The sequence below is a fragment of the Camellia sinensis genome, chromosome 1, assembly GCF_055761805.1.
Source record: "Camellia sinensis isolate YWXY chromosome 1, ASM5576180v1, whole genome shotgun sequence".
NCBI classification, from domain to species: Eukaryota; Viridiplantae; Streptophyta; class Magnoliopsida; order Ericales; family Theaceae; genus Camellia; species Camellia sinensis.
In genome coordinates this window covers 192,782,597-192,854,685 of record NC_138961.1, presented here as the reverse complement: position 1 = coordinate 192,854,685, position 72,089 = coordinate 192,782,597, and the positions used below count along the sequence as shown (strand labels likewise).

Genomic DNA, 72,089 nt, shown 5'->3' with positions numbered 1-72,089 from the left:
ACGAACCAACAGACAAAGTATTAGCAAGGCTACAGAGCTCGCCGTTTGTTCCGGCAATTGAGAATGCGCCACTACCTTCAGGCTTCCACCAGCCCAAATTCACCACTTATGAGGGGAAGACAAACCCCTACATGCACTTAAGCCACTTTCGCCAGGTTATGGTAGTATACCGGCGAAATGAGGCTTTAATGTGCATCCTATTTCCATCCAGCCTTGGCGACCTAGGTTTAACCAGGTTCGAAAGGCTACCAGAAGGCAGCATCGCCTCATGGGCACAGTTGGCAGAAGCGTTCGTGACTAGATTCAGGACGAACACCAAGATACCAGTGGAGATCGACCAGCTACTCTCCATTGACATGGGCAAAAAAGAGACGTTGAGGTCCTACAACAGTTGCTACTGGAAAACCTTCAACCAGATTGGGGATTGCCCTACGAACCTCACCATTGCACAATACAAACGGGGCCTACCAATCTGTAACAAATTGAGGGACTCAATTACTATTACGCCACCCCTCACGATGGAGGCCTTGATGGAGAGAGTGCACCAACATATTCGCGTGGAGGAAGATAACGCCCGTGCTAAGGCAAAATCCAGCACAATAGCAATGCCAGAGAAAAAGACTACAGCAAAAATCAACACGGTAGAGCAACCTAACAGGAATGGGCGAGGTAGGGGGGCCAACAGAGAGGACCCAGACAAAAAGAGGTTAGGAGTTCGCACTACCATTACCATAGTGTTCAAAAAACCAATCTACCGAATTCTCAGTGAGATACGCAACGAACCTTTCGTCCGATGGCCAGCTAAGTTGGGAGAAGCACAAAAAGACTATGAGGAGAGGTCCCGGTGCACCTTCTATGATGAAAAGGGGCACTGCACTGAAAATTGCACGCCGTTGAGGCAGCATTTGGAGTAGTTAGTGGCAGCTGGGCACCTGGACCAGGACATAGAATGAGGAACACAACCAGCCCCCCAAAACCACAACAACCCAAACGGGATGCCGATCGACGCTCCACCTCAAGGCGTAATTAACGTAATACATGGGATATTTGAACTTGAACAGGCATGTGAGCTCAGAGAGATGATCAAAAAGGCTGAGCACTTAAGGGAGGTATTAAGTGTACAACCTGCCATCAAAAAGGGGAGAACAGAGGCCGCAAATGTCATATCTTTTTCAGACAAAGATTTAGCAAGGATATATTGCCCGCACAATGATACACTGGTTGTCACTCTACACTTCAAGAATTTCAACATCAAACGGATTTTGATCGACCAAGGAAGCTCATGTGAGATAGTTATTACGAAACCTTCAAACAACTGAAACTGGAGGACAAAGACCTGGCGCCTGCAACATCTCCCCTAATTGGATTCAACTCAATGCCAGAGTGGCCAGTGGGCAAGATAATCCTCCTAGTCTAAGCAGGAACCATGATGAAACAGGTGGAATTCTGGGTATTAAAAGTCCCTTCCACTTACAACATAATCTTGGAGAGGATATGGTTGTACGCCATGCGATCGGTAGCGTCAACCTACCATCAAGTATTACGATTCCCCAACGAAGCCGGAGTAATTGAAGAGGTCTTTGGAGACCAAATTATGTCTAAACAGTGCTTCGTTACAGTAAATGGTAGCCACGCTGCAAAAGGGTATGTATAGTGGTGGAAGAACCTGAGAGCAATGAATTGTTTGCAGATGTTGGCAAGGCAGCTGAACAGAAGGCAGTGGAAGATTTGGTACAAGTAAGGATAGATGAAAAGAACCCAGAAAAATTTTTTTTGCTCGGCTCATCTTTGTTCAGCACTGAGAGAATAGAGGTCATGGAATTCTTAACCTCTAACGTCAAAGTGTTTACTTGGTGTGGATGTTCTCCCAGGGAGAACTCTCCAAGTATCCGCGCGCGCCTCGTGAGGGGTGCGAATTCTCGTTTTGTTCTCTGAGCTACCACAGTTCGGACTCAATGTCACGGTTCCGAATCTAATCTCACAATATGTGATGTGAGACTGATAAATCACCAAAGAGTCCAAATCTGAGAAATCGTTTTGGAAAAATGATTTTTATAAAGAAGTGCCAAACATGGACTGCTTTGCCAGATATAGAGTTGCTACCTAAATATTTTATTTTGGAAAAATTTAGGAAACCCTGACTCGTGCCTAAGGCCACGTGTCCATCATCACCAAAGTTGCCTCGGCTCGGGAACTTGGGTACGAGGGGGAAGGTCATTTAATGAGCACTCCCGCTCGCCCGATCAAAGATCGGCCTATACTAAGCATGATATCTCGTTTTGGAAAACACATGTGTTCTTATTCCGATTAATTAGCTAATCTTACTATGTGATGCGCATAGCAAACAAGTATAGATTAGATCGCCTAATTTGGAACAAAACATTGCATATTCGTTTTGAAAATAGTTTGAAGTTTGCTACTTGCAAGTAGTCTAAATCGGGATTTTCGATGAATTGTCCAAATTCAAGTAACCCAACCTTCACCCACAGGCATTCAGGCAGTTATATCAACTAAGCAGTTAGCCTCATGGCAAACATACTTTCATGGCAACATTAACACACATGCAGTATGCTAAAGTATAAATACTTACAGTGTACTCCGAGCCAAAACAAAAAACTAGTTAGAAATCATGTGTGATCCTAGTTCATGTTAAGATGGCTAATGCAGTATGCTAAAGCGTAAATACTTAAGAGTTTGAGGGGCCTTTTTATTTACAGTTTACTCTGACCCTGCCGTTGAACTGCTTCTTTCCTCCTTCGAAGTCATCTTCGAAGCTAGCTGAGAAGGCCACTGCTTGGTCCTGACTTCATGCTTTGGGCCTAACTCAGGCTTTCGATGAAGGTGTCCACTTTCTGTCTTGCGTGAGGCTGGTCTAGGGGGCCAATCTCTAGCTTTGATCCCATAAACTGAACCTCTCTCTAATCTCCTCTCAAAATGACCGCTCTCCATTCTGTAATAATTAGGCGGCCTCGATTCATGTAAAGGCCTCTTGCCTTTGAAATGCATCCTATCAACTATTGGTTCAACCCTCAATGGTTGTTGCCTGACACTATATGGATATGGCCTTTTATTGTAAGCATTGGTTGGTTTAGGATGTCTCTGCACATCATTGTAGTATTGCTTCCCATCAATTGGAAGTCCTTTCAACCACTTGTAGCTTAGTCTGCACCTAGGACACATCCTCTGCATTACAGCTGCTTCTAAGGAATCGTCATCCAGTGCTTCTTCCTCAGAGTTTTCCTTCTAGTATAAGAAACCTTGTCCAATAGCTGGTAGATTTCCAGTGTCTTTCTTGATAGTTGTCTGGTTGGCCACATGCATCTGCACATTAACTTCTTCCAATTCTTTCAAAGACAGGTTCTGAAAATCCAGCATAATGACATTGGCTGCCACCTCTCCAATTTCTGAAAATGGATTATTGTCAATCCCCATGGCCTTTTTAGCTTTGGCTGGGAATTTTAAACTTCCTTTCCGAATTTGTTCTTGGATCCTGTCTCGAAAAACAATACAGTTCTTAGTCGAGTGAGACCAAGAATTATGCCATTTACAATATACTTTTCCTTTAAGTTCATCAAGAGATGGAATTTTAACCCCTTTTGGTAACTTAAGGAAGTTGGCCGCAAGCAAATGATCAAAAATGTCATCTACCTTTGTTAAATCGAAAGAGTATTTCCTGTGAATGTCTTTCTTTTTAAACTGCTGGTCAATGGTTGTATCCTTATGAATTAATGCTTCACAGATCACAGGTTCTTTCCCCACAATCTCTGCTGTATCAATCTCATAGTTAGGATCTTTGTAGTATGTCTTGTATGATGCATTATTTCGATCTTGTTCCTCTTCTAGTAATGCTTCATACCTAGATACCTTATAAGTCAGTTCCACTAAGTCCCTGAACTCTGTTGAGTCAAACTTCTTTCGAAGCCTAAACTCTAAGCCATTTTGAGCCAATCTTACGAATTATGGCTCTGGCAAGATAACTCTACATTTTTTTCGAGCCCTTTTAAATCTGGCAATAAACTGAGTAGCCTTCTCTTCAGGCCTTTGACTCAACCTTGCCAAGTCTGCCATGGAAATCTCTGGCTTCGATTGGAAGAATTGGGCATGAAATGCCTCTTCCATTTGTTGCCAAGTTTGGATTGAGCCAGGTGTAAGGTTAATGTACCATACAAATGCTCCCCCAGTTAGAGAGTTTGGTAACAGTCTCAGCTTCATATAATCATTATTAGTAAATTCACCGCATTGAGCAGCAAACCTAGCAATATGCTCTACTGTTGATTGGTTTCCATTCCCATGAAAAATGGCGAAATCTGGTATCCTGAAACCTCTTGAGTATTCATGTACCCTATCTACCCATTCTGGGTATGGTTTTCTGTACACAGGAGTCTGGATCCCCTGAGCCATCGGTCCACACATCTCCCTAACGATGTCAGCAATTTGGTCCTTATGGACTATATTTTGTGCCTGCTGAATCACTACTGGAGGAACAAACACGGGATTTGGTGGGTAAACTTGTGCCTGTGGTCCTCTTGGTCCATAAGGTGGTATATTTGAAACTGGTTGTCCCTGCGGTGCAGGATGCTGTTGGGGGTGTGGGTAACCCCTTTGAGCCTGTCCTGCGAAAGGTGCTGGAACTGGTGTTGTGTCTCTTCCATTTATAAGAAAACCTTCCAACCCCCCCGGGTATAAATTCGAATAAGGGATTAGTGAAACCCCTTGTGCCAGGTATGGCTTCGAACATAGGATTTGGAACCATTCTTATGCCATTTTCTTGTACTGGGCCAGATCCACCAAATTGCATGGCTTCACTGTTAAGTACTGAGGCATTTTGACTTGCTATAGACCTCGGAATATGCTCGTACCAAGATTGAGGTGATGGTCTTTCACAGTTTTGATTACTAGTTTGACCATTAGAATGCCCATTAACTTGCATAGGCTGTTTATCTCTAGCCAATCTTTGCTGAGGGACATTTAAAACTTCCTCTATGTATCTTGTGTTTGTTGTTTGGTGATTATTCATTCGATCCAAAAAGGATGTTGCCCACATTTCCATTGTGTTTATTAACTGCTATCCCATAGCATTTACTAGGCCACCCCATGGATTTGTTGGCTAAGTAGATGGAACAGTGGATGGTCCAATTCCTTGGTCTCGTCCAACATTACGAACATGTGGTACTTGTTCTGAAGTACTGGTCTTTTCGACCATAGGTTCTGATAAAATGGGAATTTCTACAAGATGTGTTATCACATTATTCTCTGGATTAGGTATCTCTACCTCTCCTTCCACGCCTTCTTCCAAGCGTTCATTTTCTCCTTGTCTCCTATGTCTAGCCATTTCAATTGGTCCCACTGGGCGTGTCAAAAATATATGTTGGCTTTTTGGCTTTCGAAGGGTATTATTGTAATTGCGAGCGTACCAGCAAGGATCAATCAGTCCTTACAGAAAATTAATTGCCAACCAATTATCAGATGATTGCGTTTTAGTTCTTTCAGCTTCAATGAAGAGGACTTTTACTGGTGGCTTGATTTAGGAGAATTAAACAAAATAACAATTAAATGAAAAACAGTTGAAGTATTTCATTAACATGAAAAAACTTACAATGATTCAAACTCAGTCTCGTAGAGGTTTATAGTAATAATCTACTTGAAACTACTCCTATGAATGAAGTGCAGTGCAGGAATTTAAAGTACAGAAAATATAAGACTGAAAATGTAAAACTGAAGTAAGTATAATAAGACTGGTTTTTTGGATCTGAGTCTGGGACCTTTTTCTGGGACTTTCTCAGTTATTTATACTGCTCAAGAATGACCATCGAATTGCATTTCTAACCGTCGAACTGCTCCTCCATGATCGTTGATCATGTTGCCTCAAGATTAGCTTCATTACACCATTACTTGCAGTTAGGCTTCACTCCTCAATTTGAATTTGAAATATGAGTAACTGTTGAAGTTACATCACCTTGCATCTCTTTGTTGATCCACTGGTATTCAAATCTCGTAATAACCAATACTAATTGTCACGTGTACGATCAGGATTGAAGACTTAAAATAGTCTTCCCATATTATTCTTATTTTACCACGCGTCGAATTATAATTGGCTTGTATAAAATATGTAGCCAACAGATACAATACATTATTAAAGTGAATTGAACTCCATGGAAACATTTTATAAAAAATATAAAAAATGGAACTTAGTTTTTCACAATGAAATTTCAAAGAATTCAACAGTAATCTTAAGAGTAAAATAGAATTTATTGATAATTTTTCTTTTTTTCTTTTATGGATGATAAAGGACTAAATGATCTACGAATAGGACTCATGGACCTGAATTGAACTAAATAATCTAGTCCTTTTTTAGGACTGGAGAGAAGCTTTGTTCACTAAAATTATTTGACTATTTGTTTGGTTGAAGATAATAAGAAAATTATTAAATAATATTAGTTAAACTTAACTAGCGTTTCATTGCGCCAATTTCTTTTTTGCCTTTTTTTTTTTTTTTTGGTTGGTATTATTTTAATTTTATAATTTGAATTGTCATTTTTGTATCTTATCATATCTGGACTGAATTATTAATTCAAAACTCAAATTTCCATTTAAACACTGAATAAGAGATTTTGCAGGATATAAAATCCAATTCCATAATTATATAGGGTTTGGGGTTGGCCACGAGGCAAAGCCACCAAGCGGTCGCCTTGAAATCCTAAATTTTAAAAAATTTATAAAAGTTTAATTTGTAATTTTAAATTAAAAATGCAAGGAAATTAATATTTAATTGATATTTTGTTGTAATTGATTCAATTTTCATTATGTATTATAACTTTAAATTGTATTTAATGTTGTTTTAAAAAGAAATTGGGTGATGTTTTTTGGGAAAAATTAATCTAAGGTCCATTTCTCATATTTTGTAATAGAAGAGATCCACAATATTATTTTATGATGTCTAAAGTCCCTCAATCCCCACACTAATATATTACAGAGAAATTTCTCAAATCAAACCTCATTTTTTCCTCTCTCTTTCTCTTGCTCTAAACTCTTCTGCTAAATTCATCTCTTCTCCTCTCTCTCTCTCATCTCTGCATCTTTTTCTCTCTCTAAAATGTTCTCACTCTAAAGCAATGGTCTTGATTGTCCACATTCCCATCGCCATGCCCATGTTCGTCTCTGATTTCTGCTCTTCTTGCCGAAAACTTCCATCTTCGGCAGTTGTAATCTTTCTTTGCATAGGCAGACGAAGTGAAGCTCTGTGATGAAGATAATGAAGAAGATGAAGTGGGTTTGAGAGGTCGGAGCCCTGTTTGAGTTGGCCCTGTATCAAGCCTAGACCCACCGGACCCACCCGTTGGGTTCTTTCTCCGACGATAACCCTTCCAACGAGTGAATTAACAGCGATTCTGTTTGATCTCCAGCTTTGGGTCCACCAATCCTCCTCTCTCATCCACCCTATTTTTAGGTGAATTATACACACACACATATATGTATGTAAATATGAAGATTGATGAATTTAAGTGCTATTTTAGATGATGATGATTGTCATTGTGAAAATTGCACAATTGGGTTCTTTATGATTTATTGATTTGTTGATTGTTATATCAGTGGTTGCATGTTTGGTTGCTGAGAAAATGTGTGAAATGGAAAGAAACTTAAAATTTGAATATTATTAGGTTGAAGGCCTGTGATGAAGATGATGAAGAAGATAAATTGGGTCTTAGAGCTGTTGGAAATCACATAAAATGGAACTTCCCTGATTTTGGAGTGAATTTCTCTGGAATGGTTTGTTTGGGAATTTCCATGGTTTTGAGAGAATTTTTCTGAGTTAGGGATTCTAGAGAAATTTTGAGAAAGAATTTCTCTAAACTTTGTATCCGTGGTTGCGTGTTTGGTTGTTGAGAAATGGTGTGAAATGGGAAGAAACTTAAAATTTGAATATTATTAGGTAGAAGGTCTGTAATGAAGATGGTGAAGAAGATGAAGTGGGTCTGGGAGATGAGTAGAGAGTTAGAAAATGAAATTTTTCTAATTTTGGAGAGAATTTCTCTAGGTTTGGGAGAATTTCTCTGGAAAGTCTAGAGAAATTTTGAGAGTCTAGAGAAATTGTTGCGTGTTTGGTTGCTGAGAAAATGTGTGAAATGAGAAAAAACTTAAAACTTGAATATTATTAGGTTGAAGGTCAATGATGAAGATGGTGAAAGAGATGAAGTGGGTCTGAGAGATGAGTAAAAAGCTAGAAAATGGAATTTTTCTAATTTTGGAAAGAATTTCTCTAGGTTTGGGAGAATTTCTCTAGATTTAGAAAGTCCAGAGAAATTCTCGGAGTTCAAAGAAATTTTAGGAAGAATTTCTTTGGAGAGAATTTTTCTGTGAAGTCCAGAGAATTCTCTGGATCCAATTTTCTCTAGATCAATTTGAGAGACCTTAAACATTATGAAAATATTAGATGTCTTTTATGCTATAAAATCTTAATATCAAGGACTCTAAAAAAAATCCCCATATTTTTTTCTTGTAATAAATTGAATTTTCTTAAATTATAAACCAACAAAGGCATTTTTTTTTTATCCTTTTAGTGATTATATATGTAAGTAGAATTTGTGTGAATATTTGTAAATTTACTATATACTTACTATCTTTCCTCAAACATTCTTTTCCTGTAATTATTAGCGTAATATTCGTGTTATGCACAATTTTTAAATAAATAATTAATAATTAATTTCAAAATTAAAATTAAATAGCAAAAAAAATAAAATTAATTAAATTTTAACTATTTTTATCACAATATCGCTTATAGTTTTTTTCCCTACCATTAATGTTATATTTTAAGTTCTAAATAACAATAACATGAATCATAATGTAATTAGTAAAAATTAAAAAAAACAATTATGATAAATTATAAAATTACACTTTTTAATTTTTATTTTTAGGAACAAAAACTACACCTAATAAAATATAAATACATTATTATTTTCTAAGGGTTTCATAATTTTATATATTAGATAATATCGTAAACTATGTGAAACTCAATAATTATTATTATTTACTAATTATATTTAATATATATTTTTTTTTTTGTAAAACTCAATCTAACAAAATTTGTTTCAATCAAAAAATTGAATAACAAAATGAAGATGGCAAACAATGAATTACTAGTGACCCTAATTCTCTTATCTTTTTTGAAATCAGCATTTACCTACCAAGCACAACTTTTACGTTTTTTCTCAATCGCTAGTTTTTGCATCTCACATTAGGTTATTTTCTTATTCTGCTCTCTCACTCACCTTTGCTTAACAGATCTTTATAGTATGGGTGTAATTTTTAAAATTATTTTGTAAACAATAATACTCGTGCTATGCACGGGTTTAAATAAATATCTAAAAATTAATTTTGAAATTAAATTATAACACAAAATTTATTTATAAGAAATAAATAAACTATGATAGAATGTATTTTTTAAAAAAGTTCAATAAAATTACAAAAACTATATTTACAATGAAATATAAATGTATTTTGTCTTATTAGTTTTGCAATTTAGTTTATTTTATGCCAAAGATAGCCTAATCGTATAATAAATTATATTTGTCAATTTATTAACTACCCATAGTTTATTTCGTAAACATTTAAAAATATGTCTGTTTAGGCATAAAATTATAGTTTCTCTTATGTCATAATTCACAAATACAAAAAAATAAGAGTTGGCCTGAGGATTTATAGTTGTACTAGACACTAAAAGTGATATAATCCAATTGACTTAACATTTATCCCAACTTGACCATGACCTAATTATTAGAGAAACGTCTTAGTTTATACCTAAACATGAATCACTTAACTCATTTATTTATTAAATTGGTGAATAAATATATATTAGTATTTTTTTATAATAAAATAATAAATATGTACATATTTGTGCATAGTTTATTAAAAAAATTAAAACTTTGATAAAATTTTATATTTATATTTAAAATTATTAAGAATTTATAATTGTGCTAGACACTAAAAATGATATAATCTAATTGACTCAACATTTATCTCAACTTGATTATGACCTAATAATTAGAGAATTGTCTTAATTTATGCCTAAGTATGAACCACTTATCTCATTCATTTATTAAATTGGTGAATAAATATATATAAGTTTTTTTATAATAAAATATATAAGAGTTGGGTTGAGAATTTATATTTGTATTAGACACTAAAAGTGACATAATCTGATTGACTTAACATTCATCTCACCATGACTTAATTATTAGAGAATCGTCTTAATCTATGCCTAAGTATGAACCACTTAACTTATTTATTTATTAAATTGGTAAATAAATATATGTTAGGGTTTTTTATAATAAAATAATAAATATGTACATGTTTATGCATATTTATTAAAAAAATTACAAAATTTTATATTTATATTTAAAATTATTGAGAATTTATAATTGTGCAAGACACTAAAAGTGACATAATCTAATTGACTCAACATTTATCTCAACTTAACCATGATCTAATTATTAGATAATTGTCTTAATCTATGCCTAAGCATAAACCACTTAACTCATTTATTTATTAAATTGGTGAATAAATATATGTTAGTATTTTTTATAATAAAATATATAAGAGTTGGCTTGAAGATTTATAGTTGTGCTAGACACTAAAAGTAACATAATCTAATTGAATAAACATTTATCTCAAGTTGTTCATGACCTAATCATTAGAGAATTGTCTTAATCTATGCCTAAATATGAACCACTTAACTCATTTATTTATTAAATTGGTGAATAAATATATATTAGTATTTTTATAATAAAATAATAAATATGTACATATTTATGCATAGTTATTAAAAAATTAAAACTTTGATAGAATTTTATATTTATGTTTAAAATTATTACATGAATAGTTAAGTGTATTTATGTGTGAAAATACTATCAAAGGTCAACCTAAAATATAAGCATTGTTCTAACCATACTTTCGACTAAATTTAAAATTATGATCGATCAATTAATAGAAATAATTGGTAATAATTAATTTAAATTTTATGTTTAAATTATATTATAATTTCTCAGGTTTGGAATATTATGAACTAATTTGCGGGATAGTATTTGCATTAAACATTAAAAGTAGTTTAGATGTTAGATTAAGATCAATTTTTATGCCAACAATTAAATTATTGGAGAATTATTTTCATTCATACCTAATTCATGATCACTTAACCCACCTATTTTTTTGTTTTTAAAATTGTTAAATATATTATGATTATTTTTTGTAACCCAAAATAAGAAAATCTATGTATATTTTTGGCATATTTATTTATTTTTTGTAAAACATTTATATATTTATATTAAAAATTCTTACACAAATAATTAAGTATATTTATGTATAAAAACAATTATATAATACTGAGCTGACCTAAAATATAGAGTTTGTTTTAATCCTACCTTGGGCTCGATTTAAACATTGATCTGTTAATTAGTGAAAACAGTTAATAATAATCAATTTAAGCTTATGTTTAGTAATTTGTTAATTTTTGATGGATATGAGCTAATACTGGATCAAATACTAAAAATATTGTAGAAACTGAATTTGATTGATTTTTATAGTATACATCAATCCAATTTTTAGATAATTGTTTTGGTTCACGCCCAACTATCACATTGTCCACTTATTTATTTTTTAAAATGGTAAAAATATTGTAAAAATTTTTATAACCAAAATATAAAAAAATATATAAATATATATCTAGCATATTTATTAATATTCTAAAACTTCAATTAAGAAATTATATATTTATTCTTAAAATACATCTAATATTAAATTATATTTATATCTGAAGGAATCTTTTAAGATCAGATTAAGCTAGTACATAAATTTTATTTTTAGTATAGAACTTGATTAAAGAAGTGAAATCTCGTAACAAATCATAATTTTCAATTTAAATTTTATAAAAATTTTATTTAATACAATTTTTCACGTAAAATGTTTTAATATTTTAAAAATAATTAATTATTTGTGAAATGGAGTTACCATTAAAAAAAATATCATTTAGTAGTATGAAAATCCATTAACTAAAAATTAAATTGATGAGATATAGATTTTTTTTTTTTAAAAAAAAAAATCAATGAACGTGACTAATATGAAGGTTGCTTATAATCACACATAATTTCTTTTCACACATTAAAAAATTTATAATTTAGGCATAATATTAGTACATACGAGTGTGCGAAACAAATCAAAAAAGGAAAAAAAAATGTACAAAAAAATTAAATGTGTATAATTAAATCAAAATATTTTGAAGGCTTTTAATTTTTATCATGAATTTTAAAGATTTGAGAGTAGTTATATATGGTATGAATAAAGAAAATAAAAATCAGCGAGAGAGGATTAGGTTGGAAAGGTATGAATTTTTTTTATTTTTTTTTTCAGTTTTCCTTTTGAAAACTATAATGGATTAATATTTTGAAAACTGTTACTTTAATGGATTAGCTAATACTACTTTTTTAATTTATTTTTTAATTCAATAAATTCAAAATTTATTATGAGATTTTGGAGTTTTCACAATACTCCTCACGAAAATCTCTTTTTACTTATATAATATATAGATTGGAGTTTATCATATCATTTTGAGTTCTATATGTATATCCATATCTTTTTTATTTCAATTTTTTTTCATAAAAAATGAATTTTTATTAGAAATTTGAAAAAATGAAAAGGATGTTTTCTAAGACTGCCAAGTAGGAGAAATAATCTCAACTTTAAATGGGAGACCAAGTTTGAGAATTTAGAAGCATTAGAAACTACACTATATTTGTATATAGATATAGATAAATGTGTAAAGGATCCCATTTGAAGCAGAAATTATAATACGAGTCAAGAAAACCATCTGGCCATATGTCCATCTAAGGGAATAGTGTATTATCATCCTTCCACTATTTTCTTATTTTTAGATCCATATAATTGTTAAGTCTCTTACTATTAATTGGACACACCTTTAACATGAAATTCCCGAAACACAAAATAATTACTCCATTTCAAGAGTTCCCTTAATGCTCCGAACAACATAGGGTCAACCCTAACCCTAATTGTATCCCTATGCACAAAGGTGGATGTGGGGAGACAACGTTGTGGGAAACCCATGCTCTGGCCAGGGTGGCTGCTTTAGGGGGGTGAACAGTTGAATGGGTATTAATTGTGAACCTAGCAAAACTTCTTTTGTGTTCCTTGTGTCTGTAAGGATAATTTGGGGTGGACAGTTGGATAATATTGAGCATTGTATTCCTTTGTTTAATGATATATATATATATATATATATATATATTTTAATTATCGATGGGAGAGAATAGAGAATGAATTACAACGGGGAGATACAAATTTAAGTATCAAGTATGATAAGAGTGCTGACATGATAAAAAAATATTTGGTGGTTCGAATGACTCGAATGTGTCAAAACGCACCACAAGGATTTACACATTTGGCGACCACTTTTGCCGACCAAAAAAATTTTGGTCGCAAAAAAATGGCATTTGGCGACCAAATATTAATTAGTCGCGAATGATCATTATTTTTGGCGACCAAATATTATTGGTCGCAAAAGAATATATTTTGGTGACCAAAAAATAAGTTGGTCGCAGAAAGTGGTATACTTTTGCCGACCAACTATAAATTTGGTCGCGAAAGGTCACATTTTTTTTGGCGACCAAAATTTTGGTCGCCAAAAACTTATTTTCAGCAACAAAAAAAAATTAGTCGCCAAATTAACACTTTTAGCGACTAATATTTTAGTCGCTGTTGATTGAGATTTGGCAACTAAAAAAATTTGTCGGCAAAGGGTACATTTTCTGCGACTAATTTGGTATTTTGGTCGCCAAAAATTTGGGAGGGAATTTTGAAACGTGGGCGGGATGAATTGAAATTTTTTATCTTTAGAATCTGTTAGCTCACACTTTCTTATTTTCTCCTCTTTCATCTCCCAAACCTTACCCTACATGACCTCACCTCCCCCTTTCTGTTCTCTCACGCCTCACGCCTCACGCCTCTGTGTCTCTTTTCTCTCACGCCTCACGCTGCCCTCCTCTCTGTTACTGGAGCATCACCGCAAGGGTTAGACGAGCACACCGTAAGGGTTAGCACTACCATCGCTTTGTCTCGGGTAGGTATGTCCTTTATTTCACCATCTCTCTCTTTCTCTCTGTGTGTGTGGGTGTGTGTCTCTGTCTTCCTCTCTATGTCTCCTTCGATTTGGGGCTTATTATTTTCTTCATTTTGCTCACTATTTGACATTAAACAGGGGAATTTGGGGCTTTATTGGCATCAAACTGGAAAGGGTATGACCCTCTCCTAATTTCTTTTTCTCATGTTTTTTCTATTACTTAAGGGGATCGAAAAGGCATTGGTAGCATTATATAATGGGTTTTATTGGACTAGGATATGATTTTGAATATTGGTATATTAATTTGGGATTTGATTCCACAGTTTCTTTCTCTTCTGATCTTTTGGTGCTACATCAAGTTTTTTTTTTACCTTTGATAATGATCCTTTTGATATGTTTCCTCATTCTCACACATATTGGACTCCTCAATCACCACCGCCGTCTACGGCGCCGATTCTTTCCCTTCTTCTTTTAGCAAGTTCAATTCGGCTCTCACTGCTAGACTATTGAATCCCATGTCTTCACCACTACCTCTCTCCGACAAGGCCCGATCGAGCCTGACCCTTTTCGAAATGATGGCGAGCGAGCCCGATTCCATTCCCAGATCCCAACAGCGATTGTCGGAGATTTTGGGTTCTCGGAGTCCGGGAAGTCAGTTCAATGACCCCAATTCGAGCGAGTGATGTCACCAGAGTACTTAGATTGAAGGTACTAATAATCATTTGCACATTGTAGAGGAAACTATGAACTTTTGTTGAATTTTTAGATTTATATGTTTGTGCCTATTTGTATGTGTATATGAAATGATGGGTTCATTGGCATATTGTTCTGGTGGGGTTTTATAGGAATTTGAATTATGTTTGATAGTCTTGTAATTTAGGTTTTACCTGCAATTGGGTTTGATATGCATGTGTTTATAATATGATAAATTAATTGGCATTTTGTTCTGGGTTGTTAGGAATTTGAATTGTGTTTCATGTTATTGTAATTTAGGTTTCAGCTGCAATTGGGTTTGATGCTGGGGTTTTGTCATGTTTGGAGTATGTAGAGGATGCTCCATGGGCTGAAGATGAAGAAGAGAAGGTGGCTTCAGTATGTAGCTAATGAGAGCTTGGACAAGCTTCTCTTCAGTAAGTCCTCATCTGCTTTTATTTTATTTTTTTTGGATGCAACACTTAATTCTTATTTATGTAGAGTTGAAATTGAGACACCAAAATTGAATTATGGTTGTTATAGTAGCAATTAGTGACGAGTTTATTGAATTTTAGCTGTCATGGTTAGCTGCTAATTGAATAAACAGGTACTGTGTAGATGTATTGAAATTTAAGATATTGAATATGGTATGTTTCATCTTTTTAAATGGAAGTTCTTCATTAAATTGTTGATGGTGTCATAGTACCACTCAATGTTGCACTTTGCTAGACCTAGGGTGGTCTCAACTGCCTCATTCATATTCTCTGCATCTTGAAAAGAATCAAATCAGCTACTATGAGTATTTTCAAGAATCAAATCATCTTGAAGGAGTAGCCAATCGTTTCTTCCCTTACATTTGTGTTTTTTACTCAACTTTTTCCCCTAAAATGTTTTCCGCGAATATTTTATTGTATGGCTAAGGATGCTCTCTTCCAAATTTAATTATTTTCTTACTTTATGGGTGGAGGTCTTGCCCTCCCCAAACCCTGTTTTATATGATTGCCACATCACAAGGTGCAATTAATGATCCTAAGTTATAATTGCAGGTTTTGAGGTATGTAGAAGGTTTATGCTGGGTTTGCTGGTTCTACTACCATGGTGTCTACTCATGGCAATGGTCAGTTTTTGATTTAGTAGTAGTACGTATGTCAATAATGAGTTTTTGTAAAGACATTATGGCCAAAGAAGCGGTTGTACACCCATATTATGCAATATGCATTGCGTGGATTGGATGAGAAAACAGAGGATTTTGGCTCTGTGTCTAAATGGAAGTCAAGCAAAGCATCCTACAAATGTGCACTTTTATAGGATCTTATTTTCAAGATAACATTGGACCAGGTAAATATGAGCAAATGCTTAATCTTCGTCCCACCACACAGATGATATATACACATGTTTAATTAAGGAGGCTTATGCCTATTTATCAACAAAAAAAATAAAAAAATTAAGGATGCTTATGCTTGGTACTGTTTTATGTTGTGTAGATTGCTGCCTTTCAGTGTACTTGCATTTAAACTAAATGTCCTGTTTTTGCTTCAAGTTTTATCCATATCATTATGCTAAATGTCCTTTCGACTAGCTAATGGGAACCTTGCCTGCTGCAAGGTCTGTATTACTTTCTCACTCTGTCTCTCTCTCTCTCTGTTGCTGCATTCGGTACTGTATGAGCTTATCAATTTCATGTTACAGTTCTAGTGCTCTGCCTGAAGAGTACAGGAGATTGATGACTGATCCAGCATCACCGATCCAAGAATTCTACCCTTTTGGTTGTATTACTTGAGTTTCATAGTTTTCTATTATTTCTTTTTGAACCTTTTTTTTTTTTCCGACACATGAATTTATAGCACACTATCTAAATTGTTAGTTAACTTATATTTATTATATGAATACCAGCCACAAACACTCAATGTGTTAGTTGGAAGCTTATCATTGTGATGCTCTAAATTATCAGAGCCTCAAATTATTTTGGCATCATCTGACAAATGTTGGCATATGATATAGGGCTTACTTTAGGCCTATGTTGCTGTTAGATAGTTTAGGGTGGTGGTTTTAGCTATATATTTATATGTGTGGAGTTTAGTGGGTTTGACAGTTTGAGAGGCACTTAGTGGGTTTGACAGTTTTTGGACATAAATATATTCTTTTAGTTGTATTAGTTTGAGTCGTATTGGTTATGAGTCAAATTGGAAGAAACAACTTGTATTGATTAGCAATCATGTTTGTTAGTAATAGATTTATGTCTGATAGTTGTCCATCTTCTTTGTATGACAAATTTTGAAACTCGGTCTATGACATGTTCCACCTCGTCCGATCTGTATTTATAGTGCAAGACGTTTGACCTGTGTTTATAGCATAAGAAGTTCATTTACTTATTCTTCCTTTATGCAAGGAAAGGAGCCCAATGTTATTGTCTTATTAACACTTCCTAATCTATTAGAAGACAGAACTACTTGACCTAACAAATCACATTCTTCCCATGTGCGCCGCACCGCAACCCCTTCTTTAGGTACCCTTTTGTTGGGGTGTATTGCAAATCTCACTTTATAAATTGTTATGACTCCTCTCTTTGTGTGTTTTTGTTGTGTATTGAATGTGTTTGATATGTGGATTGTGTGGACAAACTCTGAAATGGGTAGTGATGATAAACTCTGAATTTGGATCATTGGTTTTGGTGATTGTTTGATTGATGTACTTTTAGATCCAATTCAACACTAGTTGAAGACTCCTGAACTAATAGAATGAACTGGGTCAATTCTACGTGACATGTATCAATAAAGTTGAATTCTTTAACCATCTTTTGTGCCTTTAAATTGTTTCCAATGTCTGTTTTGGATTTGGCTTTGGCTAATTGGATGGTTTGGAATATTTGGTGGTTCAACAAATGCCAAGGTACTTGTAGCTTCACTTACTGCATTAGAATCCATTTATTTCCTTTTATTTTTCATGTTGCTTTCTCTTACTTTTGAACAATTAACTTCAGACTAATTGTTACAAATGTTGTACTGAGCCCAGATGTTTTGCTAAATAGTCATATTTCAACACTCAAAATATATTGTAAGGATGCCCAATAACTAACTAATTATGGTACAAAAGCTTTTCCTTGTTCAATAGGATCTGATAAACCATACAAACCAGAGCCTCAAGGTGTTGATTTATCTTGATGAGCTCGAGCCGATGTTGAGAAGCTTGCTTTGGTTATTGACTAACATTGAACTTGAGAGAGGTTGACATATGGCAATCTGCAAGGTGGATTGCTTGCCAACATATGTTTGAAATATTACATCATACATGTATCATTCTAGAATATTATGCTTTTGATGACTGATGTGGTTAATCCATACTTATGAAGCTGGTTCTTCTTTTGAATGAAAAAAGAAGAAGAAGAAGAAGAAGAAATTGAACTCTAGTTTGATGCTGCCATGATTGTTATTATTATTCTTGTTATTGTTGTGGTTATTATTATATTGTGAGAAGTAGAGAACGTAGCTAAAGGGGTCCACAACAAATTCATTTTTTTACTATTTTTACATACTTTGACTTAGAGTTTGGTAGGTTAATTGCAGAGTATCCATTTCTGATTTTGTGTTTTGTTCAATATTTGTGTGGCTATGAAAACATTGGAGATTTATTCATTCTTTTGTCTAGAACCTGCAAGACTTTACATTTGAAGTCTCTAGCTAAAGAAAGCTTTAAAAAGGAAAAGAACAGAAAAAGTATAAAGTTTATCTGGAATTGACATAAAAAAAGTTGAGGAATTGATCTTCTTAAGTTATTGATTACCTTCTTCGTATGACTTTGTAGGGTAATAGCCTTATGAGGATCCCTAATATAGCAGCATTTGCTGTGTCAGGATATTCTTGTACAGAGGAAAGAAATTGCAAGCCATTTAATCCATTATTGGGGGAGACATATGAAGCTGCTTATCCAGATAACGGCCTCCGTTTTATCTCAGAGAAGGTATTTTTAATTGTTGCTTGAAGTTTTAAAATGTTATTCATATATAATATATTTTTTCCAAGTTTGTGATGTTTAAAGTTGTATATGATTCACTACCTTCCTGATCCTATTATGTGGGAAGAGATCTATAGAAAAATACTGTTATGCTTATTTGTAACTAACATATATAGAAAATGCTGTAGTTTTTTATTTTATTTTTTATACTTTAAGAATAGATTTTTGAGTCTCCAAACTAGGGGTAAGGTTGACTACCTATTACCTCTCCCAAACCCTTATAAAGCAAGAATTGTGTATTGGGTACAACCTTTGAAAATAGATTTTTACCTGTGTGATGTGTCACTCAATTGTAGTGTATAGATGGAACTATCACCATCACCATGGAACTATCACCATTAACCTTAGACAGATCTTACCTTTCTCAAAAAAAAAAGCTTTAACAACCCCCTGTTTCGCCTAGTATGCATCTTTTTATTTTGTTTAAAATTAATCGATCTTTTCCCAGAATTAAAATAATTACCCAGAATTAAACTATACGTATGAGATGTATTCTTTGTATAACCCTCAATCACTAACTTTAAATTTACATTGCACACTTTATTTTCCTTATAAAATTATGCCTATAATTTATTATTTTGTGATAACTATCACTATTGTACTGATCTAATAGCCTCATATCAGTTGTCTCATACCAATGCAACAAGGTCATACCAATGAAATTGACACCCAAGGTATTTGGATTTGCAGGACAAGTTTGTTAGTGGAACCAAGGTTGAGTTAGGTTTCCGATTTCATCGATACACTTTGTTTCGTTCCTTGACATCTGTGACCCAATCTTCAACATTGAGAAGATTTCTTCATCCCTTATGGCTTTGATTCATGGCTTTTAACTGTTGTTTTTATCACAAGTAATGCCTTTTTTTTCCCTTCTTTAATTTGCTTTTCCCCTTTTTTTGCATCATGTAGCATTTGTGTATCTGGGACAACATCTTTTTTTGTGTAAGCATGGGACAACATCTTAAGCTTGCTTTCATTGCAGGTACCTGGATCATAATCAATTTACTGGGAGAATCCCGGATGCATTCTATAAGCACACTTTCTTGAAAGAAATGTGAGTTTCTGTCTTCAATCACTATAAGCAAATTACAGTTACCCAACACTAGGTCAAATGCTAACTGATTAAATGTTGTCACAGGTATATTGAAGGAAATGCTTTCCGGCCAGGTGTGAATCCTATTGGCATCCACAATGTCCAGCACTATGTCAATGGTCAGGTTGTCATCGAATCAGCACGGGATACTCTGGAATCTTGTAGTAAAGCACAAACGGACTCTTATCAGGAGGAAGTTGCAGTTGCTTAGAAACATATCTAGCTTATTCACAGCCTAATAGTTTTTTGGGCTATTTGTATTTTAGTCATGGTGTTTGCATAACATCTTGAATTTGGAATTTGCAATGTTTCTATGGTACCTTCTCATATGTATATATGAAAGTTTATTTTATATTGTATCAATATTTAGCACTTGAGTACTTCTAGTTTGTGTTTTAAATGAATTATTAGTTTACATAACATCTTAGGTTTATTATGGATTGAATGAATTATTAGGAATTATAGGTGTATTGTTTTCCTGTTTTGGCGACCAATTTATTAGTCGCGACAAATAAATAATTTTTTTTCGCAAAAAATGACAATTGCCGACCAAGAGTTTTGGTCGCAAAAAATACATTTATTGCCGACCAAAACAGCTCTTGGTCGTGGAAACTCAGTTTTGCCGACCAAAAGTTTTGGTCGCGAAAAGTAACAAATGGCGACCAAAACCTTTTTTGGTCGTGGAATGTCACAATTGGCGACCAAATTTTTTGGTCGCGGAATGTCACGATTGGCGACCAAACTTTTTGGTCGTGAAAATATAACTTTTCGCTACCAAAGTGTTTTAGCGACTAAACGAATTAGTCGCGGTAATGATATATTTCGCGACCAAAAATTTAGTCGGCAAATCCGACTTTTCCTAACCAACCAAAATTTTGGTCGCGAATTACTTTTGCCGACCCTCAATTGGCGACCAAAGTGGCGACCAAAAAAATTGGTCGCGGATAACTTTTTCCGACCAAAAATAGACTTTTAGCGACCAATTTTTTTGTTGCCAAAAGTGTTAATTCTTGTAGTGACGACGTCGTTTTGCATCAAAAAACGACGTCGTTTTTCATCAAAAAATGACGTCGTTTTGAGACATTCGAGCCATAAAATTTAGGATCGCCTAACATTGTTGGACATGATAAATGTTGGCTCTAGGAGGGATTAAGATATTCCATGACTTTATCTGTATAATCTGTTTTTATCTCTTCATTTGAATAAAAAAAAAAAGTATGATAAAGAGTGTGCATTCATAAAAAAAATAAAAAAGGTTTTGCTAAGATCTAAGAAAATTGATTAATAAAGTTTAAAATATTTGTATAGTAACTTTAAACTTGTTAACAAGTGTTATGACAAAATTCTTTTTAAAAAATGAAAATGTCATTTTTTTTAATTATTTATAATCATTAAATAAGTAATTAAACGACCTATCACTTGCATTTGTAGTTGTAATAATTAAATAGTTTTTGTCTCTAGGAAATAAGAAAAAGATAAAGGATGAACAGATTTCTGGACACTTATTAACATTTGCAATAATCAAAATATTGGGAAAAAAAGAAAAGAATACTATGCATTAAATGTTATTTGTTTTTATTTTGATTAATTTATTATCATTAGTTACAATATAATTAATTCAAAACTTATTAATTTTATCTTAATTTAAACACAATTCAACCCTAACTTTTGACGAATTTAAATGCAAATCAACAGAATTATGATCTTAATGCCAAGCCTTTAACTATAGAATAATTTTATATGTATCAATTAATATACTAACTAATATACTAACAGATGATGTGACATAATTTTAGAGGTTTTAGATATTTGTAATTTGTATAATATGTGGGGTCAGTAATAATGACATAACACTAGTTGACAAACTAATGTATACACCACCGTTAACTATAGTCTATATAGTAGACAAAAGTTCCATCTAGAAACCAAATGTTCATCTAATTTAGACTCTTGAATTTAAGATAGGGTAATGCTAGGGACACCAAATTTTTTATCAAATAAATGACCAAATGTCTCACATGGGTGTGGGGTCCGCAATTTTGTGGACCCCACACTCATATGAGACATTTGGTCATTTATTTGGTAGAAAATTTGAGACCTCTAACATTTTTCTTTAAGATAGGGTAATGTTACGGGGGTAACTTTATCACTGAAACAATTGTATTCACAATTAAAACCATAGCTCAAAATAGTAATTTTAGTGGGGCAATATCGGAAATGTCTTGAAAACTTACAAGTAAACGCAATAGTATTATTATTATACTTTTTTTCAAATACCTTAGAAATCTTATGGGTTAGACAATTTTGTGTTTTCACTTCATAAAATTCAAACATGGCCTCATTTGGAAAAATAGATTATTTTAGTAATTTTTTGATTTTTGGCTAAAATATGAGATAAAAAAATTAATAACTCTATTTGTTTCCAATTTTCAGAATTCACTTTTCAGAAAATTTTACTTATTCATTTTTGGTATTTTTTTTCACTAAATTTTTTTAATATTTTAATCAATTTTTTTTTTTAAAAAAAAATTTAGACACACTTAACATAAATACACTTAAAAAGTATAATATTTGTGAAAAAAATCTTCAAAAAATTCACTAAATACCAAAAATACAAAAATTCAATACATTTTTTATATTTTTGTGTATTTATTATTTTTTAAAAATATTTTTTCACAAATAATTTACTATTTAGCACGTCCAAGTAAGGTACATCTAAAAAAGTAAAAAAGTTACTTAAAATTTTAAAAATATTCACTAAAAACAAAAAAATATGAAAAACAAAAAACTCAAATACCTTAGAAATCTTATGGGTTAGACAATTTTAGTGTACTTTTTGACTTTTTATAAAATATGGATTAGGTTTGAAATGATGTGGTTGAGAGGTGATGTGATTTAAATAAGATGATGTGACTTAGGATAGTGACTTTTTGGCTTTTGACTTTTTTAAGACACCCCAAACCAGGCCTTAATATGTTTGAAATGACTTTTAATTTTTTTTGAAAAGATGTACAAAAAGTAGAGAAAAAATGAAATTTTTGATTTTTTTGTATAGATTGTTGGCTTTTTATTTATTTATTTATTTATTTTGGGTGTCTTTTTCACTTTTAAGATAAAATATTGAGTTACCAAACGAGTTTTGAGGGTAGTGAAATTATTTTATTTTGTGTGTATGTTTTATTATGATGTTTTCGTAGTTGTTGAATTGATTGTGATTAGAGTTGTGTAAAATATTGCCCAATTCGTTAAAATTGTACCGATCTGCATCAATTTGCACCGCTCTAACTGCTAACCGCGGTTTAAACTTTAAAATTTATAATCCGTCAACCGAACCGAACCGAACCGCTCCACTCCGCTATAGTTGATACATGTATATTTTTTAACTTTCAATGTAATATCAATATAAAAATGAGTGTGAGGGATATTTAAGATATGAAATTTATTACAAATTAGTGGCTATATCTATGAAACATATTATGTAAAATTACTTTGTATTATATATCTAAAAAATATTAAACAAATTAGTGTTATATATTATGTAAATATATAATAATTAGTTAGAATATTCTTCAATCCGCCAATCTGTTAAAAACCGTCCAAATCGTAATTTTTCAATCCGTTAATCCGTTAACCCGTCATTTGATTTGTAATTTTACTCTCAAATCGTCCGAACCGCATCGCGCACACCCCTAATTGTGATGACGTTTAACAAGAAGATACAGAGAAAGCTATTGCCTTAAATTTTCCAAGCAAACTAGAATTAGCTAGTGGACAAGGAATTGTGTTTTGATATGGATTAACTAAAAAGAGCTCGTCACGGTCTTGGTCTTGGCGACTAGGCTAGCCCAGATTTTACACAGCAATAAAATAAATGTCATAAATTTTTTAATCACTTTTTACCTAGTTGCTTATGATTGATTTTTTTTTTGTTTAAAAATAATTATTAAGTAATTAATTAAAATAAATAATATATTGTCTTGAAATCTGATAATAAAACAAGCGATATATAGTCCTTCAATAATAGTCACGTTGATTTTAAAATTTATTCAGGTATGTGATTGGTATCGATTAATATATATATACATATATTTTTTTTGAATTATCTAATCTTCCTGAAATATTATTATGTTCCAGTTTTTCAATAATATTTTGCGATTCCTCCATCATATTCCCAGTTTTTCAAGCTATGTAAATATTTTAGCCCCCTAACGTTGGACAAACACACACAACCAACATAAAATTTTTGGAATAAAAGATAATTTCTCCCCATTTTTAACACTTGCACCTTATCTGAGAAGGCTATATTTGATTTTATTATTAATTTTAGTGCTTAATATAAAACCTGATTTCAAAAGAAAGTGTTTGGGTGTGCAACCTTGCGCATCATATGCACAATTCATAAAATTACGTAAGTTTTCATGAATTTAAATAAGTTATCTCACAAAAAATACAGAAGTTGAAAACAAATTCGCATAAATCTATTCATAAAAATTTTGAAATTTACCAAATCAAATAAATTTTTACGAACTTACATAAGTCATTTTAGAAAAATATATAACTCAAATCATAAAATTACACAATAAAAATACATAAATATGATATGCAATGGGCATCTAAGAATTTTTTGATTTTTGAAAATATATAGCCTCCGTTTGGGAAGTGGGTTGACTTTTTGGCTTTTTGACTTTTTTGACTATATGAGCCTGGGTTCAAAAGCTTGGTTTGGGAAGGGTTTTTGGCTTTTTGGCTTTTTTGATTTTTTTGTGAGAGAAGAATGTAATGATTATGGGGTTAGATGAGATGTTTTGTCTGTTGTGGCTCATGAGCCTATTCTATCTTTTATGATTCATTGAGTCAAAAAAGTCCAATGAGCCTTTACCAAACCAACCCGTAGGGAGTTTTAATTGGATACTCAAATGGAGGTGTTTGTGGTCCTCAAAGCAAGAACCTCCCAACCGTTAAAAATTATGAGAGCAAAAAGTACATATGGTAATTGGGACGGTTGCATGAATGACACACAACTGTCAAGACGGTACCTCATAAAGCGTCATAAATGGCGTAAATGGTATCGACGTGATTTTATAGTATTTGTCTTGAAGTTTTGATGGTTTATTTGGACTATTTTGAGAAGATAGTTATAATTAATTTTTTAGTTAAAAGTTTATTATAATTAATTTTTTATGAGAGAGGGAAGTTGGTTATAATCTGAGAAAGACCCTATTATATATTTATTTTTTTAAGGTATTTATGACAAGATTATGGTAATATTATTATTTGATTAATTTAAAAACAATTGAAATGGAAGTATATAAGAAATGTAACTTTTCTTCAATCCGTTTATTTGGGCTGGATTGCATAGTTTGCTTGAAATGAATTCATCTTAGTAATTAAATTATTTGTCGCGTTCGGCTCACTGAAAAGAGTATTGATTCAAAAAATAAAGTTAATTGAATATTATTAATCACATGAATGGATCACAAAATAACATAAAAGAAATAGACAAATATATAATTTTTTTATAAAAAAAATTGTCACTTTTTCTCCATGATTTTGGCTTTGTTTGGGAAGTGGGTTGGCTTTTTGACTTTTTTGACTTTTTTGAATTTTTTGTGAGAGAAAGAATATAATGATTATGGATTAAATGTGATATTTTGTTTTATTGGATTAAAAAACCTATTTTATTTTTTATGACTAAAATAACTAAAAAAGCCCCAAGTTAGACTTCCCAAACAAAGCCTAATGTAATTAGTCTTGGTAACATTTGTAAGTCAATTTATTTAACTTATTGGATTAAAAAATATATATTAATGGTGTTTGGTTACAATTTTATACAACTTGTTTAACTTTTTTTAACTTATTTATTAGTCTCAAAAGGTGAGATTTTATTTAACTATAATTTATAGTTTGTTTTACCATAGTTTTTTTCCTTTTTTTACCATAGTTAAAAAATTTCTCTCTTTTGTATTAATTATAACTTTTGAGGGCATATTGAATACACAACAAAAAGTTATGTCACAACCTATTTAACCCAACACATTTCAACTTTTTTGTTTTAAGATTATAATATGAAAGTTTAAATTTTTTAAGCTGATAATTTTTTGTTCAATAAATTCTTTTAAGTTAATAATTTAAAATTTAATAATTATAAAACTAACTTATAAATATCAAACAGAGCTTTGTACGATTAGATCAATTTTTTGAACTTTTTCATAAACAATCTTATAGACCAACTTTACAAAACTGAATATTTTAGTACAAGGACGAAAGCCTACAACAAGAAAATTGTACTGACTAATCCAAATAAATAAAGGAGAGAAAAATCTCATCACAAAATATCAAACCAGAGTGGACCGCAGACCCAAATTATATACGGTTTAGACTCAGTTTGGGCGCAGTAGTAACTGTTGCGAGTTTTATTAGGCTCATTTTAAGGTCTAATTTGATAATCTGAACCGTTCATATTTTAGAAGTTATCGAGTAGAATATAATTATAAAAAATCACGTCAATTGGATATCGTTATCTCTTTCATCAAATCACATTTGCATTGAATTTTATATTTCAAATTACATTTATCTTTTTTTTTTAAATACAAATTTGATTTGATCAAAAAGTTAACGATATCCGATTGATGTGATTTTTGACAGGTATATTCTACTCGATACCTTCTAAAATGTGAACGGTTCAAATTATTGAATTAGGCCCTACAATGAGCCCAATAAGATGTGCAACAGTTGCTACTGCGCATCTTGTGTAGCAACAACTCCAAACTCGTTCAGACTGAGAAATTATTTTATCTTTGAGGAATTTCATCTTAATTGTATGTCTAACTAATAATAAAGGATTAAATGAATATATAACCCCAATAACAAGGGCATGTTAAGCAAATTATAACATTTTTTTAGTTTGAAACATAAACACGTGGTCTTTCCGACCTGTTAAATAATTTCTGACGGACTCGGAGACAATCTTTGCCTAAACTGTACTGCTACATACGAGTTTTCAAAATAATGACTTTCGCAACGAAATAAAATGCTGTAAATGCATTTTCTATGTAACCTGTTTTAATAAATAAAATACCACATTGACGTCACATGTTGTTTATCATTACAAAAAGTTTGCATGTGATACATCTATTATCATCCCTACGTGGACAAATCTTGTCCACCCTGAATGGGGTCGGACTGTTTTCTTCTCCTTTTTATTTTTTTTTTCCTTTATTTATTTATTTATTTATTTTTATGTAAGGTATCCTATCGCGCACTGAACTAAATCTTAGGGTCTGAACAAATATTCCAAAACAGATTTATTTCTTATAGTATGTGATCTCAAAAAAAATGTTTGGAACTTTTAAAGTTGGAGATGTTCATAACTTTTAAAATGATATGGACCAATCATATATTTTTATTTTTGTTTTTATTTTTTTTCTTTCCTTGAATTAATCACAAGTGAAAATTATAAGAATTGTTTTTAACGATACGTAGTATCGATAATATTTTATTGACTATGAGAATCAAACATGAGACCTTGCACTACATGTTATTCTAATTTGGACTCCATCAGTTAGCAGACATAATATAGTTATTCCAAGTCCAATTCTAAAATGATTTTTAAATCTCAAACATGTCCACGCAACCTAATATATTTGAATTATTAATTTCTTATTTTTTACTTTTTATTTTGTCTTGAAAGGATATTATATTATTTAAATATAAAACATTAACAAAATTTGATGGTAAAATAAATACGGAATTTCAACAAATATTTTAATTTACGCTTTAGAATAAACTATATATTTTTGTCATTATAAACTTTCTACTTTATTTTGTAACTAAAATACTATAAAATTATAATTAATACTACATCAATTTTAAATCATTTATTTGGCACAGAACATAATAACTTAAAAATTATGTATTTTTATATATATGCTTGAATTTTTTTTTTTTTTTGGGTTTATTATTTATTTTTTACTGCAAGTGTTCCAAGAATATGGGTTCCTGTTTTGTTATTTTGTGTGTACCATTATTACTTACACTTTTATTTTCTTCATTAAAAAGCAAAAGAAAAAAATTATGTTAATAGATTTCTTGGAGAAAAAAATTGACTATTATTTTCCTTCGTTTATATTTTTGGCAGGTTGCTTTATAACTTTGGGTTATTCAGAATAAACTTTTCAGATTTTTCTCTATCGACACCTATTTGCTCTGACTGTATGTTGAGTTTGTAATGCTTGAAACTTGAATAATTCTAAAAAAAATTTATTGCATGAATTTGTAATGCTTGAAACTTGAATAATTCTAAAAAAATTCTATTGCATGAATTTGTAATGCTTGAGTTTGTAATGCTTCAAATATATAATTTCTTTTTCTATGCTTCAAAAAATCAAATATGTAATTTTTTTATTCAATCTTTATTTTTATTTTTATTTATATGTAATTTTTTTATATTTATTTATATGAATTTTTGTTGTATAATTTTTTAGTTAAAATTCATGAAAGTTTGGCCAAATCTCATGAAATTTGGAAAAATCCATGGGTGGCCAAAATTCAAAAAAAGTTGTAGGTGTCTAATCTTTTTTATTGTAACTTTTCTAAAAAACCCTTTGTTTATTCATATGTTTGTTTTGAAGTGTATTTTTTTGATAAGAAAGAATTCAGTGGCCCCAAAATTTCATATGATTTTTTTTATATTTATTACATAATGAGTTTGTGATTGTCAGAACAAATAACTTCTACAATCGTGTTTTATTAATACTTATCTTCTACTTCTCTTTTGACTGTAAGCATTTTTAATTCTATTTTTTATTTTTTTTATATTTAATCGAATGTTTGAAAAATTTATATTCAGTTTGTTTTTAAATCATATCTCAAGTTGCACACGCTTTGGCTCATCATTACTAGGTAATCTCTTTCACTTGCAATTTTATTTAATTCTCTACAAAATGAGATTAGTACTTAAAATAATATGCATTATAAAAATATAAAAACAAGCATATGAAAACACTTACATAAAAATATAGAGCTTATTATATTGTGAGCATACGAGTCGCATTGTGAATATACTATAACTGCCTCTTACATAATTTTATATAATGTAGGCACATTTTAAAGATAGCCGGATTTTATCTATGTAAGTGTTAGTTTGCTAACAATGTTAGGAAAAATGAATCATGATTACCCTGACACATCAAATTTGAGACATGTACAACAACAAAATCGTGAACGACGTCGTTTATACCTATAACAGAGGAGGCAATGCTCAGCTTCGAAACCAAATGCTCAAACTGAACAACCACAAAGAGAATTCGATCAGTTACGCCTTCAAAACTTAAGCACTGAACAACGCTTAGCAAGATTGGAGCAACGTCGTCTTGCTCAGCGCACGCGAAGATTGTTTATTCGCGAAGAAAGTGCAACCTCTAATGTGCAACAAAGAGAAATTCAAAGGGAAAGTTGGCGTAATTATGCTAGACAAAGGAGGGCTGCTTTGACTATTGAACAACACGAACAACAACTTGCAAGGCGACGAACAAATTATCGACAAAGAAGGCAAATATCTGAAAATCTCGAATAAACTTCTCATCTAAATCAAGTACATAATATGACGAATGTACAAACAAGTAGTAAGTATTCAAATGTTATAAACATTATTTTTTTTTTTGTAAGCTTTTACACTTTTGACATTAATATTCATTTAATTTATTATTTATAATTTTAACTGTTAGGATGCATGTTAAACTTTTTCGATGCAATCCCAAGAAGAAATAGAACAGAATGGCGTAGGCCGCGAGCAACAGTTTTGCCAACCATTCACGAAGAAGGAAATTTGGTTGCGACTAATGTTTTTAGACGGGAAAGTAGAATGACTGCACTCGCACGTGTCGACTTGCCCCGATATGCACCTACTCATTCGACATATGAGCATGGAAGCACAAGTGGCAACAGACAAGATCTTCGCAAAGTTCAGATGGAAGGTACAAATAATTTATTTAGTTTAAGTACTTTTACAAAATAAACAACCTTTACAATAAATGTAAAAAATATGATCATGCAAATATGATATGCAATACAATTACATTTAATATTGAACATGAAACTCAAACACTTTCAAATAAATACTATTGTGTTAATAATAAACCCATACATCATACATGTATTGTTATAGGAAATATCCCTCATGTCGACCACAATCAGGATGCTTTGAGTGATGAAGATATTCCAGATAATCGATCATTTATCCATAGGAGATATCATAATTGTGCAAGAAATTTTCATGAAAGTGAAAGGTTCCAAAGAATGTAGTTCCCTGCTCCAACTACATGTAGACATTGCAAAGCAAGATTGTTCCACCGTGAAACATCTACCATGTGTTGTAATAATAGAACAATTATTTTGCCACCAGTAACAGCTCCAAATGAGATGATTGATATTTTCTCTAACCGAACAGTGGAAGGTCGTCATTTTAGATAAAATATTCGAGCCTACAATCATGTTTTCTCATTCACTTCAATGGGTGTTCATGTTGATGAAAACTTAGCAACAAGAACTCGAGGTGTGTACACGTTTCGTGCACAAGGAGCCATATATCATAAGATTGAGAGTCTCTTATCAAATTCTAGCGACAGACCGAGATATTTGCAACTGTATGTTTATGACACTGACCACAAGAATGAGAATCGAATGTCTGAAAATGAAGAATTGCACTTGGATTTGCTTGATAAAAGAAAGAATATTTTAAATACTCATAATCCATTTATACACACATTTCTCCAATTGGCTCAGCGTCCAGACATACATGAATGCAGACTTCAAATCAAAGAGCAACCACGTAATAGGCCCCAATACAACCTTCCTACTGCTCTTGAAGTTGCTGCAGTTTTAGTATGTGGCGAAGAAGCTGGAAATTTAAAACCAAGAGATATCATTGTCCAATCAACCAGTGGTCACCTCCTAAATATTTTTGATATTGTCGGATACTATGATCCATTACAGTATCCTCTGTTGTTACCCTACGGTTCATATGGATGGGATGCAAATACCAGAAGTAATGATGGCAAAAAAGTAACATGTTGTGATTTCTATTCTTATATGCTACAAGTAACGACGTATACATAATATTAAAAAATTACTTCGTCGAAGTTATTCAATCTATAATTATTTCGTATAAAATCTTTACTTTTAATTATTTATAAGTATTGAAATAGTATCAATTCAGATTCGCCCTGGTGATCAATCTCTTTTTCTTCGAGGAGGTCGTCTCTTACAGTAGTATGTTGTAGATAATCACATGAAGATTGAGTCCAACAAATTAAGATGGATACGTACTCATCAGAATCACATTCGAGTAGATTTTTATCAAGGTCTTCTAGATGCAGTACATGCTGGTGAAAATTATAGAGGTACAAATTGTCACGTACGATATTACAATTACATGTATGCATGTTTGTTTATATTCATACATACAATTTCTTTTTTCCTTTTGTGAAATATTTGTTTAGGTAATGTTGGTCGTAAAACAATATTGCCATCGTCATTTGTTGGTAGCCCACGAGACATGTAACAGCGATATTAAGATGCAATGGCTCTGGTCCAAAAGTATGGAAAACCTGATCTTTTCCTTACGATGACCTGCAATCCAAAGTGGCCTAAAATTAAAGCTGAGTTGCTACTTGGACAGTCACCACATGATCGTCCTGATTTACTAACAAGAATATTTCATTCAAAATTTGATGAGATGAAGACCGACATTCTTACAAAGCATGTACTCAGGAAGGTTCTGGCATACGCATATGTTATTGAGTACCAAAAAAGAGGCTTACCACATGCCCACATGGTCATTATTTTGGATGAAAATGATAAGATACGCACTCTTGATGATTATGATAACATTGTCAGAGCTGAAATTTCAAACAAGAGATTAGAGCCTAGATTATACAGTGTAGTTCTGAAACACATGATACATGGCCCATGTGGAATGTACAATGAACGGTCCCCGTGTATGACAAATGGTCGGTGCAAAAGACGTTTCTCAAAGCCATTTTCTTCAATTACTACACTTGGAAACGATTCATATCCTCTTTATCGAAGAAGAGAAGGGGAGTCAGTTCCTTTATAGAGTAATCCAAGCGTCTTGGTGGATAATAGTTGGGTCATTCCATACAAGCCATGGTTGCTCTTGAAATATGATTGTCATATCAATCTTGAAATTTGTAGTAGTGTTACAAGTGTGAAGTATTTATACAAATATGTTTATAAAGGGCCTGACCGTGTTGCACTAGAAGTTCGTCAAGGTCCTAATTATGACGAAGTAGAATAGTTCATAGATGGAAGATGGGTTTGTGCTCCAGAAGCATTGTGGAAAATATTCAAATTCCCAATGACCAAAATGACTCCTAGCATAGAACGCCTCCAAATACACTTACCAAATAAGCAGCAAGTGAGGTTTTATACGTTCCGAGACATCACAAATGTTTTAGGTGATGAGTATTATTCCAGAACAATGCTTACCCAATTCTTTCAATTAAATGTTGATGATGAAACTGCAAATCGATACTTATATCGAGAGATATCGCAACACTATAGATGGTGCAATAGCGCAAAGATTTGGTAGTTGAGATTGAACCATCAAAGAGTAATTGGTAGAATTTACATAGTTTCGCCATCAGAAGGGGAGAGATTTTACTTGAGAATTTTACTCAATCATATCCGAAGACCAAAAGCATTCGATCATTTGTTAATGGTTAATGGAATTGCGTACCCAACTTTTAAACAAGCAGCTGAACATCATGGTTTGTTAGAGCATGATGATAGCATACGACAATGTTTGTTAGAAGCTGTAACCATGCACATGCCATCAGCTTTAAGAAGATTGTTCGTTACAATTTTGGTTTACTGTGTGCCAATAGGGGTGCGAAATTTGTGGGATGAAATTTATCCTTACTTGATAGAAGATTACATATCTTCAAACAGTATGAATAATATGTATATCCTTAACAAAACTCTACAAGATATAAACCGTCTCCTGCTACAGCATAATAAGAACATATCAGAATACGATTTGCCTGAGATGACAATGAATTTGGATGATAATTCAACAGTTCCAAAGGTCATACAAGATGAGTTTTCCATTGTAACTCCTTGAGAAGACTTAAATTCTATTGCCACATTAAATAGTGATCAACACTTAGCATTCAATTCAATCATGGAGGCTGTGGAATGCAATACTGGTGCAATTTTCTTTGTGGATGGCCCAGGAGGAACTGGAAAGACATATTTATATCATGCACTATTGGCCTCAGTGAGAAGTCAAGGGAGAATTGCCATTGCAATAGTAACTTTTGGAATTGCAGCTACACTTTTACTTGGTGGAAGGACAGCCCATTCAAGATTCAAGATCCCCTTAAATCCAAAGGCTTCGTCCGTGTGTTCCATTACTAAACAATCAGATTTGGCAGAACTGATTAGACGTGCAACAGTCATCATTTAGGATGAAGCTACAATGACAAATCGTTATGCTTTTGAAGCCTTGAATCGAACACTCATAGACATCACTGGTGTTGATTATCCATTTGGTGGCAAAATTATGGTGTTTGGTGGTGATTTTCGACAAGTACTTCCAATTGTTCCTAAAGGTACAAAAGATGAAACTATTACTGCATCGATAGTCAAATCACCTCTTTGGAGTCACATTCAAATACTTTGTTTAAACCAAAACATGCTCTCTATAAATGACCAACAATTTGGTGAATTTCTTTTATCTGTTGGAAATGGTGTACAACCTACCATTATAGATGAAATGATCAACGTACCAACATCGATGGCAATACCATGGAATGGCGAAGAATCAATAGTTCAACTATTAGAAGAAATTTATCCTGATATCATAAACCATTCTTTTGACGCCGAGTATATGGTTAGTAGGGGCATAATAACTCATCACAATGAAGATGTTGACAAGCTCAATGAGAAAATCATTCAGAGATTTCCAAGAGAATCAAGAGTGTACCACTCATTTGATAAAGTTGAAAATGATACCCAAAATTTGTATCAACAAGAGTTTTTAAATTCCATTTCACCAGGAGGAATGCCCCCACATGCATTGCATTTGAAAGTTGGAGCCCCAATTATGCTTTTGAGGAATCTTGACCCTTCTTCTGGTTTGTGCAATGGCACAAGGCTACTGTGTCGAGCTTTGAACGATAATTTCATAGATTTAGAGATTTTAACAGGACATTTCAAAGGCACGAGAGTTTTCCTACATTGCATTCCATTAAAGGCTCCGGAAAACTTAAAACTTCCATTTGAAGTGACTCGCACACAATTTCTAGTTCGGCTTAGTTTTTCTTTGACGATAAATAAATCACAAGGTCAAACAATTCCACATGTGGGAATTTACCTTCCGGATCATGTATTTAGTCATGGACAACTATATGTTGCTTTATCTCGAGGGGTGTCAGATCAAACAACGAAAGTCTTGGTTAAAAAGGGTTTAGTTAATAATGAAGAAGGAGTGTATACCCGCAATGTAGTCTACAAAGACGTTTTGTTACCAAATTATTGATACATGAGGTATGTACTAAATATGTTCTTATTCAGCTTATATTATGTCATTTCTTAAAATCTACAATTAATATTGTGAGACCATGAAATATCCTCTCACATGGATGTTGTAGAGATCCAACGAAGAGAAGAGCTTTACCCCTGTAGATCTGTAATGAGGAATATAGTCGGTGCCACCCAATCGGGGTTGCCGACCGGGAGTACTCTGATGATGAAGTTAGTCCTTGAATCAAGAAATAGTATTTATATATATGAGAAGGGGTGTGTGTTTTGTGGAGGGAGATCAGACATACCTTCCACTTGGGATGGGATATTTATTTGGGCTGGACCCATTGTGGGCTTTGTTTGGGTTAGGCCCAATAAGCTAGTACCTATATTTTTCTGGCTCCCACAATTGTCCCAAAACTTTCATTGTCTTCAGTAGGAGGAATGAGAGTTTTTATTACCGAGTTATATTGTTCAAATAGATGCTAGGTCATTTGACAAAGAATACATTTGATAAATGAATAAAATGTATGAATGAATGACTCCATGTATGCTTGAATGTATGTATAAATATACATATGTCATGAATGTATGTGTAAATGTATATATGTCTTGAATGTATGTATAAATGTATATAAGTCTGTCATAGGATGAGGGGGGGTGAGCTAAAACCCAGAAAGGAATACAAATAAATCATAACGATAGGCCGTGGTATTTTAACCCCCGGGCATAGGTGTAGGCTGCAGTATTATAACCCCCGGGCATGGGTGTCGGCCGCGGTATTCTAACCCCTGGGCATGGGTGCCGGCCGGGGTATTCTAACCCCTGGGCATGGGTGTAGGCCTTTGCTAACGGCTCTCTGTGCCGAGTGCGAAGATTGCGCTGTACTCGAAGACTTTTGCTGATTTTAAGTGTCAACCAAGTGCTAATACGGCAAGGACTTTGAATAATGTATCCTGTATCGAATAAGGTGGACGTGTTAATCACCAATAATATTGCTCTGCTTGTTTGGAATTGCCAAGTAGATATTGGGCCAACTATTTAATTGTCGAGTTGTTCAGTTTGCGTTTAGTCCAAGGTAGACTTGCCCCATTGCTTTCGAATGACAGGTGTTAGTCGGAAGGACTGTAGATTCCCATTGCCCTATGTTGCAGGGAAGATTCGACTTTGGTAAAATGACGGCGCGCAAAAATATGCAAGCTGCCGACTGCCAAGTGTGTAATGTATTGCCCCAAAACGGGCGCTTGCGTCAAGCTGTGTGAAAAGGAGCGGGAGCTTATAACTCAAGTAGACGTCGTTGTGATGTTTATACCAAGTTAGCCGAGTATGTATGCATATCAAAGGTGCCGAGATGATGATCGGCTGATGTGCCCCAATTGGAAAGCAAAAAATTGACTGATGTCCCAGTGGGCAATTGTTTTGCCAAATAATGTTGTTAGGTAAATAAAGTTGCCGAATACTTTGGCCAATGTTGCTGCATAAAGTTTGACAAATAATGTTGCTTAGCCGAATAAGCTTGTTTCACCGAAAGGTTGGTCAGCTACACTTGGGTCGGTGATTGTGCTGATCTTTTGGTCAGTGATTTTTCTTAGCTTCGCGGTGCGTCGGCATCCCTTCGGAGTTGGATTTGCTAAGAACTTGGTTGGCAATGGTTGCCAATTTATTGAAGTTGAGTTTCTTCTTCAACGTATATTTGCCCTCATTGCTTTTGAATAAGATTGGTTATTCGGAAGAAATAAAATTGACTGGGGCCAAAATTTCCGAATAGGCCGATAAAAATTTGAAACGGACTCCGTGCCCTTGTTCGGTGCCGCAGTGATATCGGAATGAAGCCAAGACAAAGTGGGGTGTCTGGTGATATGATCAGGGAAAACGGAGGATTATATCCTCGCCCCAAGATACTGTTGCTGAAATTGCATGCCGATCAATTAAACTACCAAGTGGCCGAATCGAAAACGCCAAGTGAGAGTTGTTTATTGAGTTCGACGATAAGTGTGAAGCCAATTAAATTGTACCATTGTCATGGAATTAGTTGGAAAATTACTTCCATTGTCGTGAATATGTAACATTGGATCGCCGTTGGCACATTGCTTGCAAATGACGTTAGGTATTCGGAAGAAATTTAGATTGGACGTTGGCCAATATTGACGAGAATTAAGCCGAGAACAAAGTATAGTTGCCCTACTGCGCTCAATTGTGTGGTTATTCGAAAGGAATCCAAAATAGACTTGAGCCAAAATTGCCGAATGATGCAGGTTGTTATAGTGGCGGGAAGACGCCAAAATTGTTGAATGCGGCATTGATCAAATGCTAGGTTTCGCGGCAAAAGTATTATTTGAGTTGCGATATGTGGCACTGCATATAAAATCAACAAATTTTGGGTATGGAATTTGCAAAATCAGACCGTACTGATGTGCTCAGAATGCTTCAAATAGTTGGAAACAACTATGGGATCGCTGTAATCGGACTCCTGATGGCATAGTTATAGCCAAAATGGATCTAACGGCTCAGATCAACAGGGTGTAATGCAACCGCGAAGCACAGGATTGTTTCTTCATATCTTGCTGGGTTGTCTGCTCCAACGAAAGAATTCATTTTCTGGGCAAACTTTGATAAGCTCGTATGGCTTTGTTTTAGCTTCGATTTTGACACGGTTTATTGCGTTGGACTCGTCTTAATCAGTACTTCACAATGGTATGATCAAAACTTGAGTTTGATAGCTTTTGAAATTTCAATTTACGGAACGTGTGAGCCGTTTCACAACTTTTGGCGGACTTGGGTTGCTTCTTGGCTTCTCAAGTTGGTGCGTTTGGACTCTTTGAGCCGATTCGAATCTTGTGGTATGTTCAGATGTGGATTTCGGCAAGCCGAGATGCTAATTCCATGCCGAGATATTAGTGCCGAATAAGTGAAAACTTTGCCGAAGAAGTGTAAACTGTAGGCAAGGAATGTGCCGAATAAGAAATGTTGTGGTGTAATTTTTGCCGAATAATTTGCCGAAGTCGAATTGATCATATGCATGCAGCATTCATAATGCCAATAAGTTTTGGTGCCGAATAAGTTGACAATAATTAGTCGGAAAAGGTTGCCGTATAAAGTGTGATGTACTGCCGAATAAGATTGATGAATTGATAATGGCCCAGGTGGTGCAAAGTCGAATTCTTCATGCAACAAGACTTGAAAATGTAGATTTTGTAGATTCAAACTCCTGACTTTGGGCCCTTGTATCTCCTTCATTTGACGTCCGATTGGCCTCATTTTTGCGGCATTGGATTCATCACTCGAGCTAGTGTGCATTCCACTTTTCAGACGCATCGGTCCACCCTGGGTTGGATGCTGTTGGACCTCCGAAAGTTGACCAAAAATAAGATTGATCAAGCCCCCCCTCCCCCTGTTTTTGTGTTCGTTTGTGTTCGGCTTGGCGATTGGGGTATGGTTGCGCAATGGTTGGAAGACGAATCTTGGCACTTTGATTTGCCGAATCACCTGGTCAGCGACAACTCCACCCTTGACTAGCTAGAAATTAAAGATTGTCGATAACAGTGCTAGAAAGAGAGCTGTGGTCGACTATTGATGTAAAGTATTGACTCAGTATATAATTCATGATGTCTTGTGAATGAAGTAACCCATGATGCATTGAAGAAACAAGCGGATAACTTGGACGCTGATTTCAAATGCGAGTAACTTGTGCACGATATTTGGCTCGTAATGGCATTGTTCTTCTTGTCCTTGTGCTCATAGATCACGTTGGTTGGGGAGTTGGTAGATACTTGGCAAAGTTTTGAGCTTGATTGTTGCTTAGTCGGCTATGCAACTTGGTGATACCTGGCGAAGTCGATTTGGTGTTAACGAATGTATTGCTAGAACTAATGTAATGAAGTTTCATTGTTGAGTCGTTGTTTCTATAGGAAGAAATGTCCGCTAAAATATGCTTGATAAAAAGAGAACCAGAAGAGATTTGGTTCTTGGCACCACGGCCATAGCCGACATGATTGAAGATATGGTGAAGTCGCCAAGAGGTGTTGTGGAGTCATCATTGGGATTTATCAATATCATTCGACGCTGCGACGTCGCCAAGTAGGCGTAGTTTTAATAACCGGATCTTGAGTTTGTAAACTTATGATCATTACATAAAGATTTTGTAGATGATTCAGCAAGCTTGTTATGGGTGCCATCAATTTCTTCCCAGAATGTAGGGGCTTTTCGATATACCGAAACTATTGGTTGGCAACTTCTCTCAGCTTCACGATGTGCCGAATCACTTGGTCGGCAAGACTTCTTTATGTATATCTTCGGTTTTGTCGAGATTTTGGTTGGCATCGACGTAAGCCATTCATGACAATTAAAGTTGCCTCTAGATCTAACTGTTTGAATTTATATACATATATAGATATATATATATATATATATATATATATGGCTAGCCAAAAATCACAATTAATTAAATAAGAATAATAATTTGTTCGTTCTCATAACTCATGGTCCATTCTAGAGAGACGAAAATTGAAGACCCAGCCTTGGATTCCACAGAAAGCTTTAGCATAGGTACACGTGTGTACATGTTAAGGATCAACGTTAAGCTAAGTTTTGAGAGACAAAGAATAAATAAATAAATGGGCAGACCCATGTATGAATTTAGTCGAATAACTTTATTGAATTGCCGAAAAGATGTTGGCACCCAGAAAGGTGTAAAACCCATTTTTAGAGAGAGAAAACAGTTACTAACTTTATCTTGTTTTGACAACCTTTCTAAGCAATATGAATATTCAACAATGTTTTGATCAAATCTGTGATCATAAATAGATACATACATAGATGTGTATATATATAAATATATATATACCTGAACTTTAGCAAAAAACACAATCAGAATGAAAGAAGCCAAAAACCCAGTTGTGGGCCGTATTACTTGGGATTGATTTTGCTTTTGTAGAAAGTGCACTGACCTCAAAGAAACCAATATATGTTTACTTACAGCAGTATATTTGTTGTGTTCTTCGTCGATCTCATTCAATCGTTCCCACAGACGGCGCCAATTGTGAGACCATGAAATATCCTCTCACATGGATGTTGTAGAGATCCAACGAAGAGAAGAGCTTCACCCCTGCAGATCTGCAATGAGGAACATAGTTGGTGCCACCCAACCTGGGTTGCCGGCCGGGAGTACTCCGATGATGAAATTAGTTCTTGAATCAAGAAATAGTATCTATATTTATAAGAAGGGGTGTGTGTTTTGTGGAGGGAGATCAGACATACTTTCCACTTGGGATGTGATATTTATTTGGGCTGGACCCATTGTAGGCTTTGTTTGGGTTAGGCCCAATAAGCTAGTACCTATATTTTTCTGGCTCCCACAAATATACTTATAATATATCTTCATATATTTATTGATTGTAGGAATACTTGAAAAAATAAAGCTACTTCAGCTTTGGGAGAATTATCAAGAGGAAGCAAATATGGTTGCAGATAAGAAAGTTAAAAATCAGGTATTGGCTTCACTTATGTTCAAAAAATAATGTTTGTAAAATTTTTGCTATTTAATCTAACAAAATTCACATATATTTTGAGTTTGACTATACCTTTTAAATTAATGTAGGTCAAACAGTTCTCCATATACAGTCTTGGATGGAAGGTCTCTATTAAAGTTGATAAAAAACAATTGGGAAAATTAATTGTGCGAGAGCTTTTGAGGCAACAACAACATCGGTATAATAATGTGTTTGTGGCATTTTATATGAATAATTTCAATATGTTACATTTGCTAATAGTTATTGTAATCTTTTTATAGAAATCCTATCATATCTGATAGAGCAAGTATATGCAGCAAAGACAATATGGACATATATGTGGTAAAAGATCAAGTCTTATGAACTTTACTACTACGCTCCATATATTCATATTTGTGAATTTACAAATTAATTTTAGATTTTATAAATTTTTCAAACAATCAACTTACACGGAAGTGAGATATTTTTCCTCAATTTTATAGGCAACGAATGAAACAAAAATTAAAAGCTTACAAATATATGTGCAACATTGTTACAAGGTAATCTACTTATAGGTTTGTATGTATAACTAAAGTTACGTACTTCATTTTCGGTCAATTCCATCTTATTTTTTGTAGTTTAATGTTGTCATAGATCTATGGCAAAAATTGCATCAAAACAATTTGAAGAGATCATTGAACGTGACATTTGATATGAACGATGTCAATCTATGTCGATATATAAGTTTTTAATTTTTAGATTTTGTTTACAAAAAATTAACACAATAATTACCTTTTGTGTCTTTATACATGTGTGAGTGAATTTCCGATCACATTGCCAACTTAGTATTCAGCTGGAGAGTACTGGCAGAATAGATGACACCTGGCTGACCTGTAACAGAAAGAGAAGATTCCGGCGGTGGTTCGTCCACCCGGGGGCACTCCGATGATCAAGTCAATATATCTCTCAAAGATAATCAATTGCTAAACTCATTGTTCTGAATATAAATTGCGTACCTTAGATCCATCTGTGGTGCCTTTCTTTTATAGCTAACTCAATCCTAGTCCCTATAGAAGCCTAGCTTCAATGGACTTTAGCTCAGTGCTTATCCTGGACTCTTCAATAGATAGAGATAAACTCTCTAAGAGTGTTATCCTTATCCATGCTGAAGTCCTTTCTCATTCTAGGACTCTTGTGCCTTATCCGCTCATCTTGGATTCCGATATCTTCGGAGATAATCTCGGCCTAGCTGAGATGATCTCGGCGTCATAACCAAGACACGTGGCACCTCGGCTGACACGTTGGCATCACCTTGGCCACGTGTTGGTACTCTAAAAATGTATCCCCACAACTGTCCCCTAGGTTCTATTACCTCGGCATTCTAAGGTGATGGAACCTATACTGGTACTTTCTACCAATACATCGGCTTAAAGTATCTTGCCGAGATCATCGTCAAGGCCGACATGTCTCTTTAAACAATAAGGACCCTAAGAGCTCTTTTACACATATGAGCTGTCATACACAATAACTCAACCGTTTTAGCCACGTATCTTTCCCTTATTAGATCGTGCTTGTGACGCGCCTGTAAGCCGTCTCGCGCCTGCGTGCGCCGTCTGACGAATCCGTCGTTCTAGGCTCATTAATTTTATTTTTCCGCCATTTCAAGTTTTAATAAATCTTTTTCCCCTCTTCTATCTTTTCATATTTCTCCATCGTTTCTGAGGCTTTCTTTCTCTCTGGTTTTGTCAAATCCTCCATTGTTCCAAGCTTCCAAAGCTCTGCAACTTGCTCCGTCCATCTCCTCCGGCGAGGTTCTTGCTAATCTTTTTCGCAGCTGCCGTTCGTCTGACCTCAGCAAACTCAACACCGGCTTCTTTTCTTTGGTGAGTTTACTGTTTCTCCTAATTTCAGTTCTTGATGCTCTCCATTACTCATTGCCATTACGGCTTTGTTCAAACATTCGATTTGCGAATCATATATCTGAACGTGTTTATTTCACGACTTTGCTCTTGCCCATGTCTTGAGTATACGTACTGCTCACAATTTTTTTGCACTTTTGCCACTGTTCTTGGCTTCGTGCCCCTGTGCATACTCTTTCACAGTGTTCTTGATAGTTTCATTACTGTTCTTGATTCTGAAACACGTTCCTATTTTCTGTTTTCCGTGTTTTTGCCAGATCCTTGCCTCCAATCTTTGTTTCCATAGATCTAGATTTGGAATTTGTTGGTAGAACCCACAAATTCTTAGGAAAAACTGAAACGTATTCAGTCGTCAATTTTAGCCGAGGTCATTCAAAATCATCACAAAACATTCCCTTCCGAAGTCTCACACCTTTCACTTAAACCGATATTATGGATATGTGGAGGCATAGGGTAGACACCCCGACCAAGCTAGAATACTTTAGGCGAGAGTTTTCCATCCCTGCCGACGTGAATCTGAGGTTGGCTGGGGAGGATGACTCTATCATGCCCACAGCTGATTCTAGGCCCCTCACAGTTGTAGCTTTCATCGAGTGCAGACTTCGGCTCCCACTTGATATCCTTTTTTATGAGATAATCCATTATTATAAGTTGAACCCAATGCAGCTTGTCATCAATTCCTACCGAGTCATAAATGGTATAATTGCTTTAGCCAAACAAGAAAATGTTAGGGTTACCTTAGCCGACATCTAATATTGCTATACCATGTGTGGCCTCAAAAAAGATACAGGCTATGTTTACTACCTAAACCGAGGTCTACAGAGTACAAAATTATTGCCGACCTCCCAGACTCCAACAAGGGAGCTGGGGATGGTTACTTCATCACCTCAGGAAACTGGGAGTTCACTCCAGACAAGGACCTCCACTTCTATCCTCTTCCTCGAACAGTTTTTGTAGAGGGTAATAGTAAGAGCCCTGTGCTCATACTTACTTTTTTTTAAAGTCTTCAATACTTTGTTTATTCTAATGTCTGTTTTTTCTTGCAGCTCTTCCAAAACTAGAAAAAGGCTTCCGAAAGTCTTTTTTCCCCAGCAAAGGTTTGAAGAAGCTACTGGACCTTCCAGTCCACAAGCGCAAAGCTCCCCTGCTACTCAACTTTATCCCGACCTATAAGTCGGTTCTTCCCGACATTCCAAAGAAGAAGAAGAAGAGTCTGTCTCCTCCTTCCGCCACAACTCCTCAAGCTGCCTCCTCATCTTGGCCAGATCAAGGATCGACCTCTGATCCAGCTGAGTAGCCGTCTACCTCGGCTCCATATCTGATCCCGATATCCCAACACCGTCGACGACGTCGAACAGTTTTTGCTGCTGAAATGGGCCGCCAAAAAGCAGTCGCTAAGGATCTTTTGGCCAATATTCCTGATTCAGTTGATGCCCAATCTGCGCTAACCCACCCAAAGCCAAAGACAAAAAGGATCAAGAAGGCTCAGCCAAAGGCAACGGTGACTCAGATTGACACTGAGGACACCTTGCCAATCTCCAAATTGGCTGAGAGCGATAAGTCTCATTCTGCCATTGAGAAGAGGCCTGCCGAAGCCCAACCATCCGAGTCTACCCGATTAAAGAGGCCGAGGTCATCCGCTACAACTACCTCAGGGTCTCGAAAGCACGATTCCCCCTAAGCCCCCCAAATCACACTAGGGAATAAACCAGTTAGGGCTAACGATAGCGCTGATGACATTAATGTCGACATTGCCCTTAGTACCGCTCTGCTTCTTCTTGGCGATCTCGACCGAAACGCCGAGTTGAGTGAATATGAAACTATGCTCTGATGCTCCAACGCTCTGTTCAAGTAAGTGTCTTTATTTGGCAATTTTTCTTTCTTTTTCTTTTTTATACTTTAAAAAATTTTGTAAGAACTTCTGCTTTGTTTTATTTGTTCTTAGGCAATCGAGCATGCCCATTCCTTCTCAGTACAATCTTTTGAGAACCGGAAGGAGCTGGCCGACAAGAAGAGGGAGGTCTCCAGTCTGCAAAAGACTAATAAAAACTTGCAATCAAAGATGAAGACCTTGGAGGATCTAGCCGAGGTTGCTATCAAAGCTCAAAATGATGCCGAAGAAAAGGCAGAATCCGTCGAGGCCATCAGCAAGGTTCTCGAGACCTAGAAAAGAGAGGCCGAGGAAAAGATGTCCCAGGCCCAGAAAGAACTTCAGGGTGCCCTGGCCACAAAAGAAGCTGAAGTCAAGGCCGCCAACGAGAAAGGATATAATGAGGGGGTGGCTGATGTCACGGTAGATTATGAAAAACAAGTAAAGCAGACATGCAACAAGGGTTTCACCATTGGTTGGATGACTTTACTAAAAAAGGTCGAAATCCCTGATGACTCCCCTTTCAAGAACACCGACGTCCTTCCTCCACCATTCCCCCCAACTCCAAGCCAATCCGACGACGATTCTGAGTCGGAGGAGGAGGTTTTGGTTAGGAAATCAAAAGAAGCTGCTGGGGCCAAGTCCCCTACTCAAAATGAGCAAGTCCTAGACTTGACTCAAGATGAGGAGGGTGAGGAGGTTCCCAAGGATGCCACTCCTAAGAAGGCATCATCAGATGTGCCTTTTGTCGACAAGAGCCTCGATCATACCCTTCAAGAAATAGATGCCGAGCTTGCGGCTGAGAAGGCTGCCAAGATGTCTTCTCGGCAGTCTTCTGAACTTCAAACCCAACCATCTGCTGTTGCTGGGGAGTCTTAATTTTGATGTCTTTTTTCTTCATTCTTCATTTTGTGCCTTGCACTTTGTTTTTTCTTTTTTTTAAAAACAATTTAAGCTCTCCATGTGGCCGATGTGCCTCCTTTTGATTGTTAATACAACTTCCTTTTATGCATGCTTGTATTCTTCTCTTTACTGTTCTTTGTATGATTCCATACTTAGAATATTTTGAATTTCTTCAATATGTACTCTATTTGTGTAATTTTTTGGGGGTCAAATACCTCGGCTATACCCACCAACAGTTTACATCGGCAAGTATATAAATACTCAGTTTTGGCCTTTAACTTGTAAAATTTTCATAAATTTCAACAAGTGTTGGGCATAACCTTAGTTTAACTTCAACTTGTAAACTTTTCTCAAGTTTCAACAAGTGTTAAAACCATTTTTCTTCTCTCTGCCTCCTAATGTGAACCTAAGTTCCACTTGGGTTCTCATTATATATGTATTCCAGAAACAACGTTATGTATTTTTATCAGTCACAAGTGTATAAACAAATAAATCAGGCTAAAACTTTATTTATTTACTTCGGCAAACACCTCAATATTTGCTCTCAGAAACGCCTCCAACTCTTTTTCCTCTTCTTCGGCTAAGCCCGAGCCGAGAAAAAAGAAGCGTTCTTCATCCCCCTCCTGGACGAGGATTTTCTTTAGTGCTTCTTCACTCTTCTCGGCTGGCTCTTTGTCAACATCCTCTAGGACTTCCACGTCCTCGTCTTTGATCTCTGCCTTCTTTGGTTCTCGTATGCTGCAGGTGGATTTCATTGCTGCCATGGAGCAGTTCTTTGCCTGTAGCTGATCTCCTCTAACCTCCTCTATCCCATGCTCTGTTGAGAACCGTAATAGTTGATGCAGTGTTGAAGGAACAGCCCCCATTGCGTGTAACCATGGCCTTCCCAAGATAATGTTGTAAGGGGAGGGTGTGTCGATTACGGTGAACTCTGTTGTTATCTTCTTCGTGCCAGCCTGCACATCTAAGCTTACTGCTCCCAATGGCCATGTCGGCGTTCCATTGAACCCGATCATTGGGCCATTAGATTGTTCCATGTCGTCTGGGTGAAGGCCCAGCTCCTTGTAACATCTGACATACATGATGCCGCAAGAGCTGCCTTGGTCAATCAGGATACGCTTCACTTGGCACTCCCCAACCTGGAGAGATACTACCAAGGCGTCGTTATGCGAATGTTGTACTATCTCAAGGTCGGCTTCAGTAAAAGACACTACTGGTCTTTGGCACTCCTCTGCCCGATGTCTCTTCTCCCCGATTCGGTAGATATACCGTAGGTGCTTTACCTTTTGGGTCTCTCCCTGAATTTCGTTTTCGTTGACCTTCGAGTGAATTACATTAATTACCCGAGGTCCTCCAGCCTGAGGTTGTTGTGCTGGGAGAGGCGGAGCTGCTGGTGCCTGAGGTAGTCTTGCCTGTTCTTCCCTTGTCATGGCCTCATCGACAAAGTCTCTCAGATGGCCTTGCCTCACCAGGTCTTCTAAGTGTGTTTTCAGGGCTCTACAACACTGAGTCATGTGCCCATCTTCATTGTGGTAAGCACAATGTCTGCCAAGGTTTCTTCCCATAAACTCTCCTAGTGCCCTCGCTGGTGCTCTGAAATAGGGTTGGCTCTGAGTTTTGTCCAGGACTTTGTGAATCAGGATTCGGAACACAGTTGTAACTGCCTGTGTAGTCCTTGGTCCTATCTCTTGCTTGCTGGATCTATTGTTACCTTGGCCTCACTTCGGCGAGCCGTTTCCTTTTTCTTGCTTTGTCTCCTTTGTCTCCGACGTATCTTCCTCAGCTCTAGCATACTTCTCAATTCTAGCCATGAGCTCTTCCATGCTTTTTGGCAATGTCTTTGCCAATGACTTCCGTAGAGCGCAATCATCTTTCAGGCCGTTCTTAAAAGACACGACCTCCACCTCTTGGTTGCATTCGGGTATTCTGTTGAGCACCTCATAGTATCTTTTTGCATAGGCCCTAAGGCCTTCATCCTTATTGATTCTCAGAACCATCAATGCGTCCACCCTTAATGGCTGTAATTTATTTGTCACGAACCTGGCCACAAACATCTCGGCCAGGCTTTCCCAGGTCTTCACACTTCCCTTTGCTAGTTTTTGGAACCAATCTGATGCAATCTCCCCGAAGGATGAGGGGAACACTTTACAGAGCAACGGTTCGTTTCCATTATACAATGCCATTGAGTTCAAGTATAATCCAACGTGGAAGTTGGGGTTTGACTTACCATCGTGTATTTGGAACCTCGGCATACTGAATCTCTTCGGTGCCTCAAATTTGTCCAACTCCACTGAGAATGGTGTTCTCGGCTTAACAGGTGAAGTTACCTCGGCATCGGCATTATGTTGTTTCCTCTTGAGGTAATCTCTCAAGTCTTCCTTGCTCCGCCCAGGAGCTCGACTATCTCCCGACTTCATCCTTTTCGGCATACTACTCTCAGCTTCATTGTGGGCCCTTTTCGACCTTTCTCCATGGATTGTGTCGAAGCACAGCTCCTGCCTTTGAACGTGCCGAAGTTCTCTGGGGTCTGCTTCTTTAGTGCGATGTGTCCTTCGTGACTCTTCTCTCCTCGACTCTCCTCGCCCGACCTCCCTGGAAGGCCGATGAGAGTGTTTTTCGCTTCTAGTGTGCTGAGGGGCTATTGGGATTGGTTTCTGCCCTCCCTTCTGGGCATTGGCTGCTGAAATCGGCGTGTCCTGCAGCGAAAATGGTGGCTGCATGACGTTATTTTGCATCATAAAATTGACGACCGATTGCAGGTCTGCCAACTTGTTTGCCATCTCTTTCACCTCTTCGTCTCTCCGCAGGTATCTATCCTTCCATACCTGGAGGTCATTCTCGTTGTAGTATCCGCTTCGATCTGGTTTCTTTGGCACGTCGACATCCTAGCCTACGTCTTTCTTGCCGTGATTCTGGTTCTGAGTCTCCTCATTGCGACCATCTTCCTCCACGTTTGGGTCAACGTGTTTACCACTCCCAGCAGGGATTTCGTCCCCAACCTTATCCTTCTGTCCGTCACTGGCTATCTATTGTTTTTTTCTTTCCCACAGACGGCGCCAAATTGTGTGAGTGAATTTTCGATCACACTACCAACTTAGTATTCAGCTGGAGAGTACTGGCAGAATAGATGACACCTGGCTGACCTACAACAGAAAGAGAAGATTCCGGTGGTGGTTCGTCTACCCGGGGGCACTCCGACGATCAAGTCAGTATATCTCTCAAAGATAATCAATTGCTAAACTCACTGTTCTGAATATAAATTGCGTACCTTAGACCCATCAGGGGTGCCTTTCTTTTATAGCTAACTCAATCCTAGTCCCTATAGAAGCCTAGCTTCAATGGACTTTAGCTCAGTGCTTATCCTAGACTCTTCAATAGATAGAGATAAACTCCTTAAGAGTGTTATCATTATCCATGTTGAAGTCCTTCCTCATTCTAGGACTCTTGTGCCTTATCCGCTTATCTCGGATTCTGATATCTTCGGAGATAACCTCGCCCTAGCCGAGATGATCTCGACGTCATGACCAGGACACGTGGCACCTCGGCTGACACGTCGGCATCACCTTGGCCACGTGTTGGTACTCTGAAAATGTATCCCTACAATACATAATAAGCCAATTATAAAACCAAACTTATGTATAATTATGCCTCATAATGTAAAATATAATTTTAATCAATGTATACTATTAGCAATCTTATGATAAATATATCTTATATATTTTTCTTTTTCTTTTTTTGCAAGATTTGCAGGATCTCTGGTCTCATGTTATCAAATTTAGATTTTATATGAATTTTTATTGTACAGCTTTTTTAGTTAAGATTAGTAAATATTTCAATTTTTAAAACACGTGTACATATTGTAATGTGCATATGTTTTATTTATCAAATACGTTAATATCAAATGTTACATTGTACATAATTATTCATATGGTTTATATGTATATTGTTAGAAAAAATAATATCAAAATTATATTATAATTTTAAACAATTTTGCACACGCATCGCGTGTGCCTGGACGCTAATACATATATATGATATGCAATGCACATCTACGAATTTTCTGATTTTTGAAATTATAGGAGTTTTAATTGGATACTCAAATGGAGGTGTTTGTGGTCCTCAAATCAAAAACCTCCTAACGGTTCAAAATTATGAGAGCACAATGTACATATGGTAATTGGGACGGTTGCATGAGTCAACCGTCATGAATCAAAAAAAGAATGACACAACTGTCTAGACGGCACCTCACAAGCGTCATAAATGGCGTAAATGGAATCGAAATGGAAGTATATAAGAAATGTAATATACGTTTATTTTTTTAAGGTATTTATGACAAGATTATGGTAATATTATTGTTTGATTAATTTAAAAACAATTGAAATGGAAGTATATAAGAAATGTAACTTTTCTTCAATCCGTTTATTTGGGCTGGATTGCATAGTTTGCTTGAAATGAATTCATCTTAGTAATTAAATTATTTGTCGCGTTAGGCTCACTGAAAAGAGTATTGATTCAAAAAATAAAATTAATTGAATATTATTAACCACATGAATGGATCACAAAATAATATAAAAGAAATAGACAAATATATAATTTTTCTAAAAAAAAATTATCACTTTTTCTCCAAGATTTTGGCTTCGTTTGGGAAGTGGGTTGGCTTTTTGGTTTTTTTGAATTTTTTTGTGAGAGAAAGAATGTAACGATTATGGGTTGAATGTGATATTTTGTCTTATTAGGTTAAAAAATTTATTCTGTGTGTTTGGTTTGAGTTTTCTGGATTAAATTTTTTAAAAATTGAATTTTTTTGTTTTCGTATTTTTTTGTTTTTAGTGAATATTTTTAAAATTTTAAACAATTTTTTTACTTTTTTAGATATACCTTACTTAGATATATCTAAAAAGTAAAAAAAAATGTGAAAAAATATTTTTAAAAATTAAGAAATACATAAAAATACAAAAAAAGTACTGAATTCTTGTATTTTTTTTGTATTTTTGGTATTTAGTGAATTTTTTTTAAAAAATTTATAATTTTTTTACTTTTTAGGTGTATTTATGTTAGGTGTGTCTAAAAAGTAAAAAATTTGCATAAAATATTAAAAAAATTCAGTAAAAACAAAAAAACACAAAAAATAAGAAAGTAGAATTTTCTGAAAACTGTTTTTAAAAAAATGAAACCCAACATTGTGATTTTATTTTTTATGACAAAAATAACTAAAAAAGCCCCAAGTTAGGCTTCCCAAACGAAGCCTAATGTAATTAGGCCAAGTTTGGAAAGACTAAAAAATTGCACTTTTTGTCTTTTTGGACTAAAAAATTGAGGTTAAAAATATAAATGTTTGGGTTAACTTTTTGACTTTTTATTGAAAAATGTGTAATAAAAAATTATAAAAATTGATTTGTAGGGAAAAATTTGAATTGGGAGTTGTGCAGCCGTAATTGTTGACTTTTGATGAATAGTGTTAACTTTTTAACTTTTTGAGTAACTTTTTGACTTTTTAGCTTTTTTTGAAGTCCCCAAACTTAGCCTTAGTCTTGGTAACATTTGTAAGTCAATTAATTTAAATTATTGGATTAAAAAAAATATATTAATGGTGTTTGGTTACAATTTTATACAACTTGTTTAACTTTTTTTTAACTTATTTATTAGTCTCAAAAGGTGAGATTTTATTTAACTATAATTTATAGTTTGTTTTACCATAGTTTTTTACCTTTTTTACTATAGTTAAAAAATTTCTCTCTTTTGTATTAATTATAACTTTTGAGGGCATATTGAATACACAACAAAAAGTTATGTCACAACCTATTTAATCCAACACATTTCAACTTTTTTTTTTTTAAGATTATAATATGAAAGTTTAAATTTTTTAAGCTGATAATTTTTTGTTCAATAAATTCTTTTAAGCTAATAATTTAAAATTTAATAATTATAAAACTAACTTATAAACAGTATCAAACAGAGCTTTGTACGATTAGATCAATTTTTTGAACTTTTTCATAAACAATCTTATAGACCAACTTTACAAAACTGAGTATTTTAGTACAAGGACGAAAGCCTACAACAAGAAAATTGTACTGACTAATCCAAATAAATAAGGAAAATGACTCAGAGCTCGAAACGGCTTGAATTTTTTTTTCCTTTTCAAGCAAAGGAGCTCTGCACAAACAGAGGGAAGAGAAGAGGAGAAAGAGGGAGAGAAGAGAGGAGGAAGAGGAGAAGAGAAAGAGGAGGAGGCAGCACCATCGCCGCCGATCGTCGCAGCACCACCTCCTCACCGATCGTCGCAATCGCAGCACCACCGCCTCGCCGATCACAGCTCGTCGCAGCACCACTGCCTTCGCGGCTCCTCCGCCACTGGTTGAGGCCTCCTCCTGTCCAGTTCTCCCTTCTCCATCCCCTTCTTCTTCTTCTTCTTCTCCTCCCCTCTTCTTCTTCTCCTCTCTTCGTTTCTGATTGAACAAAAACACAGGAAAAAGAAAAAAAAAAAAAAGACACCAAAACGACGTCGTTTTGGTGTCGAGCCAAATTCGAGTCAAAGAATTTCGAGCTACGTAGCACTGCCGAATAAATAAAGGAGAGAAAAATCTCATCACAAAATATCAAACCATAGTGGACCACAGACCCAAATTATATACGGTTTAGACTCTATTTGGGCGTAGTAGTAACTGTTGCGAGTTTTATTAGGCCTATTTTAAGGACTAATTTGATAATCTGAACCGTTCACATTTTAGAAGTTATCGAGTAGAATATAATTATAAAAAATCACGTCAATCGGATATCGTTTTCTCTTTCATCAAATCACATTTGCATTGAATTTTATATTTCAAATTACATTTATCTTTATTTTAAATACAAATTTGATTTGATGAAAAGATTAACGATATCCGATTGACGTGATTTTTGACAGGTATATTCTATTCGATACCTTCTAAAATGTGAACGGTTCATATTATTGAATTAGGCCCTGAAATGGGCCCAATAAGACGTGCAACAGTTGCTACTGCGCATCTTGTGTAGCAACAACTCCAAACTCGTTCAGACTGAGAAATTATTTTATCTTTCAAAAATTTCATGTTAATTGTATGTCTAACTAATAATAAAGGATTAAATGAATATATAACCCCAATAACGAGGGAATGTTAGGCAAATTATAACATTTTATTAGTTTGATACATAAACACGTGGTCATTCCGACGTGTTAAATAATATCTGATGGATAAACAATATTCAATTAACTTGATTTTTTACAGGTATGTTCTACTTGATGTATTCTAAAATATGAACAATTCGAATTATCAAAATAAGACTTGAAAATGATCCAATTAACTGTACAACAATAACTGCTGTGCACCCCGCACAACAGCCACCCAATTCCATCCGGTACATACGAGTTTTCAAAATAATGACTTTCGCAACGAAATAAAATGCTGTAAATGCATTTTCTACGTAACCTGCTTTAATAAATAAAATACCATGTTGACGTCACATGTTGTTTATAATTACAAAAAGTTTGCATTTGATACATCTATTTTCATCCCTACGTCGACAAATCTTGTCCACCGTGAATGGGGTTGGACTGTTATTTATTTATTTATTTATTTTTATGTAAGGTATCCTACCGCGCACTGAACTAAATCTTAGGGTCTGAACAAATATTTCAAAATAGATTTATTTCTTATAGTATGTGATTTCAAAAAAAAAAAATATTTGAGACTTCTAAAGTTGGGAATCTCCATAACTCTTAAAATGATATAGGCCAATCATGTATTTTTATTTTTATTTTTGTTTTTATTTTTTTTTTCTTTTCTTCTTCGACTAATCACAAATAAGTAGAGGTTATAAGAATTGTATTTTTTTACAGTATGTAACATTGGTAATATTTTTTTGACGATGAGAATCAAACATGAGACCTTGCACTACATGTTATTCTAATTTTGACTCCATCGGTTGTTGGGCATAATATAGTTATTCCAAGTCCAATTCTAAAAAGAATTTTAAATCTCAAACATGTCACGCAACCTAATATATTTGAATTATTAATTTCTTATTTTTTACTTTTTATTTTGTCTTGAAAGGATATTAAATTATTTAAATATAAAACATTAACAAAATTTGATGGTAAAATAAATATGGTATTTCAACAAATATTTTAATTTAAGCTTTAGAAAAAACTATATATATTTGTCTTTTATAAACTTTCTACTTTATTTTATAACTAAAATACTATAAAATTATAATTAATACTACATCAATTTTAAATCATTTATTCGGCACAGAACATAATAACTTAAAAATTATGTATTTTTATGTCAATTTTTTTTTAAAAAATTCAAAAATTCAAAATATTTAATGAAATCTTTTAATTAGTGGGAAAAAATAAAAATTTTAATATGAAATTATATTATTTTTAAATTATCGTTTGCGGCGTTGGATAAATAATTTAGAATGCTCTCTAAATGGACAGGCCGGGTTGAGTTAGGCTAAAACTCATTATTTCAAGTCCAGTTTGAATATTAAACCGATACTAAATCTTAAGTCAATCTAACCCAATCGTATGAGCTAAATATTTTTTTAGTATCCTAAAAATAATCAAGTTGGGTGAGGTGGGTTGGGCAGGCCACCGGGCCATGCCAACCCTATTTATCCCTCACAAAATTAATTGAAATCAATAGGATAGTGTTACATTCAAAGGACAAAAAATACAAAATGTTTATTTAAAATTATATGATAGTATTGGATTTTATCACTCTAAAAATAGAATGGTATATTTTAAGAAAGTCATTAACACATTGTTTTAGGTCTCGTTTGGAAAGAAAGTTGGGATTAATTTAGTCCATTAAAATATAAAATAAGCTAAGTCTTCGTTTGGCATTGGCTTTTTAGCTGACTTTTTTGTATTGGGACTTTTTTTAGCCCCATTTGGTTTTTATTTTTTATTTTTGTAAGAGAAAAAATATAATAAATATGATTTAGATGTGATATTTTGTCTTATTGACTTATGTAGCCAATTTTGTCTTTTTGTGTTTTTCTAGCTTAAAATCTAAAACCAAACAAAACTTAAAGAGAAAACAAAATGTCACATCAAAACTTTTTAAGCCAAGTTAAAATAGTCAAAAAAACTAGACTGAATTTTTTTTTCTCAAACAAAAGCTTCGTATGAAATTCTGAATAACTTTTTTCACTTGTAAATAAATTTTAAATCATTGACACGTGATATTGTTATAAAATTTTCTATATATTTTTTTCTTATAAATCATTTTTCTAGTTTTTATAAGCCTCCGTTTGGGAAGTGGGTTGGTTTTTTAGTTTTTTTGGCTATTTTAGTCTGAGTCAAAAAGTTTGGTTTGGGAAGAGTTTTTTGGCTTTTTGACTTTTTTTGTGAGAGAAGAATGTAATGATTATGGGTTGGATGTGATGTTTTATTTTTTGTGGTTAAAATAGCTTATTTTATCTTTTGTGACTAAAATAATCAAAAAAATCTCGTTTAACTCTTACCCAACGGAGCCTAAATTTGATAAATTATTTAGAATTAGTCCAGTTTGTCTTTACTTACAATACTGAACCAAATCGTGCTATTGAGTCTATAGCCAAAGAAAAAAGCATGAGACTCCTAATTTGCAGATCCTATGATTTCCAAATGTGTATGATTGATTCATTTTGGTTTTGTTTTTTTTTTTTTTTCCTCTCTCCTCTCCCTTACATAGGAGGATGTGGGGGTTATGGGAGTGAAGTTTTTGTAGAAGTCTCAATCATTACTCATAAGGAAATTTTTTTTGATTATTTAAATTGTTAATATTGTAAAACTATCCAAACAAATATATACATAAAAAAATTTAAAAAAAAAAACAAATTTATCATATGTTCATAATTACAAAATCAAATTACAGTAATTATTACCTGAACAATTTAATTTTCTTATGCTGGATGAGAAGAGTCTATTACAAAAGAATAATATTATATGTATCAATTAATATACACACTAGTATATTAACAGATGATGTGCAATCATTTGTATGGTTTAGGATATTTGTAACTTGTATAATAAATGCAGTCAATAATAATATCATAACACTAATTAGTACATTAATGTGTATATTAATTGGTGCATATAGCACCACTGATTACAAAATTTGTTTTGATAATTCAAATTATTAATCTTGTAAGACTTTTAAAATAAATATATACATAAAAATTAAATTAAATTAAATTAAATTGATTATATAATCATAATCATAAAATCAAATTACAGTAATTATTACTACTCCCTCCGTCCCATAATATTAGTCCCTTATTCCATTTTTCATTGTCCCAAAATATTAGTCCCTCTTCAAAAATCAAGTACAAAAATAATATAAATTTCCCATTTTGCCCTTCTTTTAAATTCATAAATAATATAAAAAGTACAATTATGACATTGATATTCTCAAAAAAGTGTACTATCAAAGGGTAATTTTGGAAAACCAACTTTTTAAAAGTACAATAATTGTACTACCAAAAAAAGTTGGATTCCCCAAAAGGGACCATTATTTTGGGACGGAGGGAGTAGATCAATTTGGCCACTTTTGTTTGGTGAATTAGGTTAGATGAGATTATTAGTAAAAGGATGGTTAGTGAATAAATTATTAATGTGAGGAGATTAAGTAAAAATGTATTTATTTTGATGATAGTTAGTAAAAGAATTATTACATTATTTTTATATAAAATAAATAAAAAATTATTTCTATACTAACAAAATCTAAAACAAATATTAAAACAAACCAATATATTTGGTTAAAAAAATAAAATTAAAAAAATAAAATAGATTTATTCCGCTCATTATTTTTCAAATGTCATTTAAAATTCAGCCAAATTGATTCGTTACTAGAAAGGTTATTAAATTCCTCGTACTATCAATCCCTCCTTCCAAAAATTATCACCGCACACACTGTCAATGAGTCCCACAACTATAACAATCCAACCCCCCTCCCACACCGGCAAACGACATCACCTTTAATTTTTCTTGGTTAGGAGATGGCATTACTGCATTCCAAATAATGTTTTTCTTTTTTAAAAAAATAAAAATTCTAACAAACACCAGAGGACGTATAGTACATAAACACTCTCACTTCTCATCCGAGAGTCATAAATACATTTCTGCACAGCTGCAAAAAACGCATCGAAATGGATCAGATGAAGCCATGCCCAGCTAATTCATGTCCTCAGACCCCTCTCACTTTCCTAGAAAGAGCCGCCACCGTCTACGGCGACTCTCCCTCCGTCGTCTACAAAACCACCACCCACACTTGGTCCCAAACCCACCGCCGTTGCCTCCAACTCGCCTCCTCCATCGCCGCCCTCGGCATTCAGAGAGGCCACGTGGTGTCGGTGGTTGCCCCCAACACCCCCGCCATGTACGAGCTCCACTTCGCCGTCCCAATGTCCGGCGCTGTTCTGAACACCGTCAACACCCGCCTTGACTCCCATACTATCTCCGTCCTCCTCCGTCATGCCCAGTCCAAGCTCGTCTTCGTCGATTACCATTTTCGAGCTCTAGTCCTTGAAGCTCTCTCTATTTACCCACCAAATATACAACATCCTAAACTCGTCCTTATCATGGATGATGTGGTTTCAGATTCAATCCCCTCATTATCCACCGTTAGTGATTACGAGGGCTTGGTGAAAACCGGTGATCCTGAGTTCAAGTGGATCCGCCCTTTAAATGAGTGGGACCCGATTACACTTAACTACACCTCGGGGACCACTTCCGCCCCAAAAGGCGTGGTTCATTCTCACCGTGCGATTTTTATCGTGACGCTTGATTCTCTGATCGACTGGTCGGTACCCAAGCATCCCATCTACTTGTGGACCCTACCCATGTTCCACTCAAACGGGTGGTGCTTCACCTGGGGCATGGCGGCGGTAGGCGGAGCCAACATTTGCCTCCGCAAAGTTGACTCCCCCGCCGTTTACTCCGCCATACAGCGAAACGGTGTCACCCATATGTGCGGAGCTCCGGTCATTCTCAACATGCTGTCCAACTTCCCCAGCGCGGTACCGCTGCGCAACCCGGTTCATTTCCTCACCGGCGGATCGCCACCGCCAGCCGCCGTGCTCCTCCGAACCGAATCACTGGGTTTTGTGGTCAGTCACGGGTATGGGTTGACGGAGCTGTCGGGGGTGGTGGTTTCGTGCGCGTGGAAGCCGGAGTGGAACTTGCTTCCGGCGGCGGAGAGAGCGAGATTAAAGGCGAGACAAGGGGTGAGGACGGTGGGGCTAACCGAGGTCGATATTCTCGACCCGGTTTCAGGACTGAGCGTGAAGCGAGACGGGTCGACACTCGGGGACATAGTGATGAGAGGAGGGAGTCTAATGCTGGGTTACCTGAAAAACCCAGAAGCAACAGCCAAATGTATGAGGGAGAATGGGTGGTTCTATACAGGAGATGTAGGGGTAATGCACCCAGATGGGTATTTGGAGATCAAAGACCGATCCAAAGACATCATCATCACCGGCGGCGAGAATGTGAGCAGCGTGGAGGTAGAGTCGGTGCTGTACTCTCACCCGTCGGTGAACGAGGCGGCGGTGGTGGCTCGGCCGGACGAGTTCTGGGGAGAGACGCCATGCGCATTTGTGAATCTGAAAGTGGGGATTGATAGGAAACCGACGGAGAAGGAGGTAATCGAATTTTGCAGAACTAAATTGCCGCATTATATGGTGCCGAGGACGGTGGTGTTCAGCGAAGAGCTTCCCAAGACTTCGACTGGGAAGATTCAGAAGACTGTTCTGAGAGACAATGCCAAGGCTATGGGTTCGTTGGTTGCAGCGAGTCGACTGTGAATCGCCATGAATTTGATCTGTTTTAATTCAAGTGTGGATATAAAGATTGGCCATGAACTATGATCAGAGTCACTCTCTGCTCAAGTTATTATGTCATTTTTTTAAGATTTATTTTATATAAATTTGGAGATATTGTCGGTTTAATGCCTGCAATTTAGCTATTCAAATTTAAATTTTATTTATTTTTAATGGAAATAAGGATCAATTTTATTTATGAATTAAAGATTGTAAGAATGGAAGGAGTTGTTGTGTAATGGTGTTGTTAAACAAGATGAGAGAGAAAGTTCTCTGTGAAAATATATTATTCTCAAATCAACGTGCATCCTATATACTCCCTCCGTCCCATAATATTAGTCCCTTATTCCATTTTTCATTGTCCCAAAATATTAGTCCCTCTTCAAAAATCAAGTACAAAAATAATATAAATTTCCCATTTTGCCCTTCTTTTAAATTCATAAATAATATAAAAAGTACAATTATGACATTGATATTCTCAAAAAAGTGTACTATCAAAGGGTAATTTTGGAAAACCAACTTTTTAAAAGTACAATAATTGTACTACCAAAAAAAGTTGGATTCCCCAAAAGGGACCATTATTTTGGGACGGAGGGAGTAGGAGAAAACATTACCATCTAAACATACATATCTATCTATATAGGGATCCTTTAGGAAGCAAAGAAAAAGACAATTTTTAGGTTTTTATGCATTTTTTTTCACACCATCTCTCACATTTTTTTATTTACCAAAAGATAAAATAAATTAAAAAAATTAAAAAGTTAACTTTTTATTAACTTTTCAAAACACCACATAAATAAACATTAACAGCCCCCTTCAAACTTAAAAAGGATAAACATCAACCAACTTAAGTTTGGAAACAAATTCAATAAAGCGGCTAAGAGGATGAGCTTTGGCGAAGATATCAGTAGGTTGATTAGCAGAAGAGATCGGATGGAGATGAACAATATCATGAATGACATGTTGACGAATAAAATGGCAATCAATCTTAATGTGCTTGGTGTGATTATGAAAAACATTATAGTGTGTAATCTGAATAGCACTCTGATTATCACAATAGAGGTTAGTAGCACCAGAGGGGGTAACATCCATGTCAGCAAAAAGCCAACGAATCCAGAGAAGCTCCTAAGTAGTATCAGCAAGAGCACAGTATTTGGCTTCTGTACTTGAACGAGCAGTAAGAGATTGTTTCTTGCTGAGCCAAGAAATAAGAGAATTGCCTAAGAAGAAACAGAAACCTATAGTAAAGCGGCGGTCAGTAGGATCCCCAGTCCAATCAGCATTAGAGAAGGCACGAAGTTGAAGAGAGGAGTTGTAGACGTCCCCGAACGTTCCGGGAGGGAACCTCCCGTTTTGTTCATTGGGCTCACTACAGTTCAGAACTCAAAGTCACGGTCCTGTATCTAATCTCGCAGAGTGCAATGCAAGACCGATGAATCATCAAAGAGTCCAAATCCGTCAAATCGTTTTTGAAAACAGATTTTTTTTTAAAGAAGTACCAAATATGGACTACTTTGCCAGATACAGAGTCGCTACCTAAATATTTTATTTTTGGGGAAATTTAGGAAACCCTGACTCGTTGCTTAAGGCCACGTGTCCGTCATCACCAAAGTTGCATCGGCTCAGGAACTTGGGTACGATTGGGGAAGGTCACTTCGTGAGCACCCCCGCTCGCCCGATCAAAGATCGGCCTCTACTAACCATGATACCTAATTTTGAAAACATTATGCGTTCTTATTCCGATTAATTACCTAGAATTATTATGTGATGCGCACAACACAAAAGTATATACTAGATCGCCTAATTTGGAACAAAGCATTGCATATCCGTCCATTTGAAAGACAATTTGAAATTTGCTACTCGCAAGTAAGCTAAAACACGAATTTCAACGAGTTATTCTAACTCAAACAATCCAACCTTCACCCACAAGCATTCAGGCAGTTATATCAACTAAGTGCATAGCCATATGGTAAGCATGCTGTCATGTTAACATTCACATTCATGCGAGATGCTAAAGCACAAGTACTTACATTGTACTCTGCGCCAAAACAGAGAACTCGTTAGCAATCATGCATGATCCAAGTCCATGTTAAGTGCCTAATCTATCGCATACAAAATGTAGTCTAGAATAGGCTCGGCTAATCCTAGGATGGCATGTGAAATGCAACAGATAACACGTATTCAAGTTAGATTTGAAATACTATGCAGTTAGTATGATGCGCCGAGCCCGGTGCATGCAATACAGATGAATGATGCAAACATGCAAACATAATGTATGCTAACTAAAATATGCCCTAAATCTAACCATTATAAACGGTTAAATAAAAGGGAGCAAGACGTGGGGTTGGAAGACATACATCACACGCACGCACACTGATTACAATTGTGCCCTCGCTCGGAGGGTCCGAATGAATAATACAAGCCACCTAATTAACTAACTCACGAGCTAATTAATTATTATAGAACCGAATGAATAACTAGCTACAACTAATTATTACACAACTTAATTAATTAACAAATCAATTAACTAATTAATGAATGACAACAAGCAAGTAAGGAAAGCAGTAAACGGTTGCTATTTCAGCTCTGTTTGAAAAAGGGAGGCATGCATGCTCGCTTCGGTTCTTCGCCTCGAAACGCCTTCCGGTTGCTCTTTAGAGGCTCTGTTTGTAGGATGTCTTCTAATGCTTGTTGCTGGATCCTAGCAAAACACTGCAGGGGAAGTCACCAGTGGCCTGCCGGCCATGGAAGGATCACTGCCGGCCAAAAGTGGTCCATTGCCGGCCAAGGGTGGCACACTGCCGGCCATCAGTGACAGACTACCGGCCACTGGTGTGCTGTGACACCAAACTGCAATGAAGCACAAAATAGAGAAAATGGAGGGTTTTCCAAGGACATGTACGCACCATGGCACTCTAAATCACCTCAAAACATCAAGGGAGAGGCCTAGTTAGATCCAAGACCATCAATCACGCATCTCGATGCATGATGGCCAAAGATCCAACTTGTACAAATCAATATGAAAATGAATGCACAAATAAAGCAAGTAAAGCCTAGAACTCTATCATAAATCATCAAGAGCTTCGGCTACCGAGAATTGAGACACGTTCCATCACTTGAAGTATGAAACGCCCCTCGTTTCTCGTATTAATCCAAGCAATGCAATGCATGTATGCTTTATGTAGCTCAAATATGCAATATGAGGCTCAAATATGCAAGGCATGCCAAATGCTATGCAACTAAGCATGCGAGTGTGCAAACTAAGCTAATGTAACGCAAACACACTAAGTATGCAACAAGGATACACAATGCAACTAGCTAAATGACGTGCAAACGTGCGAACATGATATGATGCAAGCATGCGACCAATGTAATGCAACATGTCAAATATGCATTGGTGGGCTTAAACCATAAAAGGGCAGACCACAGCCCATCCCAAAACAGTGGCCAAAGTGCAAGGAAGCAAGACCAAAACAAACTGATTAAACTTGTTCATGCAAGAGGCCAATGAAGCACATAAACTAGAGCTATATGATACAATGCTTGCAGGTCTCAAACACCTCAAAACAGTTACCCTACATGCCATGTTGATGCTGAAAATGCCATGATCATACACCAAAACAAGCTCAAATGATATGCCTAAACAATGGACTCTTTAAGCACATGAACTATAACTATGTAATGCAATGCATGAGAGTTTTATCCAGCCCAAAATAGAGTTTCTACATGTTAATTTGGGGCCTAAAACATGCTGGAAAATAGTCAAAACAAACTAAAAAAGCATGCTCTCCTTTAGGCCATTCTGAACCACAACCATGCAAAGCAATGCACAAGCCACCTTAACACCTCAAAATAGAGCTTAATCATAGCAAAATACGGACTATTACAGGCCAAAGTTAAGCTAGCACACGTTAGAAAGATAGGCTAAAACATGAAACAAGCTATGGCTAGGGAGCAAAATTACACTACAAGTGTATTATGCAAGTATGGAGTGACAAAACCAACCAAAAACAGGTTCATGGTATGGTAAAACATCACCAAAAATGGACTGAAATGGACTCAACAAAAGCCAAGCACACATGCTACTTTGATGAGCTATGGATGGAGTTACACTACACATACTATATGCAAGTAAAATATGACCAAACCAGCCTTGGACAGGGCCAAGGCAGGTCCTAAAAGTCACAAAAATAGGCCTGAACCAAGCCTCAAAATGCATAGAGGGATGGTCCTTTGGAAGGCCAAAAATGCAAGCAAAGAGGAACACAAAGAGAGGGGACTACCCCCTCTGATTTAGGACCTCAAAACCACACCTCTACCATTGAAAATCGACTGGATTTCTGTGGTAGGAAGGCCAAATCAAGGCTAGCTCGAAGGCCTCAAGATATGGCTTAAAACAATGCCAAACAAAGCATGCAAGGGGGCTACACACCCCAAACAGTAAAATAAACTTAACCAAACTTAAAAAGCACTTAAAAACAAGACTTTTTTCAGTTATAAGCAAAGCCTAAATCAATATGCAAAGAGGGCTAAAGCAAGGTGCAAAAAAGTGCAAAAATGGGGGAAATGCTCACCCTTGAAGACTCTCTTCGAAACCAGCAATTTTAGGGGGTGGAAGCTTGCTTTCAGACCTCAAGAAGACCTCCCAAGAAGCTTGGTTCAATGGTGGTGGTGTATATCTAGGGGTTGTAGTGTAAAAGTGCAAGAAAATCCAATTTCTAAGCACAAAACTCCAACAATATAGAGAGAGAGAGAAAGATTTTTTCTTCCAAAGTTGCAGAGCCCCTGGCTAAGGAAGAGGTTTCTTCCTTATATAGAGGAATGAAAAGCCAAAGCTTCTTCAAGAAGTTGTGCAAGGCCTTCATTCCTCCATAAACGTGTATAGAGGGGAGCAAACAAAAAACCAGCTGGCTCAAAAGATCTGGAGGAAAACCAGCTGAGACAGGGGGGGTGCTGGCCATCATCAATGGCCAGCAGTGGCTCATTGATGGCCGGCAGGGCCTCATCAATGGCCGGCAGAAGCAAAGACATGGCCGGCAGTTCCATGCCATGGCTGGCAGTGCACCAAAAGGGTCACTCTGAAAGGACCAAGTTAGGGTTCAAAAATGAGGTATAAAGGATACAGGGTCCGGGAAGCTCGAACCGGTGACGTTCCGCCGCGACAGTCGAGTACTCGGCGAGCAGTCGAACTAGTTGTTAGGTGTACCTGCAAGCACAACCAAGTCCCGAGGACGGTCAAAAATGGGGTGTCTACAGTTGCCCTCTTTGACAGAACTCAACAGTCACAAAGTGACAGGAGTGAGTGTCAAAGCCCAGAGACGACCCATTTTTGACAAGGCCGAAGACTCAGACAATCAGTCAATATAGGCATGCGGAAATGCGCCCGGAGGCTGGGGCATAATGCAAATGATATAGCATGACTAGTAATCATGCCAAGAAAGTTGTAATGAAGAAAATCATGCAACAGTTTTAAGCATGTGAACAACAATCCTACATATTCCGACAGGAATGATGTAAGAAAATTATGCAATTCTTACCAAGCGGAGTGCATACAATACCTGTGCGGCTCGTTTAGCCATGCCAGCTTCAAATGAACTGTACATACAATATCATGCCTGAAAGAGGAACAAAATTTGACAGGTACAATTTTGTTAGAAGTGTGCATAACAATGTAATGGAAAGTGCGTGACAACGCAAGTGAGGGGATGCATGACAATGCAGGTGGAAGGGGGTGCATAACAATGCGACGCAAGCGCGTGCATAACAATGCGATTCAAAACAAGCATAACAATGCGGGAGGTTGCCTAAACACATGTAAGTAAAGCATACGTGGAAAAGCATACAATGTGTATGGCAGGAATGAACACATGTAAGTAAAGTATGCAGTAACGCATACAATGTGTAACTTCTTGTGAGATGCATAAATACATGTAAGTAAAGCGTACGTGGAAACGCATGCAATATGTAAGCAAGCAAGGTATGAACACATGTAAGTAAAGCACACGTTGAAACGCATGCAATGCGTAACCACCTAAGAATACATATACACATGTAAGTAAAGCATGCAGTAACGCAAGCAATGTGTATGGCAGGAATGAACACATGTAAGTAAAGTATGCAGTAACGCATACAATGTGTAACCTCCTGTGAGATGCATAAACACATGTAAGTAAAGCATACGTGGAAAAGCATGCAATGTGTAAGCAAGTAAGGTATGAACACATGTAAGTAAAGCACATGTCGAAACGTATACAATGTGTAACCACCTGAAAATACATATACACATGTAAGTAAAGCATGCAGTAACGCAAACAATGTGTATAGCAGGAATGAACACATATCAGTAGAGCAAGCGTGATTAACGCAAGCAATGTGTAACCTCATGTGAGATGCATAAACACATGTAAGTAAGGCATGCAGTAACGCAAGCAATGTGTAAGCAAACAAGGTATGAACACATGTAAGTAAAGCACACGTCGAAACGTATACAATGTGTAACCACCTGAAAATACATATACACATGTAAGTAAAGCATGCAGTAACGTAGGCAATGTGTATAGCAGGAATGAACACATATCAGTAAAGCAAGCGTGATTAACGCAAGCAATGTGTAACCTCCTGTGAGATGCATAAACACATGTAAGTAAAGCATGCAGTAACGCAAGCAATGTGTAAGCAAGCAAGGGTGACAACACATGATAAGGAAGTGCATAATGATGTGTGACAAGGACATGCATGACAATGCATGATAAAGAAAATGCATGACAATGCATAATAGAGATAAGAAAATGCATGACAATGCATGTAAGGTGCGCATGACGATGCGCAATACGGAAAATGCATAACAATGCATAATAGAGATAAGAAAATGCATGACAATGCATATAAGGTGTGCACGACAATACGCGATAAGGAAAATACATAACAATGCATAATAGAGATAAGAAAATGCATGACAATGCATATAAGAGATATGCAAAACAATGCATGTGAACTAGATGGATGTTTATCGTAACAGATGAATGCTAGTTGACATCAACAAAAGAAAAAGATGTTTAATAAAGACATCTTAAAAGGAGACCTTCGGTTTACCTCTCGGAGGGTTTGGGATGCGTTAAAAGGATACACCTAGCGCGCATGGATGGATGTCTACCATCGTATGTTGAGGACATGATTCCCGAGTTCCCCTGGAGGCATTTCGAATTAAGTTTTGAGCATTCCGCGGGATTGTTGGGACCCGGGAACATATTCCAAGATCAAATAGATCAGGAAAGCTGGAAAAGGTTTGGTGGTCACCAGGGACAACCACCGGCCACCGTCGACCATCTGCATCCATTGCCAGCCATTGATGACATCCTGCCGTCCACCGATGTACCCCTGCCGGCCATCGGTGGCAGATTGGGGCAAAAGGGGCTTTCAAGCCATGGGTCTTTAAATAGGCTTAAAACCAAGCCATTTCCTCACAAACCCTCCCATAGAAATCAACTTCCTTCCTTCCTAGGTGTGCCTTCTCTCTAGATTCGCGCATTTTACGCGTTTCCCAACACCCTATACAACCTTGCATCACTAAGGATTCTTGGTTTTCTTCGATTTGAACCGATCAGAAATTGCATCCGAGGCTTCTTTCATCATTTCCCTTATTCAACGATCATTTCCCCCGATCTTCTCTCGAGGTTAGTTCACTTTCCCGGGTTTTTCAACTTTTCTTGAATTTTCTCTCTCTTAGGGTTTGAGTTTATTCTAAACTTCAACATTTTGCTCATTTTTGCATCATTCTTGTGCATCCATCTCAGATGGCTGACGATGTACCTCATGGTGAGGGCTTCCCCGCACTTCCCCCAGTAGAGTTAGCGACCGAGTTTGCGGCTGAGCCTGAGGTTGAGCCTCAGCCGTTACCATTGGACGTACGTCCATTCGACCCCGCGGTGTACCATCCGGAGACTCACATCATTCCGGTGGCGGGAGGTATCCATGCTTTTACCGATTTTGATAAGGACATACCAGACGACCTCTTATTGAGAGAGCCGATGTCTCATTTGTCGGCCATTGCCGTGGAGGTACCACCTTTGTTTTTCTGTAGTGTCACTTTCGAATACCTGCATTTCTTGCACTGTCTCAATCTGATTGTGTCGCATGCTTTGATCTAACTGTATTTCATACATTGCTGATCTGCACCTGATTGTACTTTACACATCACTACCCTGTATGTACTGTACACACCCGCATCACATGCGTCACTACTCTGAATTCAAATACATCTTTGACATATCACTGCTTTGGATATAACCATGTTTTCCATACATCATTGATATGATCTGAACTGTATTTTCAATACACTGCTGACCTGATTCGACCTGTATTTTCAATACACTGCTGATTTGATTTGAACTGCATTTTCAATACACTGCTGATTTGATTTGACCTGTATTTTCAGTACACTGCTGATTTGATTTGACCTGCATTTTCAACAGGAGGGATCTCGCTCCTTTCAAGGCTATAGCGCTACGACCGCTCGAGACTGGTACGATGTGCTCCCCACGGGGGTCCGCCGGATTGTCGACAAGACCGGCTTCGGCATATTTTGCTGCAGCCTGACACGGATCACAGCGAGTCGCCCTCTCCTGGGGGCTCTTGTGGAGAGGTGGTGGAACACCACCAATTCCTTCCACTTTTCCACGGCGAAGGAGATGACCATGACTCCTTTTGATTTTTCTATGATCACTGGTCTGGACATGGGAGGTGATCCTATTCCCCTAGATCCCGACATGGGGGAGTGGGTAGCTGCATGGGATGTATTGCTTGGAGCACGTCCACCCCTTGCACAAGCGGGTATGGTTAGACACTCTTGGTTCGAGGAGCACTACTGTGGGGAGGATCCCAAGACCGATGAGGGGATAGAGCAGTATGCTAGGAGCTTCCTCCTATTCCTTTTTGGCACCACCTTGTTTTCGAACAGGTGGAATACCGTGGGCTTGTACTTCTTGAGCGCCCTGGTGGTGCTTCCGCGGGTCAGCTCCTATAACTGGGGCGCAGCCGGCCTCACCACTCTTTATGGATACATGAGCTCCACTTCTCAGATGCATGGGAGATTGATTGGAGGCTACTGGCGAGCTTGGGAGGTACATAATCTAATTTCCCATTTTCATTACTTTGCTTAGCATTTGTACGTTTTGCTTTGTTCAATATTTGTACCTTCCGTACTCACTATCACACTGTATGCTTTCTGCTTTGCATTTTCTGTACACTATACACTGCACATTGCACACTGCACACCATACACTGCACACTGGATCTAATGTCCACTTTTCTAGGCCTGCCCTTGTTATGTACTGTACTGCATTCTACATTCTGTTTTCTGCATGCTTGTTCATACGCTGTACTGATCATATCTGTTCAACAGCTTTGGGTATATGCATACTTCCCAGTGCTTGCTCCAGATCCGGTGGAGGAGACTGCAGTGACGGTCCCGTTCTCTGATGTATATGATGGTCCGCTCCGTCGTAGGACTCAGGAGGGCTTCATGTTCTTTCGACAGTATTTTGACATGGTTGCGGCGGGCGAGGTAAGTCTGCAATAGGATTATTTCAATTAAACCAATGCACTTGCCTTAGTTATTTGACGACTGATCATCTTTCTGATTCTCTTTCTCAGATTACATGGTGACCATGGGAGGTAATTCCGTCAGGACTCCGGGATTAGTATCGCGTTGCCCAGATTATGTCTCAGTACCGTATCCTCTTCGAGGGGCCGATCTGTCGAGCCTGGTTGCTGAGTGAGCGCTTTGTGCGTCAGACTTTGGGGTTACCTGCCCCATTTGTACCGATGGCACCTCTACCATCGATGAGGGAGACACATATGTTATCTACCGACCAGGTGATCCAGTTCATGGTAGGGCTGGAGACAGATTACTTCCGTGCCGAGGGCGACTACACGACCTTCATTCAGACACATCTGATGCCGTTTTTGACTGGTGTCCGAGGAGGAGAGGGAGCGAGGGCTCCAATTATGAGAGGCAGGGGCGGAGCGACCAGATCTCGTAGGAGGAGAGGTCCTGAGGAAAGGCAGGGGTCCAGATGGCCAGTGTTGCCTACTACTATGACACTCCGAGGGCGAGCTAGAGAGATTTATCAGGTTCTTTTTGCTCCTCCTCCAGCTGGTCACGAGCTTATCGGAGGTTACGGCCTGACTCCGGTATGTACTACACTGTCATCCCTTGTACAGTCATTTGATTTCACTTAATATTCTGCAGAGTACTAATGATTTCAACCATTTTTTTTTGCAGGCTCCTATTGAGTACACTCGTCAGTCCCTGGCGATGACGGCTTCAGTGATAGGGATGCTACAGATGAGCATGGACCTACTCAGTATCTACAGTATCCTGGTAAGTTCGTTCAAACTGCACTTCGTACTATGAAGTCTTTTCTTAACACACCATTATTTCTATAGCTTGCACACTGCATTGATCTAATACATTGTTCCCATACCTCACTCACGGTACACATTCACTGCAAATCAGTCACTATTCACAGTATATCCTTTTCCTGCACCTGATACATTCTGATTACTAATGCACTTTGGTGGATTGTCCCTTTTTCAGATTCCTTTCTTGCCGCCAAGCCCATCGGGTGTTCCAGCAGGAGCAGGGGTGGGCCCTTCAGCACCTCCTCGAGCAGCAAAGGGAGCAGGACGAGGGACTAGTTCACGGAGGCCTGCCCCAGATGATGATTAGTCTGATGAGAAGGCGATGAGTCCACAGTCAGAGTCAGAGTCAGATGCTGATGGTGGTGATCCTGGACCTTCATCCAGGAAGAGGACCAGGACGAATTCTCGCGCTTGAGGCCACCGGCACTGATCCAGACACTTTGCTACTTCAAATGTTGATCTTCTTTTGTTTTATTTTCCTTTTTACTAGTAGTTTTGCACATTGTACTGCGTTAGGCAGATTTGGTTTGAAACCAATCTCTTTTGTGAAAAGAAACTATGACGGAATGAAAATAGCCTTTTTGTTGAAAATTTGTTTTGTTTGTACATGCATCTCATCGCATTACTTTACTTTACACAAGAATGTAAATGAAATCAAAGTTCTTGTTTTGAAAACCAAACGCTCAAATTGCACTAATCAGGTAGTGAATTGACTAATAACAAAACAACTCGATAAACAAAACAAGCCTAGCAAGTTTACAACTCGATAAGCAAATTGCAACAACTCGATAAATGAAAGGAAGATAATTACAACCTAACGTAGAAAAATAAAATAATACGCCTTAAACAAGACACGACAAAGTCCAACAGGACAAAACAAGACCTTGAAAGACACAAGGGATAGGACTCCACTGCAACGGACAACTGGGTCTTCAGCGAGGGAGCCAATGAGCAAGAGGGAAGTACTGTCGGCCATCAATAGATCCCTGCCGGCCATCAGTGTGCCATTGCCGGCCACTGATGAGCCACTTCCGGCCATCGATGGCAGACTCTCCGAAATGACGACATCTGTCCTCCACTCACTTCCTTATCTTCTATATGAGTTCTAGCTTCGGGATTCTCTTCATTTCAGCTCAAATTTGCACCAAATGGAAGCACTCCTTGCCCAAAACCTCACAAATTGGATCGCTTCCCTAGATGGCTCAGAAAAGTTGAACTTCCGGGGCTTCAACTTGAATGCACTATTCACGCTGGCCCGTACTCCGCTGCATCTTCCTTTCCTCCATGCCACGACAAGGTTTTGGAATCCGGTAACACATGTCTTTAGCTTTAGCGGGCAAGAGATGTGTCCTACCTTCGAGGATTTCCAAGCTTTGATGAAATCCGAGCGTAACGAGGAAATCTTGCCTCAACTCCGATTTGGCCACGTCCAAGCCCTAGGACAAATGTGCGGCTTCACTTTGCATGATGCTCAATCATTGATTCACGATGGGGAGCTGGACATCCCAAGCTTGGTTTGTCGATTTTCTGACGCTGGCGACCGCGGCGACCATTATCAACAGGGCCATCGACGACACGCGCTTTGCCTATGCTTGCTATCTCATTTCTTGTTTGCCCCAGGCTCTGGAGGATTCAGTGTCTGGTTGATCGAGATTGCCCAAGGCTTGAAGGAGGGCAAAAGCTACGTTGCCATGACTCTGGCTGAGACATTAATGGGCTTAGACACTTTTCACCGCTGGGAGACGGCTAGGCTTGCGGGGAGTCCACTACTACTGCAGGTAATGTTTCCCACCCAATCTTACATATGTATTGCTCACATCACTAGGCCCTCAGGCTCGATTTTTCTCACAAAACCCTTTTTCTTTCTTTTCTCTCATCGTACATCTGTCTATTCTTTATTCTCTCATTTTTCAATCCCTCCCTAGGTGTGGTTGATGGACAAGTTACAGACTGTGGAGTCTTGCCCCGCATACTCAGCTCGCGGCTACTTTTTCCGACAACGTCTGGTCGATGCCCTTGATGAGGGATGGTGGTATAGCTGGATGTGCAATTTGTCCGCAAACCGCATCGCTTGGCGCTACCCTTGGCTCAATCTGCCGGCGATGAGTTACAACATCACCCGTCAACCTGGGATTCAATTGATTGGCATGACACACTGTGTCTTCTACTTTTCTTTTCGGTTCCAGCGCTAGTTCGGACATGATCAAACTTGCCCGCCAGAAGGGATAGAGTATCCTGCTGCATTCCCGATTCAAGGCGCACAGCTTGCCTGATATGCCACAGCATGGAGGACTAGAGAGCTCCTGGCCCCCACTTCCACTTTCAGTTGCACTTTGTCTGATGAGTGCTTGGATTGGCTCAACGAAAAGGCACAGGAAGGGCCCACTTTGGCATCAGAGGCTTCGACCAGCTCTAGGAGGGGGCACAGGAACACCTGACTTAGCTATGCCCCAGATTTATTGTTTTATTCGTACTTTCAAGTTTTCTTTATGATTGTAATAAAAAGCAAGTTCAATTTGTATGCAAGAGCAGGAGAACTCTGTATTGAAATCAATGAAATTGAAGGTTGTGGGTACTGAAAATTTTTCACTTTGGTCCAAAAATGGTCTAAGTTATAAAAAGATTAATTTTGAACAAAGTCAACTTTTATTAAAACTTTTCAAAACCACTTTCAATATGGATCAGAACTGGACACGCCTGAAATCTGTCACTGAGATGCACAACCTCGGATCCTAGCAACTGGAAAGTTGCCCCTAGTTTGAATAGTACCGTAACACTGCGCAACAACGGAAAGTTGCCCCTAGTTTGAAGAGCACTGCACCGGAGATCATAACCGAACTCTTGAATGCTGAATAGACAAAGATGGCCGAGACGATCAAATGGACTAAGTTGATCGGGAAAAAGTTTATGGTTGAATTTCAGGATGAAGTTGCCTACGTATCCCAAAGATGGGAATCAAGCCTTACGTAGTTCAGGCTGGGGTTCACTCGAGTATTTTCGCTCTCATTTTACGCTCTAACTTTTGCCAAGGCCACCCTTTGCGGGTTTTCAACCTTGCGAGCTCGGTTTTTATATTTTCCAATTTTCTGTGCTCTAACTTTTGCCTAGGTCGCCCTTTCGGGTTTTCGGCCTAGCGAGCCTCTCAGGGGTACTATTTCTTCAACTTGTCCATATTGATCGGTTGTGAAAACTCTAGGCCATCTAGGTCTATCAGAACCACAGCTCCACCTGACCAGATGGACTTGATGATGTAGGGACCAGTCCAATTGGGTCTGAACTTGCCCCTAGGGTCGTGGATGGGAGCTCGGTTGTCCTTGAGCACCAAATCTCCTTCTTTTAGATTCCTGGACTTAACTTTCTTGTTAAAAGCCCTAGCAATTCTGCGCTGATAGCCTTGAACATTGTACAGTGCTTTCAGTCTGCGTTCGTCAAAGAGCATGAGTTCTTCAAATCTGCTCTATTGCCAATCTGCTTCGGCTATCTGACACTCAACCAGTACTCGCAATGACGGAACCTCAATTTCAATAGGTAGAACGACCTCCATCCCATAAACTAATGAATACGGAGTCGCCCCAGTAAAAGTCCTAATTGACGTCCGGTAGCCCCACAGAGCAAACGGCAACTTATCTGGCCAATCCTGGTAGGTTTCCACCATCTTCTGCAGTATGTGTTTGATATTCTTGTTGGCGGCCTCAACCTCTCCATTGGTTTGCGGCCAGTATGTGGATGACTTATGAAAAGCCACGTTGTATTTTTCCAACAAGTCAATCACTTCCTTCTTGAAGTGGGAACCATTATCTGAAATGACCTCGTTCGGGACCCCGTAGCGACAGATGATGTTGTTTCTGATGAATTTTGCAACATGTGACGCCTTCAACACCGCATAGGATTGGGCCTCAACCCACTTCGTGAAATAATCTATCGCGACCAGGATGAACTCATGCCCGTTAGACCCCTTCGGAGTGACAGCCTCGATCACATCGATTTCCCAAACTGAAAATGGCCATGACGAAGTCATGTTGTACAGCTTCGACGGTGGGATGTTCATGCGATTTGCATGAATTTGACACTTGTGGCATCGCCAAACAAAGCCGATACAATCCTCCTCCATGGCGGACCAGTAGTAACCCCGTTTGAGGATCTTCCGCGCTAGCATTACTCCGTTCATATGCGAACCGCATTCCCCTCCATGGATGGC

At 36.6% G+C, this 72,089-nt stretch overlaps 1 protein-coding gene, 1 long non-coding RNA gene and 1 pseudogene across 3 annotated transcripts; all 3 read left to right on the top strand.

Annotated features, from left to right (window-relative positions):
* Window positions 1-18,692: 18,692 nt before the first annotated feature.
* LOC145790461 (uncharacterized) lies at window positions 18,693-20,202 on the top strand. The gene is made up of 3 exons (XR_014329200.1): window positions 18,693-18,772; window positions 19,809-19,880; window positions 19,965-20,202. It is a non-coding gene; the product is annotated as an uncharacterized LOC145790461 (long non-coding RNA).
* Window positions 20,203-31,497: 11,295 nt separating this feature from the next.
* Window positions 31,498-32,235, top strand: LOC114311065 (uncharacterized). The gene is made up of 2 exons (XM_082918385.1): window positions 31,498-32,018; window positions 32,133-32,235. Exons 1-2 carry the CDS (start codon window positions 31,498-31,500, stop codon window positions 32,233-32,235), a joined length of 624 nt encoding a protein of 207 aa, XP_082774511.1.
* Window positions 32,236-55,670: 23,435 nt separating this feature from the next.
* Window positions 55,671-57,598, top strand: LOC114268219 (2-methylpropanoate--CoA ligase CCL4 pseudogene; annotated as a pseudogene). The gene has a single exon (XR_014341773.1). The product of XR_014341773.1 is annotated as a 2-methylpropanoate--CoA ligase CCL4 pseudogene (transcript).
* The last annotated feature ends 14,491 nt before the right edge of the window (window positions 57,599-72,089 follow it).

Excerpts from the sequence above, each read along its gene's own strand:
- LOC114311065 (XM_082918385.1), top strand. The coding sequence starts at position 31,498 with ATGGCTCTGGTCCAAAAGTATGGAAAACCTGATCTTTTCCTTACGATG. Across the intron at positions 32,019-32,132 it reads TATCGAAGAAGAGAAGGGGA|TAGTGTTACAAGTGTGAAGT; the intron begins GTCAGTTCCTTT and ends TGAAATTTGTAG.